A 72,089-nucleotide genomic window follows, 5' to 3' on the forward strand; every position below is an offset into this window, starting at 1 on the left:
GAAATGTTAGCTGATGTGGTCCCAGTGCTTGAGGGAAGCCACTCTCTTGGAGGGGAACCAGATCAGTAAACACCCTGGGTTCAGTTTATCTTACAGAATTACCTAGAGAACTGACTGTGCATGAGGACTCACTGTCCCTCACTGGAGATGGACATCATCAGACCGCAGGTCAGGCCTAGGTCTCACAATGCCCCTCCACCCTTTGCCCCATTCATGAAATCCTTGAAAGCCAGAATCCCCAGCCCATTAGCACACCTGCTCTCTGAGGTGGCCTACACCCCTTTCTAAGTGCATGCTCAAACAAAGCTTTCTCACTGCCCAGCTTGTTGTGTCTTGTCTCTGCCCTCCTCCAGTGGCAAGTGTCTTTGTTGTCTCTGCTATTTCATTTTATTTCCAAGTCTTCATTCTGTCTCCACAGTATGCCTGACACACAGGGAGGGGCTCCTGAGAGCTCTGATTTGAGCCTGCAAGTTCCCATCGCCGGGGTGACACAGGCAGACCTGCAGCTGTGCCATCGGCTTTTAGCCGCCTGCCTGAAAATCTCCTTTCTTTGGGAAGTTCTCAGAAAATAATCTCCCTCCATCCTGTGCTTTGTGGCTCCCCCAAATCCTGGGGTGGTAGGGGCTAGTCCCCATGCCTTGCAGATCCAAGTGGAAATGGGCCACCCTGGGGCCCTGGCTTCAGGAGCTGGCAAGGGAATCTACCCGTCGCCAAGCAGGAGGGCAACAAGCTGTCCTTTCTCCCCTCTGCTCCTCCTTGCTCTCTCCTACCTGCAGGGCAGCTGCCGTTCACTGCTGCTCTTGCTTTAATGAATCCCTTCCTTATCTGCCCACCTCTGAGCTGCTTGAGAATTCCTGCTCTGTCAGAGTCACCAGCACTCCCACCTCCAGGCTGAGGTCCCACCGAGTGCCCAGGGGGAGACCTCCCTAGATGCGGCTGCCTGGCAATGAGATGACTAGGTCTACAGAAAGGATTTTCAAAGCATAATATCCATCTGATTTGACAATTTGACTGACAATTATTTTCTCCAACTTCACCTTGACACACTCAGTCAGTAATTAGCAATGTTTGACAAGAATCTTCGCTTTTACCCAAGTGCCCAAGTGATTATTGACAATTATGAAGTGGTAACCACTAGCATATAGTTTATGAATGAGCAGAATTAAGGGAATATTTAAGCACTCTATTATTATTCTTCCCAAGTCTGGATAATATCCTTCACAGTGTATTCCAGAAAGTTTTCTGGGGTGTGAACAGTTCTGCTTCCAGAAAATACCAGTAATTATTATTCTAAGGCCATAAGAGACAATTACAAAATAAGGCTGCTCAGAGAACTCCTAAGACATTCTTCTTTGGGGAATTCTAAGCATCAGTCAGATACTTTCAAAATAATTTGTTGTAGACACTTTGACTAAAGAATGTTTCAAATGATGTCAAGTTTAAAATAAAAGAGGCAAATGAATTTCCTGGTTGCTTAAATATTCATCTTTCTCTCTGAAGAAACTATCACATCTTAGTAGACATCTTTTAGCCCTTCCACAAAAGAAGAGAAATACAACTATATCCTATAATGACAGAGAGATTCCAAACAAGATATAGGTCTGTTTTAATTTCAGGTGATTAATTTTAGGTGAAATTATATATTTCTTTTTTCAGAATTTCCACTTTTAATTTACATGTTAGAATAATCTATAAAGTAATCCTTTGTCCAGTGGTTGAAGAATGGTTGAAGAATTGGTATTATTTTAAGGTATGAATTTCAATGTTTTATTGGTGAAATGTTAAAATACTCTTACAAAATAATAATGTCTAAATCTTCTGGAAATTTATGGAATGCACCAAAAGCAGTGAAACGCAGTAGCCGATTTCTCCACTCTTCTTTCTCTTTTGACCCCTCTCTGGGTATTTCTGGAGAAAATTAGAATAGGGTGATACATGTTCTTCAAAGTTATTTTATTTCTGCACCATGCATTCTTCCTGTTCACCACACAGGGATTCTCCATATGTGATTCAGATGCCGGCTGCGTTTTCTCTTTTGTTTCAACTGTGCTTCCCAGAGTGTCTCCTTCAATGGCCTTTGTCCTGCATTCTTCTCTTTACATGGGTTTCAGATTCTTGGTCCCCCAGCAGGGAGTCACTGCCCACCTCCAGTCTCCACTACCACCTAGGTAATCTGTCAGATAATGCATTTGTGTTATTTTAATGACACAAAAACTATTTGCAATATTTCTTTATAGGTATGCTTATTAATTTTCTCCTCCTATTCACAGCAAGCTCCCCAAAATCAACCTTTTAAAAAATTTGTCTCTGCCAGTTTAATGCCCAATACAAACATTTAACAAATAATTAATTTTTGATATTCCTTTGTGTGTATAAGGTAAGAATAAATTATTAGGCTATGTTTGATTACTAAATGCTTTGTAAATGAGAGATCATGATTATTATGAAAAATAGAGAATTTAAAATTTACTCCTTTTAGACAATTAGGGATGATAACATAAAAATCCTACAGTTAAAGGCCTTTAGATTGCTTTCTGAAAGCAAAAGAATTTCTCATTAATAACAGCACAATATTATTGCAGCACTAATTGGGTTGGGAAAAATTTATTAAATCATAATAAATTATAATTTATTGTATTTATCTGGTAGGAAGTTATGGCAGAGGCTACAGGGTGAGGTGTAACTCATATAAGGAATTATGGACTTCATGTATCATTCATGGAATCCTTTTATCTTAAAAAATGAACTTTTCAGTACTCTTCAGAGGCATTTAAGGTGGATCTATGCCTCTTCTTCAATGAAATGATTCTGCATATCAGTATGGTTCCTGTAAATTAATGTTTCTTTGCATATCTCCTTCTCTTGACAGGCAGTGAAGAGAATCCAGCATGTGGTCAATGCCACAATGGCCATAGGGTTTCTTCTTCTGGGGTTTTCTGAAGTCTGGGAGCTCCAGATTGTACACGGTGTGCTCTTCCTAGTGGTTTACCTGGCTGTCCTAATGAGTAACCTTCTGATCATTACTCTCATCACCCTAGACCTGCAGCTACAAACACCCATGTACCTCTTCCTGAAGAATTTGTCCTTACTGGATGTCTTCCTCGTGTCTGTCCCAATCCCAAAATTCATTGTCAACAACCTAACTCACAACACTTCTATTTCCATTTTAGGATGTGCTTCCCATGTACTCTTAATGACTTCCTTTTCAGCAGGTGAGATATTTGTGCTCACTGCCATGTCCTATGACCGCTATGTGGCGATTTACTGTCCTCTGCACTATGAGGTCTTCAGGAGTGGTGGCACCTGTGCCCTGATGGCTGGTGTTTCCTGGGTTACTGGGGGGTTATTTGGAGCTGTGTACACAGTTGGCACATTTTCCATGCCCTTCTGTGGCTCCAATGTGATTCCACAGTTTTTTTGTGATGTCTCCTCATTACTAAGGATGTCCTGCTCTGAAACACGAATGATAGTTTATGTGAGTATTGGACTAGGTATGTGTTTAGGCATGTCTTGTTTTATCTGTATCATGATCTGTTACATTTCTATTTTCTCCACAGTGCTGAAGATTCCTACCACGAAAACTCTGTCTAGAGCTTTCTCCACATGCCTTCCCCATCTCATTGTTCTCACCCTTTTTATGACAACTGCCTGTTTTGTTGATCTCAAACCACCTTCAAACTCACCATCAGTTACTGAGAGGCTGCTTTCTGTGATCTACACTGTGGTACCTCCAACAGTGAACCCTGTAATCTACAGCCTCAGGAACAAGGACATGAAGCAGGCTCTGCTGAGATTGCTGCATAGGACACATGGCCAAAACTCTCACTTCATGTAATACATCCAAACATCCCCAGGAATCGCTGGATGTTTTTTCTCATCATTTAACTTATTCATAAATTTGGGAAAGACTGAGGAAAGAACACAGTGTCCTAAGTACTCAAAAGCCTGAATGACTGTTGCAAAGTTCAGAGAATTGAATCCCATCAGGCTGACACAAGGGGGGGCGTGTGCTCAGTTGGTCATTTGCAAGAAATTGGTCCTCCCTTTGCGGCACAGCTCTGAAAGAATTGTTTCTCTTTTTATAAGTTTTGATTTTGGTCATCTTTCAAGTCATTTTCTCTATTCCATTAACTGAAAAGAAAAAAAAATATTGGGGTGCTTCAATGACGACAGTACATGAAGCATTTGATCTACAAAGGTGAAATTTACTCCTGACTTTCCTGAAGGATCTGACTGTCTAGCACTGAAGCAGAAAAAAAAGCAGGCAAAATTAACATGGTGAGCTCAGGGCCATTTTAGGATTGTGCCCCTATCAATAAACAGTCCTTTGGAGGGACACCTGAAGCAGAGACAACACCCTGGAGGGAGGTAATCCAGTTCTCAAAGACACATAGTGCCCTGCCTAGTGAATATTATTTCCTGGAAGACACCAGGCAGAGGTCTGAAGCTGTGTGTGCGCCTGAGCGTTTAGTTGTCTATAATTCAGAAAGCCTTTTACCTCTACTTGAGATAGATAAGGAATCTAACCTAGGTCTGGAAAGAAGATAGGATATGTGTTAAAATTATGGAAGTAGTTCAATTGAAGATGAGCTACTCGCTAATTATTCCTACAATGCGAAAGATTTTTCATTACACAAAATGTAATCCATGTATTTTATGTGTTATCAAGTAACTTTCTTGGATTTAACATTGACTTTGTTCTGTCCTTAAGATAAAAAAATACACTGTTTCAATCATGTTATGTTTTTCTGCAATGTGATACCAGTGTTTGTTTCATTGTCACTTGGCGTAAATGTATGATTCTGCATTGTTTCTCAGTCATGCGACATCATTTAACATGTTCCCAAACACCCTCTGATAACTTTTGATTCTTACCATACCAATACTAGATATTGTAAAAATATGATAAGATAAAATAAAATTTTTGTTTCTCTTACATATAAAATTATCCTTAAGATTTTCCATAGTCAATGGAAATAAAACACCAAATTTTTTTTTCTTTTTCCTTAAAGAAAGACATATGTAAATATAAATAATTTCATGTAAAGGTTCACCATGTGTCAAGGTTACTGTCAAGGAAGATTGTCACCACAGAAAAGATTATTAGGTTGTCCTCAATTAAATTTGTTGTGATAAAGTAGAACTGGTTTAAATATTTCAGAATTTGAATTCTTTATGAAAATCCTTGGAGATACTTCAGTTCCCTCATTGTTTATAATATGTTTTATTACTAGAGAAAACACTGATTAAAAAGTTACTATATTTCTTTCAGAAGAGTGGCAGCCAGTAAATAGAGAAGCAAAGATACAGTTAGAAAAGTCATAATGTTTAATCATCTATATCATGATTAATCCAAGTGGTGATCCGCAGTGGGCACCCCGACGGCAGGGGGAGTGCTGTGAGGGAACAAGGTTCTCACGTGCCGGTGACGACTGGGCATTCTGTATTTTCAAACAGAAGGAATTTAGGAAATGACAAGGGCAGGAAGGAATTTCTGATCTTCCTATGAAGCAGATGATGAAACACTTACATGAGAAGGTGCTCTCTCTACACCCAGAGATATACATCCTTCACCCACCCACCCATGCCAACCCTTCCCCCTTGGTAACCACCAGCCTCTTTATCCCCAGAGACGGGGAGGAAACTGTTAAACCAGCCTCACAAAGTCCTTCCCAGTGTGCAGTCAGCTCAAACTTTTGTCCCATCACGCCTCTCCACCGTATCCTCCTCTTCATCTAACCGAGCATAAGGAATCTCAGGTTTCACCATTTCTTTGGGTCTTTTTTTCCCATGGAGGAAAACTTATATTAAATAAATATGTACAAAATCATCTTGTTACAGAGGTTCCGGTCAAGCACTTCAAGGGGGGAGGGAAATGCACTTTCTACCACTACTGTTTCCGGAACCCCAACAGGAATGGCTGGGACACCCCACTGGAGAGTCTGCAGAGAGGCTCCTGGGAAAACTAGAAGAGGACGGCACAGGCTAACACCTGTTATCCAAGTCCGCTCTTCTGGATCTCTGCCTTAAAAGTTCTGTGCATTGTGGCTCCCGTCCCTGTGACTCGGGGGGGCCCACGTGCTCTGCAGGTCCTTCCTCTTTCATATACAGTCACACCTTTCCTGTGGCTCTTGAGGACTTGTCTTTCTTTTCCTCCTGCCACGGACGCCAGCTGCTGTCTCTTGTCTGTGCAGGAGGACAGCTGTCAAGTGGGGGCTTTATTTATTATATGGCCAGAGAGAAATGTGAGCTACACCCCATCTACAGGTAACATCCTACTCATCCTGGCAGATATCGGGAGAGGTTGTCTATGTCTTTTGGCTATCTTTTAGAGTGGTTCAGAACCTTCAGACAAGTGCATTTCTTCATTGAAATTTAGCTAGTATACAATGCTGTGTTGGTTTCAGATGTACAACATAGTGATTTGACCAACATATACATCACATGTTCAAAAAAAAACTGTGGTTACCACGTGTCACCAAGTAAATTATAATATCACTGACTATATTCCCTATGCTGTACTTAAATCTTCATGCATGTTTTATTTTATTTCATTGAGGTTTAGTTAATATACAATCTTATGTTTCAAGTATAGAAATTTGTGTTTGAACAATTACACATTATTAAATTATCACCCCAAAGAGTGTAGTTACTATCTGCCAACATAAAAAGGTGTTACATACTGCTTTTCCATCCCCAATACCAACTAATACTGTGATTGAGATTTTCTGCCTCTTTATCCCCCTCACACACCCCACCCACGCACCCAGGCCAACACTTCCCCTTTGGTAACCACCAGTCACTTCTCAGTGTGAGTCTACTCTGTTTTCATTTCATTTTGTTTTGTTTTTATATCCTACATGTAAGTGAAATCACATGATGTTTGTCACTCACTGCCTGGCTTATTTCATTTAGCATCATACCCTCTAGATCAAACCATGTTGTTGCAAATAACAGGGTTTCTTTCTTTTTTATGGCTGACTCATATTCCATTGTGTATATGGACCACTTCTTCTTCATCCATTCATCTATTGCAGGGCATTTTGGTAGCTCCCATATGTTGGCTATTGTAAATAATGCAGCAATAAATATAGGGATGCATATATGTCCTTACTTCTCAAGTGAGTCTCTTGCAGTCAACATAGATATGAGTCTTATGTTTTTATCCATACAAGCACTCCCTGTTTTTTTGATTGGCAAACTTAGTCCATTTACATTTAAAACAATAAGGCAATAATGAATAGTATATACTTATTCACACTGTTCATTGTTTTGTGACTGTTTTTTCCCCCAGAATCAATGGCTTTTATTTATTTTTTAAGTATTTATATTAAGGTACATACTATAAAATACACAAATTTTAGTGTTTAACTCCATAAATTTTGATGTTTTTATACACTTATGTAACCATCTCTCAGATCAAGATATCAAATATTGTCACTATTGTTCCCCCTTTTTGTGGTTGTTTTTGTAGATCATCTCTGTCTCTTCCACTGTTGCAAAACACTGTGGTTTGATGACTTTCCTTGTTACATATAGACTCCTTTCTAATTTTAATTTCTGTATTTGCTGTTAAGTTTTTGTTTTTTGTGGGATATATATATTCTATATAAATAACTGTCTGTTTTAAACTTACAAACACTGAATTTAAACATATTCCAGCATGTTACCTTTCTATTCCTCCCATTTTATATTTTAATGATGCATTTTTCTTTTTATCAATGCCTCCTTTATCTAATTTTTGCAATTTTAGTTAAATGTCCTACTTTTGCCTTTTAACTGTCATGCTTACTTTGTAAATGATTAATTCACTACCTTTATCCCCTAGTTATCTATTACAGGGAGGTTGGTACTTTTGTATGTTTTCTTATCATTAACTAATTTCTGTTCTTTTTGGCTTAAAGAAGGCCCCCTAAATTTCAAGTAGGGTTTTTAGTAGTGATCTACTTCTTTAACTTTTGCCAACTTTAAATGCTCTTAATCCCTTCTTTAATCCTGAATATTAATTTGCTGGGTAGAGAATTTTTGATTGGAAGTTTGTTTGTTTGCTTCCTTTCAGCACTTTGAATATGTAATGCTGTTCCTTTTGGCCTGTAAAGTTTCTGCTAAAATATCTGCTTATAGATTTATGGGGTTTCCCCTGTATGTGACAAGCTGTTTTCTCTTGTTGTTTTCCATATTTTATTTTTGTCTTCAACTTGTGCAGTTCAATTATAATGTATCTTGGTGTGGATATCTTTGGCATCATCCTTTTTGAAGCTCTCTGGGCTTCCTGTACCTGGGTGCCTGATTCCTTCCCCAGATTAGGGCAGAACTTAATACTTCCCACTTGAATCATTCATTGTTTCTTGAAATTATTTTTGCAACCCTTTCTCTCTCTTCACCCTGTAAGACCCCTATAATATGAATGTTACTCAACTTGGTGTTGTCCAAAATATCCCTTAAGTTGTCTTTACTTTTTCTAATTCTTTTCTTATTCTGCTGCCAGTCAGCAGATTGTTAAAAACTTGAACTCTTTCTTATAATAAAGATCAACCTATTAGGTAATTTGTAAAACTAAAAGGTTATTAATCCAAAATCAATAAATCAAATTATTTTTCCAGTTTTTAAAAATCTTGTTGAGTCATATGCATAGAGTCCCATATAGACCATCTTAGACTTAATACTGAAAATACTTAAATGTATAGCAATACATACAGGTTTTCAAATATGGGGCATAATCATTGCATGCTTAAAACAAATATTGTTTGTCCATGGCATCTGACAAATTAAACAATGTAATTGAACGTGAAATCTGAAAATGCCATTCCTAATTTGGTAGTGGATATACAATTTACTCTCCACTTTTAAGTCCTCACAAATCCATTTTAAAACATTGAGATTGGGAAATGATATATATAGTCATACACATTACTTACGCAAGTTAGGATAGAATTATTTCATACTAGCATATTTTAGCAAAGGCTTTGACGAGTTTGAAAATTAATTAAAATACCATTTGCTTGAACCAACCAAACAGGTACCATAGAGACCTGTGGAAAAAAAATGTCTCTTAAAGCAGAAAGTCCAAAGTCCGTGCCTCTGGGGTTGGACATTGAATTGATCATCATAGCTCCACTTGGGACAGCTACTCTAGCTTCATTGTGTTTCAGTTTTCTCATCTTTAAAACTAATTATTAACAGTAAGAACCAAAGTAATGACTCACAAAGATCATGTTAGATAGTAGGCTATGACCGTCAAGTGAGCTTTTGTCGTATGTTCCTCACTGTTAGCTGTTACGAGTTTACATTTACATGGCTGTTCCTTGACTACCGTTTTAAAGAACTGGACAACACCAAAGAAATTAACAATTTTGAACCAGAAGACAGTTTTTACATATAATGGTTGTCCATAAGTGATTCAGACGTTGCTACATATTAGGTTTAATAAATTTGTAAAACCCACTATTTAGGATTTATTGCTCTTGAACTTCTTTTCTTTGTATTCCTTACTATTCTGTCTCACTCCTCAATTACTGTTATTTATTTATTAAGTTAATGAATTAATAATTTTGGTCCTTTACTACCCAATCAAGCAAACTTTGTGAGAGTCCTGTCATCTCCCGGGTCTCCAGATTCCTGACGTATAATGTTCAACCTTCTAAATTTTCAAAGCGTCACTTTTCAATGAAGGTTTCTTAATGAAGAGTCAATTGATGATTGCATTTGAGCAAAGACTCATTCATTTTTTAGACTAAATGTAAAAACAGACTATGGCCAGACCGCAGATGAAAACAGAGCTCTGACTCCAACCTCCCAAGCAGCCAGACCAGGGAGTCCGACCACAGCCCCTGCAGCATCAGCAGCAGGGCCAGGACTCGGTCAGTAACTACCTGTTTCCAATTTTTTTGCCCCATTTTCATTTCAGGACCAACCAGAGAAAGTCAGATATGCCCCCCAAACCAATCTTATAGGATGGCCCACCCCTCCGTAGTCACGTCCAGCTCCTCTGCCTGAACAACGTCCTGTCGGGAACACCTGGACCCTCCTTTTCCTTCTCTCTCCCTTTCCTTACCTGACACTGCGCTCCCATTCCCTTATGCTCTTAATGCAGCTAAGAATACTTCACTCTCTTACTACAGTTGTTGCAATGTTTTTAGTGTGTGTTAGAGCACAACCCCCTTCATTACTCTTCCTGAACAGTATTTTCCAAACTTTTCTTATGCATTTCTTTCCATGGGAAATTTATGGTCATTTATCTAGCTCAATAAAAATGCTCCTTGGAAATTTTGATACCATTTTAAATTTAGTAAAATGACAGAACTCACCACTTAGTGAGATTTCCCAACTTAGAACATGGGCTGGCTTTCCATGTGCTCAAATTTATTTTTTTATATTGAAACTGGTACTGAGGTCACAAAATTAACATGTAAGAAATAACACCAAAAATGTACAGTGTACACTGTACTCAGTATCTCACCACGGTAACATTCTGCAAAACTAAACTACAATATCACAATCATCTTACTGGCAATTGCTGGATTGTGTGCTAAGGGTCTGCTTAGACCTGTAAGAAATGGCCAAACTGCCTTCCAGTGTGACAGCTGCACCAGGTCACGTTCTCACGGGCCGGAGGTGAGAGCTTCTGCCGCTTCGCATCCCTGAGAGCCCTGAGTGCTGTTGGCATTCTTATTTTGGAAGTTCTAACAATTGTCCAGTGTTATCTCACTGTGTTCATGTACCTTCTCTTTTCAAATTCTTCATGTTAGCTTTTGCAGAGAAAATTATTTTAATTGTGATAAGATCCAGTTTAATATTTTTTATTGGTTATATTGAGGTATCATTGATACACAATCTCATGTTGCTTTCAAGTATACAACACAGTGGTTCCACTGTTACCCATGTTATTAAACCCTCACCCCCACTGTTGTGGTTACTATCTGTCAACACAGAGAGATGTTACAGAACCATGACTGTATTCTCTGTGCTGCACTTCTATCCCTGTGACCAATTTATGTCACAATAAAGAATATCTGTTCCCCTTGATCTCCCTCACCTTCACTACCCGCCCGCCCCAGACCCTCCCCCTTAGGAACCACTAGTCATTTCTCAGTGTCTATGAGTCTACTGCTATTTTGCTCATTCTGTTTGGCTTTGTTTTTATATTCCACAAATAAATGAACTCATATGATATCCATGTTGAATTAATTTGTGTTAATGTGAACCAATAGAGTGAACTGTAGCAATTTTTTCTTCAGCTATTTATGCCCAATTTCTCCAGCACCAATTGCATAAAAAGCAATCTTTCCTCCACCAATTGCTTTAAACTTTGTCAAAAAACACTGTCATAATTCTAGTCTGTTTCTGGATTCTCTCTTCTGTTCCACTGATTCATGTGCCTATCCTACAGTGTAAACAACAAAGCCAGTCTTACGGCATCTAGAGAATAATATTGTTGAAGTACTTATTTCTACATTATTCTTAGTTCCAGAATTGTTATACCTACTCTCATTTATGTATCTTTCCACTAAAATTTTAGTATAAGGTTGTCTATGTCTACGGTGTCATATTGATTGGAGTAGTATCAGACCTATAAATCAATTTGTGGATAATTGATATCTGTATTTATTAGCTTTCTCATCTGAACTTTGAAGGAACTGAAGAACCCTTGTCACATAACTACCATCAAATCACAGCACTAGGAGACATAACAATGATGTTTTACAGCCAGAGTAACCCTGGTGACATGACAAATAGATGCACTATTCTGAAAAGAAAAGGGGCATTAGGTAAAAACTAAGGACATTTCGATAAAGTACAGACTTTGGCTAATAATAATATGTGTCGATATTGGTTCATTAATTTCAACAAATTCTCATATTAATTTGTAATGTTACTAATACAAGAAACTGATAATGGAAGACATAGGGATTAATTCTACCTTCCCAACTAATCTGTAAATTAAACTATTTCTATACAATTTTCAAAGAAAAGGTAAGCATCGCAATGCTGCAATGATTTTTTAGCTCATTTCTTCACCTTCCCAAAATTAAGTTGATATGTCACAAAATATATTAATCCCCCTGTATTTGTTATACTGTATACACTAGTGCTTGCCTTCCTAATGATTTACTAATACATATTGATATATTTAAAATTCATTCAGCATTGTATTTTTGGACTGAATATAAATAAGTCAATGATTAGCTCTCTTAAGACTTGCACTCCCATTAGGAAAGTTCCTGTATTTTCTGACCCTAGAGTAACTGGGTATTTTGTTAATAAAAGTAATGCAAGGTGGTTTTGTCCTCTGGCAGTTAAAATAAGTGATTATAAACCCTATGCATCAGGTAATTCATGCTCTCCAGGAAGCAACATGCCTTTAAAAATGGTTTTCATTTGTAAGAGTTGGTGGGATTGCGGTCCAGAAAATCTCTTTATGAAAGAGGAGGAAAATATATCCTAAATTTTGTATAGATGCTTCCAGATAATTGTAATTTCTTTTTTGGCAGTTACTGCAAGAATATAGTGATATGAGTACTGTCTGTATTCAGCACATCATGATTATAGACACTATATTTTTTACAGCTATATTGAGGCATGATTGATAAAGACTGTATAAATTTAAGGTGTACAATGTGATGTTTAAGTATGTATATATTGTGATATCTTTACCAACACCAAGGTAACACAGCAATCACCTAACAAAGTTAACTTTCTGTGTGTGTTTGTAAGGATAACTGACACCTACTTTTTATAAATTTCAAGTATACACAGCAGTATTATTTAACTACAATCACCATTGCTGTACATTAGACCATCAGAACATAGTCATGTTAAAATGGGATGTTTGTCTTCTCTTCCCCCCAATACCCAGTCTCTGTTCTATTCCACTGGACTGTGGGTCTGTTCTTGTGCCAGTAACAAATTGTCTTCATTACTGTGGCTTTGTAGCAGAACTTGAAGTTAGGGAGTATAATTCCCCCCACTTTATTCTTCCTTCTAAGGACTTTTTTGGCTATTTGGTGTCCTTTGTGGTTCCATATGAATTTTAGAGTTATTTGATGTAGTTGATTGAAAAATGCTGTTGGTATTTTGATAGGGATTATTTTAAATCTGTAGATTGCTTTAGGCAGAATGGCCATTTTGGCAATATGGATTCTTCTTATCCGTGAGTATGGGATGTATTTCCATTTACTGGTGTCTTTTTAATTTCTCTCATGAGTATCTTGTAGTTTTCAGGATATAGGTCTTTCACTTCCTTGCTTAGGTTTATTCCTAGGTTGATTTTTCTATTTTGATGCAATTGTAAATGGAATTGTTTTCCAGATTTCTCTTTATGAAAGTTTATCATTAGTATATAGGAAAGCCACAAATTTCTGTATATTAATTTTGTATCTTGCAACTTTACAGAATTCAGTTATTAGTTCTAGTAGTTTTGGAGTGGATTTTTTAGGGTTTTTATCTACAATGTCATGTCATCTACAAACAGTGACAGTTTAACTTCTTCCTTAACAATCTGGATGCCTTTTATTTCTTTGTGTTCTCTGATTTCCATGCCTAGGACCTCCAGTAAAAATGGGGAGAATAGGCATCCTTGTCTAGCTCCCAATCTTAGAGGAAAAGCTTTCAGCTTTTCACTGTTAAGTATAATGTTGGCTGTGGGTTTATCATATATGGCCTTTATTATGTTGAGGTACTTGCCCTCTATACCTATTTTGTTGAGAGTTTTTATCATAAATGAATGTTGAACTTTGTCAAATGCTTTTTCAGCATCTATGGAGATGATCATGTGGTTTTTGTCCTTCTTTTTGTTGATGTGGTGGATGATGTTGATGGCTTTTCAAATGTTGTACCACCCTTGCATCCCTAGGATGAATCCCACTTGATCATGTTGTATATTCCTCTTGATATATTTTCTTTGGATTCATTAATCTACAATTACATGAGGAACATTATGTTTACTAGACTCTCCCCTTCACCAAGTCCCACCCGCCCCACAATCCCCATTACAGTCACTGTCAATCAGTGTTGTAAGATGCTGTAGAATCACTACTTGTTTGCTCTGTTTTGCACAGCCCTCCGAGTGCCTCCCCCAACATTATACATGCTAATGGTAATGCCCCCTTTCTTTTCCCCTCCCTTATCCCTCCATTTGCACCCATCCTCCCCAGTCCCTTTCCCTTTGGTAACTGTTAGTCCATTCTTGGGTTCTGTGAGTCTGCTGCTGTTTTGTTCCTTCAGTTTTTTCTTTGTCCTTATACTCCACATATGAGTGAAATCATTTGTTACTTTTCTTACTCCACCTGGCTTATTTCACTGAGCGTAATACCCTCTAGCTCCATCCATGTTGTTGCAAATGATAGGATTTGTTTTCTTCTTGTGGCTGAATAATATTCCATAGTGTACATGTACCATATCTTCTTTATCCATTCATCTACTGATGGACATTTAGGTTGCTTCCATTTCTTGGCTATTGTAAATAATGCTGCAATAAACATAAGGGTGCATCTGTCTTTTTCAAACTGGGCTGCTGTATGCTTAGGGTAAATTCCTAGAAATGGAATTCCTGGGTCAAATGGTATTTCTATTTTGAGCTTTTTGAGGAACCTCCATACTGCTTTCCACAATGGTTAAACTAATTTACATTCCCATCAGCAGTGGTCTCCTAAAATAAATGCACTGAATTCTATTTCCCCATTTAGTTCTGTTTGTATTTCTTTCACATATGTAGGTGCTCCTATGTTGGGTGCGTAGATATTTGTAGTGGTTATATACTGTTGTTGTTCTGACCCTTTTATCATTATGTAATGCCCTTCTTTGTCTCTTGTTAATTTCTTTTTTTTTGAATTAAATTTTATCTGGTACAAGTATTGCAAATCTTGCTTTATTCTCCCAATTGTTTTCTAAAATATCTTTTTCCATCCCTCCACTCTTAGTCTATGTATGTCTTTGGGTTTGGTGTGACTCTCTTGTAGGCAGCATATAGATGGGTCTTGAATTTTATTCATTTTGTAACTCTATGACTTTTGATTGGTGCATTCAGTCCATTTACATTTAAGGTGATTATCGACAGATTGGTACTTATTGCCATTGCATGCTTAGATTTGTGATTACCAAAGGTTCAATGGCAGCTTCTTTATTCTCTAACAGTCTAACTTAAGTTGCTTCTTATATTGTTACAACCACAATCTAAAGATATTTTTTTCTCCTTTCTTTTTTCTTCATCCTCCACACTTCATATATTACATGTCATATTCTGTACTCTTTGTGTATCTCTTGATTGACTTTGGGGGTAGCTGATTTAATTTTTTATTTGGTTAGTAAATAATTGGTCTACTTCCCTCACTGTGGTTTTATTTTCTCTGAGAACAGCTATTTAGCCTTAGGAGCACTTCCATCTAGAGCATTCCCTTTAAAATACACTGTAGAGATGGGTTGTGGAAGGTAAATTCCCTCAACTTCTGCTTATTTGAAAAATGTTTAATCCCTGCTTCAATTTTACATGATAATCTTGCCAGGTAGTGTATTCTTTGTTTGAGGCCCTTATGCTTCATTGCCTTAAATATATCATGCCACTCCCCTCTGGCCTGTAAGGTTTCTATTGAGAAGTCCGATGATAGCCTGATGTTTTTTTCTTTGTAGGTGATCTTTTTTCTCTCTCTGACTGCTTTCAATAATCGAGCCTTGTCCTTGATCTTGCCATTTTAATTATTACACATCTTGGCTGGAGAAGAGAGTATACACAAAAAATCATGTTTATATATACATGTATATATATATATATATATATACACACACACACATACATATGCATATCAAGCTACATTTTTTATACAAACATATGAATAAGAACTTAGAATATATGCAGGTCTTGACACTGCTGGTCACTTTACAAAGATTTGACTCATATAAAAACCTTATGTCCAGGACACCTTGACATCTGAATATGTCCAGATAACAAAACACTTTCAAATATAGAATAAGTAGAAACTTTTAGATCTGCTTCCACAAACCATTCATCCAAGGGTCTCAGTGCAGCTCACATGCCCTTCCCTCTTTGCAGGTGACAGGACCCGGATGCGATGACAGGCTGCTGTCCACTGATTGCAAACATTTGGAGCTACAGTGGATGGGTGCAGGGATGGATGCAGCTGCCAGGCTTGCTTTGACTCCTGAAAATTAGAGCCACGTGCTTAGAATGCTGTGGAGAAACCTATGGGAGCTCAGGTGCCCGGTCATGTTTGATGGTGGAATCTCACCCATTTCTTTACTGTGAAAGAAAATCTCTAATTTTGCTTAAGTCACTTTTTTTATGGGTGTGTTTTGATTCAAAGTTATGGTTTCCAATGAATACATTAGTCAAGCAACTTCCAACAGAGGAGAAGAAATGAGGATTGATGGTGGGGGAAATGTATAGGCAGTTCCTGATTATAATAGGGTATCCATTTCTATTGTCTGAAGTTGTAAAAGGTGAAGGTAACAGATAAAGCAACTGAAGTTAAAATCTGTTTCATAAAGTACAATGGAAACCAGGTAAAGACCTAAAAGAAAGATTACAAATCCTCTAATGTATGAGTAAAGAAATTAAAAAATGGAGAAATGGTTAACATAGATGCCCATTTTGGGTCAAATTGCAGTATTTCCAGTAACTCTTGCCTGGCTGAAGTGCATCTCCAAATAAATAGGTGTTTCCAAGGGGTGGAGAGAAGTAGACCATCTTCATATCAATAGGTAATGACAATGGGGAGTGAGGGAATATCTGGACCAAAGAGGGTGGGCAGGGCCCTTCTTTGCAGGCTGGTCAGGAGAGCCTCTGGCAAGTAGAAGTGGATGACTACTTGGAAGTAATAAACAGGTTTCTCCCACTTTATTTCTCCTTTTGATTTATTTTAGTTTCAAAGGTATTTTGTCCCAGGCTGGAAAAACATTCCCCCTCCCCCAGAGTTACATCTACAAAGTTATAACAAACAAAAGTTTTACTCTTCTATAATGTAGATTTCTTTCACTTACATTAAGTTGAATAAGTATAAAATAAGTATGTGCCTTTTATTATTATAAGTGCCAATTATTAGTAGAAATTTGTACTTTTGAAGAAGTCGATAATATTCTCTCTAGGGAAGTATTTTTTTCCTAAGAGAAAATTGGGTATAATAAACTCTAAAATAAGTTGCAATATTCACACTGTATATGTGAGGTTTATTTTAATTTTTGTTCTTATTTTTCTTTGGGAAGATTATTTTACTTTCTCTCGAATGTTTTTACTGGGAATGAGCTCTCTGAAAAGACAATGAAAGTGTGAAGTAAATTCTGTACTGTTTAAGCCAAAATCAATAACTTGATGTTGGTCAAGATGTTAGTATGGTATGAACATGTATACCTTGGATAAATCAGTTAAGTTGAATACTAAAATGGTAAGATGAAGGGTGTGCAATTTCTACTATTACAGAGTGTTTGTTTAAACAAATGCTTATAATTAATTTCAACCCTAGAAATTGTGTATCCACACGCAAGTGTGTATCCAGATCCTCTGGCTGTGAAGTTCTGCTGCATCAAACGGATTTCTCTGACCCAACGACCTGAATGTGTGTCCCCTAAATTATTGGTCCATGAGACCTAACAGGCAGTAAGGATTCAACAAGCAGGAAGACAGATGAAATTTAGGACATTTTCGACTGCTTTAAATGATTACTTATCAATCCACTGCATTAAAGAGGAAGGATATGCATTTCTTCTTTATCAATACAGCCTTAATAAGAAGCATCTTCCTGTTCATAATTTTTAATGTAATTTTATTTGATATTACTATACTAAAGAAATGATAATATTTTAACTATCTTAAAAAATTCAAGATTTATCAGAGATTATTTTTGCTTGATTAACTAATTTACTTTTTCTACATATAGTGAATCCAAGAAGTAAACGTTTGATAAAGAACAGAGTTTCAGATTAGGTTCATTTCTTTTTAAATGCAGGCAAAGAGTAAGGTATATAATTAAGAAAGCTGTTGTCTGGATAGTATCCATGAGAGAGCTACTCTTGGCCAATTTAATATTTAATGCCTCAAGACATTAATTTTCTTGTAATAGTACCTTTTCAAATTTTATAAATTTACTACATTTTCTTAAACTAAATATATAAAGATGTAGAAAACTGAAATTGTGCTTCTGTAGAGCCTTGCTCTTTCTGATTTTGTGAACTGACAGGGTAGATGGTTTTTGTTTCACATATTTTAATTCACTCACTAAACACCCACTGATTGAATAATGATATCCAAGCACATTGTTGTTAGTGCAATCATTTTCTTCCCTAAATTTCATGACTTTAATATCACGAAAATACTTCTATTTTTCTCTGAAGTACAGTACAGATCTGTGGCTATGAGTGGAAAGAATAAAATCATCCCACAATGACATCAGAGATTCCTATTTAAATATTACATGGGGAAGAGGGATGGGAGGGTGGTCAGAATGGGTGAAGGGGATAAAGAGGTGCAGGCTTCCCATTATGAAATAAATTAGCCATGGGGATGAAAGTACAGTATATGGACTATAATAAATAATATTGTGGAATAGTTGTATATTATCTGCAGATAGTATCTTCATTTGTCATGGTGAGCATTTAGCAATGGATATTATTGTCAAATCACTAAGTTGTACACTGAAAACAATATAAAGTGTACATTAATTTTATTTCAACTAAATAAAGTTAAGGAGTAGTTGCCCACAGGTAACTATTAAAGAGTTTATTCATTTTATGGAATATGTAAGAAAGAGTAAAATTAAAGATTGACATCCATAATGATTCCTTCAGTTTTCAAAAAACAGACAGATAGGCTGGCAGAAAGAATGGAAGTGAGAAGGAAAGATAGAAAGAATAGGAAGGAAAAGAAAATGACCAAGAAAAGAAGGAAGAATATAGTGAAATACTACATTAAAAAAATTTGATAGATAATAATTTCATTTCATTTGTATAAATAAATCTTTACAGGTAGTTTGTATTATTTTACTATGCATTTAATCCCATCAAATATATCATTAATAATTTCCAGTAGATGAAATACGTATTGAGGTTGAACCATTTAAAATGTTTATATTTTCTAATCATCTTTCTCTTTTTCTACCATACACATGTGGTATTTAAAAACATAGTTTTCATAGTGACCAAAAGATTATAGAAATGATATTTAGATCTTCAGTTTAAGTTATTGTAAATACAAATGCAATTCAATAATTAAATGTGTTACTATGGTCAAAAGCTTCAGTCATACATAATTTTGTACCCTCACACTTCCTTGAATAATTACACATATGACGACATGTTTGTTTTAAGGGTAATGGGATTTGAATATCATGCCAATATATTACTTTCTAGTTTCACTTACATTTAGACACTATTGAACTGGTTTTATTTTCCTTTCTTATTTTAGTTTTTTAATGAAATACTGATGAGATACAATATTATGTTGGTTTCACACCCAAGTGACCCAAAAATTGTAGCCATGACCAAATGTTCAACACGGTAAGGGTAGTGACTGTGTCACCACGAAATTATACTACAATGTTGTTAGTACTATTGCCTATGCTGTACCTCCATCTTTCTGATTAAATTATTTTAATATGACAAGTTTATACCTCTTATTCAAGACATCTTTGCATCTGGATCACCAATGGTAACCAGTATCTGTTCTCTGTTTATGAGCCTATTTATGTTATATTTGTTTGCTTATGTCTTATAGGATAAAATATTTTTAAAAAATATACTAATTCTGGAAAACACCTGCTAAAATTCATACTACAATGATAATGATTCTAAGTTATAAAACCATTTCCATATTTATTCTCACCAACACATTTGTATAAACAGGAGACACACCATTCATTCTTTTCCATGTAAAAACTCGTGATAATTATTCTTTTTATGTCTGCTCATTGCTATCAGTTATTAAAATATATACCATGTATTTATTTATTATTGTTTGTGGGTTTTTGTTGTACATGAAAGTGAAATCATGGGGGAGGAGGATGGATGAAAAAAGGTGAAGAGGATAAAAAGGTACAAACTACAAATGATAAAATGAATTAGTCATAAGAGTGGAAGTACAACATAGAGAATATAACCAATAATATGTCATAATAGCGGTAACGGGTACATTTACTATGGTGAGCAACAATTAATGTAATTATTGAGTCATTCTGTTATGCAGCTAAAACCAATGTAATATTGTATAAGAAGTATACTGCAAATTTTTTTTACCTTGAAGTTATATACCTTAAAAATACATAGCTTCTGCCATTGATGTGATTAAACTGGAGATAGTGAATAAAATTCTACACAGTGAGATACTACAAAGCAAAATAAGGTAAATGACCAACTAGGTGTGGAGAACACAAAGGTAGCTCTCACTGAATTGTGGAATCCCAAACACTGGTGAATACAAAATACTTTTTTTAACATCTCCTTAGGGATGCAGAGGGCTTCCTTAGTGTAAGGATGTGAGAATGAGTATTACAAGCAACAACATGAAATCAGAAGATGTTTTAACAACAGTTCTAATAATCGGAATTTTTAATTAATATATGGATAACATATTCATCACCAACCACATACAGTATTTTTCAAATCTCTAATAAATAGTTCCCTTGTTTTTTCTCTAACTTGTGCTTGTTGACTTCCTCCCCTCCAGAAAGACCCCTGTGGAGAGAGGGGATAGACGGCTACAATCTCATCCCCGTGACTCACTTTATCCTCAGGGGGCTCTCTGACCTCCCCGAGGTGTGCTATCCTCTCTCTGTGGTCTTTGCCGTCACCCACCAGGTCACCTTGGTGGGAAATTGGGCCATTCTCTTGGCCATCGGAATGAAGAAGAGGCTGCGCACACCCATGTATTACTTCCTGGCCAATCTGTCCCTCTTAGACATATTGTGCCCATCAGCTACTGTCCCCTGGATGCTGGACAACCTCTTGACTGGGAATCACAGCATTTTCTTCCTGGACTGTGCTTTGCAGCTTTATTTCCTGGTGGCCCTGGTGGGGACTGAGGTCTTCCTTCTCACTGTCATGGCTTATGACCAGTACATGGCCATCTGCTTCCCCCTCCATTACACCCTCATCATGACCAAGGCTCGCTGTGCCCAGCTGGCAGCAGGGTTTCTCCATTCCCTCCTCCATACGGTATCCACCTTCCAACTGTCTTTCTGCAAGTCCAATCGGGTTAACCAGTACTACTGTGACATCCCCCCAGTGGTGGCCCTCTCCTGCTCATCCACCTACATGGCAGAAATGCTTGTTTTAGTGGTAGGAGGTGTCTCGGGAATTGGTGCCTTCCTAACTACCTTCATCTCTTACATTTACATCATATCCACCATCCTAAAGATTCAGTCTGTGGAAGAGAAGCAGAAAGCCTTCTCCACATGTGCCTCCCGCCTCCTGGTGGTCTGTTTGTTCTATGGCACAGCCATCTTCACCTACATTCATCCCTCTTCAAGTCACCACTCCCCAGACAGGGACAGACGCATCGCCATGCTCTATGGGGTTATCACCCCAATGCTAAACCCTATGATCTACAGCTTGGGGAACACAGAGGTGAAAGGGGCACTCGGCAGGGTCCTATGTCACTGAGCATATTTACACTGAGTGTAAGACTAAAACAGAAAAAGTCCCTACTCATTTTAGAACACATTGATAAGAAGAATTTATATAAAATAATTTTTAATTGACACAGAATATATACTTACATATACATTGTAATTTATAAACATGTGAACATACAGGTAAGTGTAACCATACCTATCTGTATGGTTATATGTCTATCTCTCTCAAAGGGGAATTTAAAATGTATTGTCCCAAATAGACATTTCCATAAGCAGCAGAGAACATTAATCACACTGTTAGGAGGTATAATGCGAACCCATCATCAAAGTCAACTTTGGCTTTTGTTCACATTCATAGATATCCATATCTGTAGATATACCTGTATCATCTTTCTTTTATCTACACTTTAAATCTCTATCTAAATCTCTTTCCATTGATACTTGTTTTATTTCATTTTTTTTGAAAATGGCAATAGCCTTTTGCGATTGACTGCCTATACCAATAAATCTTTTATAACATCATTTCACTCAACCTGTCTTTCAGTTTTTGCTTCCACTTACTGTATATTTCTCTGCTTTTCTTCATTTTTGGTAACCCTGTCCACTCTCAGATCTATCTATGTCTCCAAAAAGAGGACTTACTTTCTCAATCTGTTATTTAGTAAGCTAATTCAGTTCACTATATTATTGCCTTTTTAACTTCTCATTTTTCAAAACTGAAAGCACCATATTTAACACATGCACACATTCTTATCAGCTGCCATGAATTTTTGGTGTCAATTTTCCCCAACCACACAGACTAAGTATGATCAGAGAGCTGTTGGTTCTGAGGGGATGGTGCATCTTGCACACTCCATTTTATGTTGTTTACTTTTCCTATCACATCTAGAAATAGGATGATTTTCTCTGTTCACTAATACTTATGTGATTCTTGGCTTTATCTACAATCATGGATCATTTCCTTCATAGTTTCCCCCAACCTGGGGATCCCAATTACCTTCCAGTTTTCGTCCCCAGTCAGATGGTCTCTCTCTGCATTTCTGATTCTCTTTCCACTCCTTGGCATTCACTGTGTTCTCTCTTCCTCTTTTCTGCATTCTCTCCTTCTTTTATCACTACTGAATTGTTCTTACATTATTCAAAGACATCCTGTTAACTCAGTCTCTGGACTGTAATTAATTTTCCAAGTCATTTTCAAATATTTATGAAATGAATGCCTTATCATACATACTTGTACCACATCAGCTAGGCTGTGTGCACATCTCCTGCCATACTTTGGAAACAATTTCATTTTCCAAAGCTCAGCATTGCACTGAAATACATCATCTGCAGCATTCCAGGGCTCTTCACAGAAGTGGCAGGTCCACTGCCCATCATTTTATTATTTTTTGTATCATTAATCTACAATTACATGAGGAATATTATGTTTACTATGCTCTCCCCTTCCCCAAGACCCCCAACAAACGCCCTAACAGTCACTGCCATCAGCGTAGTAAGATGCAGTAGAGTAATTACTGCATTAGGCCCTCCCTGTGCCTCCCCCCACATTATACATGCTAATTGTAATGCCCTCTTTCTCCACCCCCTCTTAACCTTCCCTTCCCACCCCTCCTGCCCAGTTCCTTTCCCTTTGGTAACTGTTAGTCCATTCTTGGGTTCTGTGATTCTGCTGCTGTTTTGTTCCTTCAGTTTTTTCTTTGTCCTTATACTCCACATATGAGTGAAATCGTTTGGTACTTGTCTTTCTCCACCTGGCTTATTTCACTGAGAATAATACCCTCTAGCTCCATCCATGTTGTTGCAAATGGTAGGATTTGTTTTCATCTTATGGCTGAACAATATTCCATTGCGTATGTGTACCACTACTTCTTTATCCTTTTTATCTATTGATGGACACTTAGGTTGCTTCCATTTCTTGGGCATTATAAATAGTGCTGCGATAAACATGGGGTGCATCTGTCTTTTTAAAACTGGGATGCTGCATTCTTAGGGTAAATTCCTAGAAATGGAATTCCTGGGTCAAATGGTATTTCTATTTTGAGCTTTTTGAGGAACCTCCATACTGCTTTCCACAATGGTTAAACTAATTTACATTCCCACCAGCAGTGTAGGAGGGTTCCCCTTTCTCCACAACCTCACCAACATTTGTTGTTGTTTGTCTTTTTGATGGTGGCGTTCCTTACCAGTGTGAGGAGATATCTCATTGTGGTTTCAATTTGCATTTTCTGATGACCAGCGATGTAGAGCATCATTTCATGTGTCTGTTGGCCATCTGTATTTCTTTTTTGGAGAACAGTCTCTTCAGCTCCTCTGCCCATTTTTTAATTGGATTATATGTTTTTTGTTTGTTGAGGCATGTGAGCTCTTTATATATTTTGGATTTCAAGGCTTTATCGGATCTGTCATTTACAAATATATTCTCCCATACTGTAGGGTTCCTTTTTGTTATATTGATGGTGTCTTTTGCTGTACAGGAGCTTTTCAGCATAATATAGTCCCACTTGTTCATTTTTGATTTTGTTTCCCTTGCCCGAGGAGATAAGTTCATGAAGAAGGCACTCATGTTTATGTCCAAGAGATTTTTGCCTATGTTTTTTCTAAGAGTTTTATGGTTTCATGATTTACATTCAGGTCTTTGATCCCTTTTGAATTTACTTTGGTGTATGGGGTTAGACAATGGTCTAGTTTCATTCTCTTACATGTAGCTGTCCATTATTGCCAACACCAAATGTTCAAGAGGCTGTCATTTCCCCATTGTATGTTCATGGCTCCTTTATCATTTATTAATTGACCATATATGTTTGGGTTAATGTCTGGAGTCTCTACTCTGTTCCACTGGTCTGTGGCTCTGTTCTTGTGCCAGTACCAAATTGTCTTGATTACTGTGTCTTTGTAGTAGAGCTTGATGTTGGAGTGTGAGATCACCCCCCCACTTTATTCTTCCTTCTCAGGATTGCTTTGACTAATCAGGGTCTTTGGTGGTTCCATATGAATTTTTGAACTATTTGTTCCAGTTTGTTGAAGAATCCTCTTGGTAATTTGATAGGGATTGCATTGAATCTGTATATTGCTTTAGGCAGATGGCCATTTTGACAATAAAAATGCTTCCTAGCCAAGAACATGGGATGAGTTTCCATTTGTTAGTGTCCTCTTTAATTTCTCTGAAGAGTGTCTTATAGTTTTCAGGGTATAAGTCTTTCACTTCCATGGTTAGGTTTATTCCTGGGTATTTTATTCTTTTTGATGCAATCCTGAATGGAATTATTTTCCTGATTTCTCTTTCTATTAGATCATGTATAGGAAAGCCACAGATTTCTGTGTGTTAATTTTGTATCCTGCAACTTTGCTGAATTCCAATATTAGTTCTAGTAGTTTTGGAGTGGAATCTTTAGGGTTTTTTATGTACAATATCATGTCATCTGCAAATAGTTACAGTTTAACTTCTTCTTTAACAATCTGGATTCCTTGTATTTCTTTGTTTTGTCTAATTGCCATGGCTAGGACCTCCAGTACTATGTTGAATAACAGTGGAGAGAGTGGGCATTCCTGTCTTGTGCCCAATCTCAAAGGAAAAGCATTCAACTTCTCGCCGTTCAGTATGATGTTGGCTGTGGATTTATCATATATGGCTTTTATTGTGCTGAGGTACTTGCCCTCTATATATACCCATTTTGTTGAGAGTTTTTATCATGAATGGATATTGAATTTTGTGACTGCTTTTTCAGCGTCTATGGAGATGATCATGTGGTTTTTGTTCTTTCTGTTTATGTTGTGGATGATGTTGATGGATTTCCGAATGTTGTACTATCCTTGCATCCCTGGGATGAATCCCACTTGGTAATGGTATATGATCCTCTTGATTTATATTTTAATTTGGTTTGCTAATATTTTGTTGAGTATATTTTCATCTACATTCATCAGGGATATTGGTCTGTAATTTTCTTCTTTGGTGTGGTCTTTGCCTGCTTTTGGTATTAGGGTTATGCTGGCTTCATAGAATGAGTTTGGGAGTACACTCCTCTTTTATTTTTTGGAAAACTTTAAGGAGAATGGGTGTTATGTCTTCTCTGTATGTCTGATAAAATTCCGTGGTAAATTCATCTGGCCACGGGGTTTTGCTCTTGGGTAATTTTTTTATTACCGCTTCAATTTCGTTCCTGGTAATTGGTCTGTTTAGATTTTCTGTTTCTTCCTTGGTCAGTCTTGGAAGGTTATATTTTTCTAGGATGTTGTCCATTTGTTATAGGTTTTTCAGCTTGTGAGCATATACGTTTTCATAGTATTCTCTAATAATTCTTTGTGTTTGTGGGGTCCTTCATGATTTTTCCATTCTCCCTGTCATTTGATTTTATACAGTGGTAAAATCCATAGAGTTCTGAAGAAGGAAATAAAGTAATAGTACTACTTTAGTATTATAAATCTTATATTTGTTTTGTGTTTTTTTTTCATTATCTGTCATATAGTTTTCATGTGGTATGAAAAACACAGTCGTCATTTGATAAAATAATAATGCAGGATTTTGTTAAATAGATTACTGTATAAAATTGAATAAAATCTTGAAAAAACAATCATTTGTTTATTTTAGATTCCAAATACTCAAATATTTGTTTGGTGTTTCACCCCTTATTAGAATGTAACACTCTTTGTGATCTTGCTGTTATAACTGTGTTAAACAGTCACCCTGGAATCTAATTCTGACCTATATTCTCTTCTTTAAAATTTAAGATAATCTGAGAAAACCTGACCCAATTACTTGACAAATTCCTAAACAAATTCTTTTGATGTATCTGGCACTTGAGCAGCCATGTGGATGAATATTCAAGTGCAAAATAGTCCCCCTGTAGATGACAAAACACACCAGACAGGTGGATGAATTTTTTGTTTTGCTAATTAGTATGTCTCTGTAACTTGTCATTTTATGTTGTTTACTGTAAAACTAGACTGACAGCAATCATACATGAAAGAGGCACCAGGAAGTTGTAAGGAAGCCAGAAGGACTAAACCTGGTGGCAGTGGGGTACGTAGGACATGGCAACAAAAATGGCGACACCAGCTCTAAATTCAAAGAAACAGTGATTTCAGTTGGCTGCTGTGGCTGCTTGCTGAGCGCTGCTTCCTCAGTGCTAGAACAGGGGTGTGCAGTTGCCATGGCATCCTATGGCCAGGCAGATGTGTTACTTCTCTTGTATTTGGGTCTCTTGCATTCTGTGTACAAATCCTGACATTTCTGTGTGACTGAGCAAATTGCTTGGATCGGTGATGTACTGGAGTGTGGCCAGATGCTGATGTCAGCGTTCTTGTTCACGGAGATGAAGAGTGAATTTTGCAAATATGCAGGATAGGAAAGCCAGGGAGAGGCTTTTATTTGGAGATAAAGTGAGAGGACAGAGCTCCTGGTGCATACCAGGAGGGGACAAGCGAGTCTGTGGTGGTGCACTGTCTGGGGAATTTATAGGCAGTTGAGGATTTTTAGGAATGTGGAAAAGGGCCAGGGGTGCAGATTTGCTAAGTGGTCCCAGAATGCTTATCTCTGCTGAGACACCATGTCTGCTCTCCTCTGTTATTAGTCTTTCATCAAATTCTGTTAAATAAAGTCAACACAAGGAATTCATTCGTCCTGTTCTTCTCCAAGATAGTGGTTACCCTCAAGCAGTGGGGACATGTCAGTTAAGACTGCCTGCTCTGCCTTGAGATAGGCTGTTGGGCTATTGTCTGATTACCAGAGAATATGTTAGGGATCTTACTTCTCAACTCTGCTTTTTCACATGGAACCTTACTCGTAAAATGGAGGTCCTCCTACTCTTACTATACTGTTTATATCTCAGCAATTTTCCTCACAGGCAGGAAAAGTTCATCGTGTTGCCTCTCCCACGTCTCTGCCCCACCTCAGGGTTACAGTCCGGAATCACTATTTTAAACTTCCATCACAGGACTGTGGATTCTAACACCACAAAATACACAGTAAGGTCAGTATTTCAAAGTGGAGCACATGACATATGGGAGCATCTGCCTTTCAGTACATAAAGGAGAAGGACAGCAGTGTTAGTGTGGGCGTCACGGTCAGTGGGATAGAGGCTGGAGAATTGGTGAAGAGAATAAAGGAGTACAACGTTCCTGTTAAAAAATAAATTAGTCACAAAAATGGAAATAAAGCATGGGAAATAAAGTCAATAATGTTCTAATTTATTTGTATGTAGAGAGGTAACTAAATAGTGTGGTGAATATTTAAGAATATATATGTATATATATATGTGTGTGTGTGTTAAATCACTGTGTTGTACATATGAAATCAATGTATCAGACATCAAATACATCTCAATATATAGCAAAACTAAAGGGAATATTTCCTAACATAACAACATATACTCATTTTTTTCACAGATAAACTAGAATCAATATTTTTCAATTTAAAGTAGAACGTAGAATTTGACCAATAGATAAGCCATTTGAATTATCTCTATTTATGTGTTTTTTTTCTATGTTTTTATATTTGCAACCATTTTAAACCAATGGGACAAATTCAAACTCTTGTATTTTATCATCATTCTTATTTCAAAACTTACTGCTCTCTCATTGTTAGTTCAATTTCTGGTGTACATCTGAAAATTTCCCTGCTACTGTTTAATTTCCAGAATAATCAAATATCTCCTCCATTCACTCCATAGTTACTTACTTAAGGCTGCATTTTTCCAAGAGAAACCTGGAATGTGCTTGCACACTTGTAACTCTGTCAATATGGCAACTGTTGTGAGGTGGTACAGTTGAAGTGGAAAAGACCTGAGCTGTGCTACAAGATTCCATTGGCTGCTCCTACTGTCCCTTCATCTAATGTAATCTGAAGAATGCCCTGGATAGATGAACAGTCTGATACCTGCTCTCAGCTTTTTGAGACATTTATTAAACCATGAAGTGCAATCGCCAGGTGTTGCATGACAACACTGTGGTACCATGGACGTTTCCTGCCTGGGAACCCCATTTGGTTATATGCTCTATCCTATTGCCTGCAATAATTGACCCTTAATATCATGGAAATTTGCAGTGTATGGATGGAATCCAGAAAATACCCATGTTTGCTTTGGACATTTGCATACCTGATAGTAGAACTTAGTGAAGATATCATATATGGTATCCAGAAAGTCAACTTTGGGCACTGAATGCTCAACAGTTAAGGTTGGAGCTCCAATATGAGGTAAATGACTTTGACAAAGTGAGTTGACACTAAATTTAGTCATTTGATCTATCCTTTTGTATGAACTGTGTAGAGGATGGTTTTATTTCTTCAACGTTTTTAATAATAAAACACCATTCAAGTAAAGAAAAGTGCATAAACACATTGAGGTGTTCCTAATAAAAACTTTTTAATCCAAATACAAGTTGTTTCATTAGGTCTATGTCTATCATTTTAATTGTTGTTTGTTATTTCCCTGTATGAATGTGCCAAAGTGCATTTCTCCATTCTGATGTTGATGAACATTGAAAATAATTACCATCTCCCCTTTACAAGTGACGTTGTTTCTCAACATCCTTGGGAATGTGTTTGTTACCCACATGCAGGTATTTCAGTTGGGTAAGTACAAGGGTGGAATTGTTGATTTATGAGAAGCATATATTCAAAGTTGTTGGTTATCAATATATTTCTTACCACTGACATATGAAAGTTCAGTTTGCTTCAGATCCGTCACACCATTTATCACATATCAAAAATGTCATTAAATTTGACATTTTGGGTAGAAATGTAATGGTTTGTCATTGTGGTTTTAATCTGCAATTCCTGACATACAATGATGGTCGATGCTGAATTTGAAGCTGTTGACCCCTTGCCCACATGCACGTATGTTCCCCATTCTGCTTCAACATGATGACCTCTTACTATAATCCCAGTGGGTAGCATTCAGAGAGTTGCCTCTAATCCTGTGAACACGCTTGTCGCATTGTTTGCACAAACTGGGGATTCAGTGCCCCTAGGAAAATACTTCTCCCAACGACAAATAGGACTAATAATGAGTACATTGCTCCCTGGGTGAAGCAACTGAGAGACTTGTAGGTGTTGCCCAGGAATCGCCAGTGAGATTGAGTTTAGATAGTTAAGAAGAAATTTTCTCACTTTTTGATCCATATTTGTTAGGTAAAATCTCAGATAATCCAGTTTGTAAATACAAAAGTGAACAAAATATAAAATTTATCAGTAATCCACTATATTTTCCCCACTTTAAATAGAATTTTTCCAACTTGTGGAAATCTAAAGCTATTTTTAACTGAGAAATAACAATACTACTGGAGACCCTGATCTGGAATTTAGGAAACTGGAGTTTTAATTAGTCAGGTGCAGAGAGTGGGAACTAAGAAAATCAAGTGGTGTTTACATGGGAGTAATCTGTCTTTCGGCTTCCCTGATGTGTGTGTGTGTGTGTGTGTGTGTGTGTGTGTGCGCGCACGCGCGTGCGCACATATACACTCCTGCACTTTTGAGTGTATATGCTTTTTATACTTCGGTTTATATTTTGAATAGTAACCTTAGTTTGGGGACAAGACAGACAGCAGTTGTCACAGTTTAGGCACGTGAAATACATCATGAGTTGCCAGTAAGAATGTCACTCACAATATAAAGCTCTCTATGTTACTTTGCTGTTTTGCTGTTTTGTCTCTTAACTGGAGACCCATTCTTTTACCTATTTATATTTTGTTTTTGAATCTGAAGTCTTCACTGTTTTTTTTTTTTTTGGATGACGTTGAGTGTCTACATCCTAAATGCAAGTAGGACTGTACATCCCGCTCCATTTATGCCCAAGTGAGATGACCTGAATGCTGCATTGGCTGATTTGAATGTCCACATCCATTACTCTTCCAAATTCCAGTGTTAAATGCAATTTACTTAGTTTTCATTAAAAAATTTCCTTTGTTATTGCTTTTAAGATGATTAGTACATAATTTTTTCAGTTCATATTTTTGTGGTCATAGTTTTATCTCTGTTAAGTCCTAGGATACATAATGATTCATAAAAAATTCTGATGGGAGAAAGTTATCTTATTTTTAAGTTACCAAGAGAATTCATGTTAAGAAACAGCACAGGTGTTTGTCATGTCCATATTCTAATAGGGAAAGACATTAAAATCACCAAGAGCATCAGCTTTGATGTTGAAATATTTAGTATAGAACTGTGAAAATTTCTGTTTCTTCTCCTGCTGGTACATATTTCCCCTCCTCCCTCCATTCCTTGGACTTGCTCCTACCGTCTCCACCTCCTACTGCTCAGCATTTTCTTGCTTCTTTCTTACTCTGTCTTTCACTCCATATGATACTGTTCCCATAAACAATAAAATTGAAAGGATAAAATGCTATCAACAGTAGAAGTTATTTTTTTGAGAGAGAAAGTCTTCATCAGGGCAATCCTTTACACATACCACATCATTTCTGCCAGCACTCTGGAAACAAATTAAAGTGCTACTAATTAACAAATTCCTGGGAATAATATGTAATTTGAATTTACAATGGATGGAGAATGGAACATTTAGATACAGGAATTTTTGTGGATAAATGGAAACACATAATTTATAATGGCATTATTTTCCCTCCTGTCACTGAGGTATAGTTGGTGTAACATTGTATAAGGCTTAGGTATACAAAATTATAGCTTGATATACATACATGCTGTGAAATATCTGCCATCAAAAGGTGAGCTAACATATCTATCACCCCTAGTTATGACACTATCCTTTCTCCACCGTGTTTCTTGGCTGTTTTATCAGATATTAGCTGTCCATCCAGGTATGCTCATATCTGGAATGTTGATCCTTTCCATTGGCCTATGTGACTGTTGTTATACATTTTCATAAACTGGTACCATAATAATGTAGTTTTGTGATATAGTTTGAGTTGAAGAAGAGTTATGTTCTCTTTGATCTTCTCTCAGTATTCTGGAATTTAAGGTTCTATTTCATTACATACAATGAGCAGAGTTTTTGCTTCTATTTCTGGGAAAAGTGACATTGGAATTCTGGTAGGAATTGCATAGGATCTATAGTTAGCCTTGGGTAGTATTTACATTTTAACAATATGAATTACTTGAATATATTATCATTGGATATTTTACATGTATTTGTATATTTTAAATTTCTTTCATCAGTATTATACTTTACAAAGTTTTACAGTTTTCAGTAATGATCATACACTTCCTTGGTTCAACTTATTCAAAATAAGTTTGAGATGCAAATGTAAATGAGAATCTCATTTCCTTTATAGATAGCTAATTATTAATGTATCAAAATGCATTGGACACTCATCTGTAGATTTGATTTCTGTGAGTTTACTTAGTTTATGGGTTCAACGGTTTTTGATTGAATCTTGGGTATTTTTTATTGTTCCTGCCAATTTATTGATGTACATACAATAAAATGCACAAATCTCAGAGACAGGAGCCAAGAAGGCGGCATGAGTAGAGCAGCAGAAATCTCCTCCCAACACCAAATATATTTATGAAAATATAACAAAGACAACTCTTCCTAAAATAGAGACCATAGGACACAGGACAACATCCAGACCACATCCACACCTGCGAGAACCCAGCGCCACGCGAAGGGGGTAAGATACAAACCCCAGCCTGGCAGGACATGAGCACCCCTCTCCCCGGCCCCTGGCATGTGGAGAGGAGTCAGCAGGGAGGGAGAGAGAGCCCAGGACTGCTGAACACCCAGCCCCAGGATTCTGGGCCAGAGCGCAGACACAGTGCATGCATGGGGTCCTGGATACTGGGGAAACAGGGCGGCAGGACCAGTGAGCGGGTGCCTGAGGCTGACGTGGGAGAACAAAGAAATGGGAGCAGTTTTTTTTTTTTTTTTTGGCGATTGCTTTTTGTAAGCCTTAAAGGGACAGGGACCCCAATAACAGGGAAACAGGGCAGCAAGACCAGTGAGCGGGTGCCTGAGACCGACGCCTGAGGACAAAGAAAATCACGTGTTTTTCCCTTTTTTTTTGGCGAGTGCTTTTTGGAAGACTTAAAGGGACAGGGACCCCCAATACTAAGGAAACAGGGCAGCAAGACCAGTGAGTGGGTGCCTGAGACCGGCGCCTGAGGACAAAGAAAATTGCGTGTTTTTCCCCCCTTTTTTTTTGGCGAGTGCTTTTTGGAAGCCTTAAAGAAACAGGGACCACAATATTAAGGAAACAGGGCAGCAAGACCGGTGAGCGGGGGCCTGAGTCTGGCACCTGAGGACAAAGATAATCATGTGTTTTTCACTTTATTTTTTATTTATTTTTTCTCTTTCATTGTTGCTGTTGTTGTTTTGGTTTGGAGAGTGCTTTTTGGAAGTCTTAAAGGGGCAGGACAGGACACTTAGCCCAGAGGCAGGGAATCTGGGGATCTCTGGGCAATCTAACCTCCTGGGAAAACAGGGAGCACAGAGGACCCTCACAGAGATAAACAGCCTCCAGGTGGCTCCCCCTCCAACATGGCTCCACCATTTTGGAAGAACAGCCCCAGCGAGGCCACGCCCACAGCAACTGCTGAGATAAACTCCAAACCAACGGGGCAGGTAACTGAAGCCCCGTCTGCACACAGCTGCCAAGCATAAGCCACTAGAGGTCGCTATTTTCCCAGGAGAGGAAGGCCACAAACCAACAAGAAGGAAAGCTCTCCCAGCTCTCACTCGTACCAGCTCTGCAAGCTATCTCTATTACCATGAAAAGGCAAAACTACAGGGAGACAAAGATCAAAGAGACAACACCTGAGGAGAAAGACCTAACCAGTCTTCCTGAAAAAGAATTCAAAATAAAAATCATGAACATGTTGACAGAGATGCAGAGAAAAATGCAAGAGCAATGGGATGAGATGAAGAGAAAAATGCTAGAGAAATGGGAGGAAGTCCGGAGGGAGATCACAGATGTCAGGAAGGAAAGCACGGAAGTGAAACAAACCCTGGAAGGATTTATAAGCAGAATGGATAAGATGCAAGAGGCCATTGAAGGAATAGAAACCAGAGAAGAGGAACGTATAGAAACTGACATAGAGATAAAAGGATCTCCAGGAATGAAACAAAACTAAGAGAACTATGTGACCAATCCAAAAGGAATAATATTTGTATTATAGGGGTACCAGAAGAAGAAGAAAGAGGAAAAGGGATAGAAAGTCTCTTTGAAGAAATAATTGATGAAAACTTCTGCAAATTGGGGGAGGAAATAATCGAATAGACCACGGAAATACACAGAACCCCCAACAGAAAGGATCCAAGGAGGACAACACCAAGACACATAATAATTATAATGGCAAAGATCAAGGACAAGGAAAGAGTTTTAAAGGCAGCTAGAAAGAAAAAGGTCACCTATAAAGGAAAACCCATCAGGCTAACATCAGACTTCTTGACAGAAACCCTACAAATAAGAAGAGAATGGCATGATATATTTAATGAAAAGAAACAGCAGGGCCTTGAATCAAGGATACTGTATCCAGCACGACTATCATTTAAATATGATGGCAGGATTAAACAATTCCCAGACAAGCAAAAGCTGAGGGAATTTGCTTCCCACAAACCACCTCTACAGGGCATCATACAGGGACTGCTCTAGATGGGAGCACTCCTAAAAGGAGCACAGAAAAAAACATGCAACATATGAAGAATGGAGAAGGAGGAATAAGAAGGGAGAGAAGAAAAGAATCTCCAGACAGTGCATATAACAGCTCAATAAGCGAGCTAAGTTAGGCAGTAAGATACTAAAGAAGCTAACCTTGAACCTTTGGTAAACACGAATCTAAAGCCTGCAATGGCAATAAGTACATATCTCTCAATAGTCACCCTAAATGTAAATGGACATAATGCACCAATCAAAAGACACAGAGTACTAGAATGGATAAAAAAGCAAGACCCATCTATATGCTGCTTATAAGAAACTCACCTCAAACCCAAAGACGTGCACAGACTAAAAGTCAAGGGATGGAAAAAGATATTTCAGGCAAACAACAGTGAGAAGAAAGCAGGGGTTGCAGTACTAATATCAGACAAAATAGACTTCAAAACAAAGAAAGTAACAAGAGATAAAGAAGGACACTACATAATGATAAAGGGCTCAGTCCAACAAGAGGATATAACCATTCTAAATATATATGCACCCAACACAGGAGCACCAGCATTTGTGAAACAAATACTAACAGAACTAAAGAGGGAAATAGACTGCAATGCATTCATTTTAGGAGACTTCAACACACCACTCACCACAAAGGATAGATCCACCAGGCAGAAAATAAGTAAAGACACACAGGCACTGAACAACACACTAGAACAGATGGACCTAATAGACATCTATAGAACTCTACATCCAAAAGCAACAGGATATGCATTCTTCTCAAGTGCACATGGAACATTCTCCAGAATAGACCACATACTAGCTCACAAAAAGAGCCTCAGTAAATTCCAAAATATTGAAATTCTACCAACCAATTTTTCAGACCACAAAGGTATAAAACTAGAAATAAATTCTACAAAGAAAACAAAAAAGGCTCACAAACATATGGAGGCTTAACAACATGCTTCTAAATAATCAATGTTTCAATGAACAAATCAAAATAGAGATCAAGGAATATATAGAAACAAATGACAACATCAACACAAAGCCCCAACTTCTGCGGGATGCAGCAAAAGCAGTCTTAAGAGGAAAGTATATAGTGATCCAGGCACATCTGAAGAAGGAGGAACAATCCCAAATGAATAGTCTAAAATCACAAGTATCAAAACTGGAAAAAGAAGAACAAATGTTGCCTAAAGTCAGCAGAAGGAGGGACATAATAAAGACCAGAGAAGAAATAAACAAAATTGAGAAGAATAAAACAATAGCAAAAATCAATAAAACCACGAGCTGGTTCTTTGAGAAAATAAACAAAATAGATAAGCCTCTAAACAAACTTAATAATATCAACAGCATCATAAATGAGAACGGAATAATCATGACAGACTCCACAGAAATACAAAGAATTATTAAAGACTACTAAGAAAACCTATATGCCAACAAGCTGGAAAACCTAGAAGAAATGCACAACTTCCTAGAAAAATACAACCTCCCAAGACTGACTAAGGAAGAAACACAAAAGTTAAACAAACCAATTACGAGCAAAGAAATTGAAACGGTAATCAAAAAACTACCCAACAACAAAAGCCCAGGACCGGACGGAATAACCTCGGAATTTTATCAGACACACAGAGAAGACATAATACCCATTCTCCTTAAAGTGTTCCAAAAAAATAGAAGAGGAGGGTATGCTCCCAAACTCATTCTATGAAGCCAACATCACCCTAATACCAAAACCAGGCAAAGAACCCACCAAAAAAGAAAATTACAGACCAATATCCCTGATGAATGTAGATGCAAAAATACTCAATAAAATATTAGCAAACAGAATTCAACAGTATATCAAAAGGATCATACACCATGACCAGGTGGGGTTCATCCCAGGGATGCAAGGATGATACAACATTCGAAAATCCGTCAACATCATCCACCACATCAACAAAAAGAAAGACAAAAACCACATGATCATCTCCATAGATGCTGAAAAAGCATTTGACAAAATTCAACATCCATTCATGATAAAAACTCTCAGCAAAATGGGAATAGAGGGCATGTACCTCAACATAATAAAGGCCATATATGATAAACCCACAAACAGCATTATACTGAACAGTGAGAAGCTGAAAGCATTTCCTCTGAGATCGGGAACCAGACAGGGATGCCCATTCTCCCCACTGTTATTTATCATAGTACTGGAGGTCCTAGTCACGGCAATCAGACAAAACAAAGAAATACAAGGATTCCAGATTGGTAAAGAAGTTAAACTGTCACTATTTGCAGATGATATGATACTGTACATGAAAAACCCTAAAGACTCCACTCCAAAACTATTGGAACTGATATTGGAATACAGCAAAGTTGCAGGATACAAAATTAACACACAGAAATCTGTAGCATTCCTATACACTAACAATGAACCAACAGAAAGAGAAATCTGGAAAACAATTCCATTCACAATTGCATCAAAAAGAATAAAATACCTAGGAATAAACATAACCAAAGAAGTGAAAGACCTATACCCTGAAAACTACAAGTACCTCTTAAGAGAAATTGGAGGGGACACTAACAAATGGAAACTCATCCCATGCTCTTGGCTAGGAAGAATTAATATTGTCAAAATGGCCATCCTGCCTAAAGCAATATACAGATGTGATACAATCCCTATCAAATTACCAGCAACATTGTTCAATGAACTAGAAAAAATAATTCAAAAATTCATATGGAAACACCAAAGACGCCGAATAGCCAAAGCAATCCTGAAAAAGAAGAATAAAGTAGGGGGGATCTCATTCCCCAACTTCAAGCTCTACTACAAAGCCATAGTAATCAAGACAATTTGGTACTGGCACAAGAACAGAGCCACAGACCAGTGGAACAGATTAGAGGCTCCAGAAATTAATCCAAACATATATGGTCAATTAATATTTGATAAAGGAGCCATGGACATACAATGGCAAAATGACAGTCTCTTCAACAGACAGTGCTGGCAAACTGGACAGCTACATGTAGGAGAATGAAACTGGACCATTGTCTCACCCCATATACAAAGGTAAACTCAAAATGGATCAAAGACCTGAATGTAAGTCATGAAACCATTAAACTCTTGGAAAAAAACATAGGCAAAAACCTCTTAGACATAAACATTAGTGACCTCTTCTTGAACATATCCCCCCGGGCAAGGAAAACAACAGCAAAAATGAGCAAGTGGGACTACATTAAGCTGAAAAGCTTCTGTACAGTGAAAGACACTGACACCATCAATAGAACAAAAAGGAACCCTACAGTATGGGAGAATATATTTGAAAATGACTGATCCGATACAGGCTTGATGTCCGTAATATATAAAGAGCTCAGACTCCTCAACAAACAAAAACCAAATAACCCAATTAAAAAATTGGCAGAGGAACTGAACAGACAGTTCTCTAGAAAAAAAATACAGATGGCCAAGAGACACATGAAAAGATGCTCCACATCGCAAATTATCAGAGAAATGCAAATTAAAACTACAATGAGGTATCACCTCACACCAGTAAGGATGGCTGCCATCCAAAACACAAGCAACAACAAATGTTGACGAGGCTGTGGAGAAAGGGGAACCCTCCTACACTGCTGGTGAGAATCTAAATTAGTTCAACCATTGTGAAAAGCAGTATGGAGGTTCATCAAAATGCTCAAAAGAGTCCTACCATTTGACCCAGGAATTCCACTCTTAGGAATTTACCCTAAGAACACAGCAATCAAGTTTGAGAGAGACAGATGCACCCCTATGTTTATCGCAGCACTATTTACAATAGCCAAAAATTGGAAGCAACCTAAATGTCCATCAGTAGATGAATGGATAAAGAAGCTGTGGTACATATACACAATGGAATACTACTCAGCCATAAGAAGAGGGAAAATCCTACCATTTGCAGCAACATGGATGGAGCTGGAGGGTATCCTGCTCAGTGAAATAAGCCAAGTGGAGAAAGAGAAATACCAAATGATTTCACTCATCTGTGGAGTATAAGAACAAAGGAAAAACTGAAGAAACAAAACAGCAGTGGAATCACAGAACCCAAGAATGGACCAGCAGGAAGCAATGGGAAAGGGCCTGGCAAGGATGGGTGAGTAGGGAGGGATAAGGGTGGAGGATTAATAAGGGGGGTATTAAGATTAGCATGCATAGGGGGAGGTGGGAGAACGGGGAGGGCTGTACAACACAGAGAACACAAGTAGTGATTCTTCAACATTTTGCTATGCTGATGGATAGTGACTGTAAAGGGGTTTAGACAGGGGACCTGGTATAGTGGAGAGTCTAGTAAACATAATATTTTTCATGTAAGTGCAGATTAAAGATAAGAAAAAAAAAGAAAGAAAGAAAAGGGGGTTTACTCCCTGATAGGATAAAACTAACTGTAAATCAACGATTAAAGCATGCTTATATATCCTTAATTTTGATCACTTAAAGGGTGTCTGATGATCGGCCATGGAGGCACTCTTTTCTAATAATATTCCTTTCTCTTAATAAAATTAAAAAAAATAAAAAAAACTAAAAAAAGCAGTTCCTGTGTGCTGACCTCCAATGAGTTCTACACAGTGGTATAGAGGGCATGTCAAAGTGTGGGCAAAGGGTCTGTTTGTTTCTATGCAGAAGATCAAGGCCTAGCTTGGTTACCCAGAAAATGAACTAAGATATGATATGAGGAGGAGCTTCCGGCATCAGCACTCTCTGGGGGACTTGTGCTGGGGGATGATCATCAAAAAGCCTCCACAGGGATCCGGGCGATGCTGCGGTTGTGGCTGCGTCCATCCCACCATTTCCTGGACTTGCCACTGGAATGAGGAGGGAGATGTCTAGGCTGGCATGTGCATACAGTGAGACAACGAATTTGAGTGGATCTGTACTGTTGTAACTCAACCAGGAGTTGGGAGGGGTGCAAGTTGTAGCGCTCCAAAATCTTATGACTATAGACTATCTACGGTTAAAAGAACATATGGGATGTGAACAGATCCCAGAAATGGGTTGCTTTAATTTGTCTGATTTCTCTCAGACAGTTCAAGTAGAGTTGGACAATATCCATCATATTATAGACAAATTTTCACAAATGCCTAGGGTGCCTAACTGGTTTTCTTGGCTTCACTGGAGATGGCTGGTAATTATAGATTTGCTTAGTTTATGTCACCATATGCCTATTATGTTAATATGTGTGCGCAAGTTAGTTAGTAGTTTATAACCTACACATGTGGAGAAGGCTTTCTGCTTCCCTTCCACTGACTGGATCTTTAGGATGGTAGATATGATGTAAATGTAAGAGATGATGGTAGTTAGGAAGGCACTGATTGCCAAGATACTTCCTACAATGAAAACGAGCATTTCTGCCATGTACGTGGATGAGCAGGAGAGGGCCACCACTGGGGGGATGTCACAGTAGTACTGGTTAACCCGATTGGACTTGCAGAAGGACAGTCGGAAGGTGGACACAGTGTGGAGGAGGGAATTGAGAAATCCTGTTGCCCAGGTCCCAGATGCTAGCTGTGCACAGTGACCCTTTGTCATGATGAAGGTGTAACAGAGGGGGAAGCAGATGGCCACGTACCGGTCATAAGCCATGATAGCGAGAAGGAAGACTTCAGTCCCCGTCAGGGCCACCAGGAAATAAAGCTGCAAAGCAGAGCCCAGAAGGGAAATGCTGTTATTCCCAGTCAAGAGGTTGTCCAGCATCTTGGGGACGGTAGCTGATGGGCAGAATATGTCTAAGAGGGACAGATTGGCCAGAAATAATACATGGGTGTGCGCAGCTTCTTCTCTGTACCGATGGCCAAGAGAATGGCCCCGTTTCCCACCAAGATGACCTGGTAGGTGATGGCAAAGACCACAAACAGAGGATAGCGAACCTCGGGGAGGTCAGAGAGCCCCATGAGGATAAAGTGAGTCACGGGGGTGAGATTGTAGCCGTCCACCCCCTCTCTCCACAGGGGTCTCTCTGGAAGGAAGGAAGCCAACAAGCACAGGTTAGAGAAAAAAACAAGGGAACTATTTATTAGAAATTTGAAAAACACTGTGTGTGGTTGGTGATGAATATGTTAGCCTTATTTAATTAAAGATTCCAATTATTACAACTGTTGTTAAAATCATCTTCTGATTTCATGCTGTTTCTTTCAATATTCATCTTCAGATCCTCTCACTAAGGAAGCCCTCTGAGACCCTGAGGAGACATTTAACAATTCACCTTCTCAGTAAAAATCGTTGTGGACCTTTCCCAAGTGTTTGGGATTTCACAATTCAGTGAGAGTTACCTGTGTTTTCTTCACACCTACTTGGTCATTTACTTATTTTGCTTTGTAGTATCTCAGTGTGTATAATTTTATGCACTATCTCAATTCTAAGCACCTCTAAGGCAGAAGCTATGTATTTTCCAAGGTATATATATTTTTTGCAATATACTTTTTATACAATATTATGTTCATATTAGATGTATAACAAAGTGAGTCAATAATTACACAAATGCAAGGTGCTTGCCGGAGTAAATGTAGATCCCCCTGTTGCCCCAATATTACTATATTATTGGTCATATTTTCTATGTTGCACTTCCATTCCTATAGATAATTCATTTTATAATTTGAGGTTTGTAACTTTGTATCCCCTTCACCTTTTTCAGTCCTCCTCCTACCCCCTGATTTCACTTATATGTACCACAAAAAGGCCACAAACAATAATAAATAAATACTGGTATATATTTTAATAGCTGGTAGCAAAGAGCAGACATATAAAAAAGAAAAATTACCAAAAATTTTTGTGTGGAAAATAATGAATAGTGTGTCTCCAGCTTACACAAATGTATTGGTGAGAATAAATATGGCAATGCTTTTATAAATTAGAATCCTATTCATTGAAGTATGAATTTTAACATGTCCAGAATGACTGTATTTTTTAAAAATTTTAATTATCTTATAAAACGTAAACTAAGAAAACAAATAGACTCGTAAACACAGAGAACAGACTGCTGCTTACCACTGGCGATGCAGATGTAAATATGTGTAGGACGAGACGTACAAACTTTTAATATTAAGATAATTTAATCAGAGAGATGGAGGCATGGCACAGGCAGTAGAGTTCACAATACTGTCATATAATTCCGTGGGGACACAGGAGCTGTGCTCACCGTGGTGAACATTTGGTCATGGGTACAATTTTTGGGTCACTTGGGTGTTCCTGTGAAACCAACATAATATTGAATCTCAACAATATTTCTTTAAAAAATTAAATTAAGAAATCAAATAAAACTAGGTCAGTAGTGTCTAAATGTGAGTGAAACTAGGAACAAATATATTCACATGATATTCAAATCCCATTGTCCTTAAAACAAATGTCATCATACGTGTAATTATTCAAGGGTATATGAAGGTACAAAATTTTAAATGATTGAAGCCCTTGTTCTTAGTAAGACAATTTAATTTTTGAATTGCATTTGTACTTACAATAATTTTAACTGAAGGTCTAAGAATCATTACTTCTATATATGCTTCTGTCACTTTGAAAACTGTATTTTTTAAATACCACATGTGCATGATAGAGAAACAGTAAGATGATTATAAAATAAAATATAAACATTTTCAGTGGTTCAACCTCCATACTTATTTTATCTACTGGAAATTATTAACAATATATTTGGTAAGATTAAATGTATAATATAAATGATACAAATTATCTGGAAATATTTATTCATACAGATGTATCAAATTATTATCAATCATGTTTTTTGTAATGCAGAATTTCTTTATATCCTTCCTTCTTTTCTTTTCCTTTCTATTCTTTCTTGGTATCTTCCCTTCTCACAGCCTTTCTGCCAGCCTGTCTGTCTGTCTTTTGAAAACTGCAGAAATTATTCTGGATGTCTATCTTTTAAAAAATTTTACTATTTCTTATATATTACATAAAACTAATAAAATCATGAATAGCTACCTGAGGGCTACTGCTTCTTAGCCTTACTTAGTTAAAATATAGTTAGTGTACACTTTATATTGTTTTCAGTATACAACATAGTGATCTGACAATGCTAACCTTTGCTATACCTTTGCTATATACTTTTTTTTCCACCATGAAAAATGTAGATACTATTTGTAGATAATATACAAGTATTCCACAATACCATTTATTATATTTCATATACTTTACTCTCATCCCATGGCTAATTTATTTTATAATTGGAAGCCTGCATCTCTGTCTCTCCTTGACTCACTCTGACCACACTCCCATCCCTCTTCCCCATGCAATATTTAATAAGAATCTCTGATGTTATTGTGGGATGATTTTACTCTTCCTTCACATAGCCAAGATCTGTACCTTGCTTCCGAGAAAAATAAAAAGAAAAAAAAAATGAAAAAAAATTTTCATATTAAAGTCATGAAATTTAGGAAAGAAAATGGTTATACTAACAACAATGTACTTGGATATAATTATTCAATCAGTGGGTGTTCAGTGAGTGAATTAGAAAGTGTGAAACAAAAAACATCGACCCTGTCAGTTCACAAAGATCAAGGCTCTACAGAAGCACAATTTCAGTTTTCTACATCTTTATATATTCAGTTTAAGAAATTGTTGTAGTAAATTTATGAAATTTTAAAAGATACTATTACAAGAAAATTAATGTCTTGAGGCATTAAATATTAAATTTCGCCAAGATTAGCTCTCTCATGGATACTATCCAGAGAACAGCTTTCTTAATTATATACCTTACCCCTTTGCCTGCGTTTAAAATGAAATGCACCTCATCTGAAGCTCTGTTCTTTTATCAAATGTTTACTTCTGGGATTCGCTATATGGAGAAAAAGTTAATTAGTTAATCAAGCAAAAATAATCTCTGATAAATCTTGAATTTTTTAAGATAGTTAAAATATTATCATTTCTTTAGTATAGTAATATGAAATAAAATTACATTAAAAATTATGCACAGGAAGGTGTTTCTTATTAAGGCTCTATTGATAAAGAAGAAATGCATATCCTTCCTCTTTAACCCAGTGGATTGATAAGTAATCATTTAAAACAGTCAAAAATGTCCTAAATTTCATCACTCTTCCTGTTTCGTTGAATCCTTACCGCCTGTTAGGTCTCATGGACCAATATTTTAGGGGACACACATTTAGGTCTTCGGGTCAGAGAATCCATTTGATACAGGAGAACTTCACAGCCAGAGGATCTGGATACACACTTGCTTGCATGTGGATGTACAATTTCTAGGGCTGAAATTAAACAATTATAAGCATTTATTTACACACACACTCTGTAATAGTAGAAATTCCACAACCTTTATCTTCCCTCTTTAGTATTAAATTTTAACTAATTTATCTAAGTTATACATGTTAATACCATACTAACATGTTGACCAATATCAAATTATTGATTTTAGCTTAAAAAGTGCAGAATTTACTTTACACTTTCATTGCCTTTTCAGAGAGCTCATTCCCAATAAAAACATTCAACCAAGGGAAAGTAAAATAATCTGCCTAAAGGAAAAGAGGAACCAAAACTAAAGCAAACTCCTCACCCACATACAGTGTGAATATTGCAACTTATTTTATAGTTTATAGTACCCATGTTTTTCTTAGAAAAAAACAATAATAAGCACTTACTTATTTTATACTTATTCAATTTAATTTAAGTTGAAAGAAAGCTAAATTACAGAAGAGTAAAATTTTGTTTGTTGTAACTGTCTAGGTAAAATTTAACAAAGGATATTCAAGAATTGAATTGCAAGATAAAAGTAAATAGTAAAATAATGTTATGACATTTTTTTCTGTAATCAGCTAAATCATTCTTTCAAAATAAAATTATACCATCCATTTGTAAAAATTTGTATTTGTCATGCTAGACAAGTAAACTTTAACACAACCTTTACTCATTATTATATATCTTTATATCATTAGGACTATCCAAATGGAGTTTTGCTACAACACTTCAGGTCAAATTGAGAGCAACTTCAAACTTATTTCAAACTGTAAAATATAATAATTAAGTTGTTTTCTATCAGAATAATGATTTATTATAAAACTAGTTTATATTCGCTTAAAAATACACGTGTGCAGATGATACAATGTATGTGTGCATTTAGTAAGTTCGGGCGAAGGGAGTATCAATGTCCTATGGCACAATGGTGTATTATGCCATTCCAATTTTTCTATAACTGTGTAACTATTCAAGATAAAACATTAGGAAGAAATAAACATGAACATAAAAATTACACTGTTAAAAATATGTTTCACAATCCAGCCCCTTGCCTGCATTCCTATTCTATCTCCCTGTGATTGTAAAATTCTAAACTTTACCCTGTATTTTCATATGGAAACATGCTATTTCCATTTACCCCAAGTAATTCAGCTACATGGGCATCCTATGTTAACCATTTTTCTTTTATTTTAAATTTCTCTACTGATACATTAGAAGATTTGTAGTCTTTTTTATGTTTTTACATGGTTTCTACTGTACTTTATGAAATAGATTTTAATTTCAATTGCTTTTTCTGTTACCTTCACCTTTTACAACTTCAGACGATAGAAATGGGTACCCTATTATAATCAGGAACTGCCTATATATTTTCTCTGCTATCCTCTCAAATCCTCTTTCTCTCTCCTTTGTTGAAAGTTGCTTGACTAATGTATTCGTTGGAAACCATAACTTTGAATCAAAACACACCCATAAACAATGTGGCAAAATTAGAGGTTTTCTTTCACAGTAAAGAAATGGGTGAGATTCCACCATCAAACATGACCGGGCACCTGGGCTCCCATAGGTTTCTCCTCAGCATTCTAAGAACGTGGTTCTAATTCTCAGGAATCAAAGCAAGCCTGGCAGCTGCATCCATCCCTGCACCCATCCACTGTAACTCCAAACGTTTGCAATCAGTGGACGGCACCCCCAGTCGTTGCATCCGGGTCCTGGCACCTGCAAGGAGGGAAGGGCATGTGAGCTTCACTGAGACCCTTGGAAGAATGCTTTGTGGAACTCCTTTTTTTCTATTTAATCTATATTTGAAAAGGTTGTGTTATCTGGACACCTTCAGATGTCAAGGAGTCCTGGACATACGGTTTTCATTTGAGTCAAATCTTTGTAAAGCGACCAGCAGTGTCAAGACCTGCATATATTCTAAGTTCTTTCTCATATATTTATATTAAAAAATTAGCATGCTCTCTATATACATACATATGCTTATACATATGTATTTAATTTTAAACTGCATATATTCATATCCAGGCAGAAGTATTTGATTAACCATCAGGCTTATGTAACACATTACAATCTCCTTTAGTCTGACTTTTCATTTGTTATTTTAGTAAATTATGAGCTGTCCACTAATATTTATTCTCTTTTTAATGATGGGCTTATGGTTGGAGAAGTAGAATTATCTATGTAAACCTCATCAGCAAAAAAGACATCCAGAATAATGGGTACAAGTTCCATTTTCTTGTACTTAGATGGTCAACCTTATAAAAAGTTCAAGTTGATGCAATATAGCAAATTTGATATGTGTATATTCCATGTCATAATAGTAAACAAGGTAGGAAATTGAACACTACATTCTTATTTGTAATATGTTAGTATTTGTATATTGTCAAAATAATTGCTTTTATGCATATATGATTTAACATTTCGTTCTTCATAAACAGTTCCTTATCTATGATTATATATTTAACTCTAAGTTTTTTGGACCTGTTTCTCTGAATTTCTCCCTCAATGAATGCAACATAAAAGTTGCAATTCTTGTTTAAGAAATAATAACAATTTTCACTATTAAAATAACTATTAAAATAAAAGTACATAAAAAGAGTATGGAAACATAAACTTACGGATTTTCCTCGCTTCTTTCAATTATGTTTCCTTACTGTTACAGGAAAATAAATATCATTTTTTTTTGTATATGGTTCCATGAATTTTGTCACTTGTTTAGAGTCTTGGGGCTACCACTGCAATAGAAACATAAAGATTTTCCCAGATCCCTCTCATATTCCTTGGTATCCACATCCTCACTCAGTCCCTAGCTCCTAACAGGGAATTGTCTCTTCTTCCTTATAGCTTTGCCATGTGGAGAATTTATACACATAGAATCAACAATATGTAAATTTTGAGACTACTTGTTTCACTCAGCATAAGTGTTTTGGATTTCATACAAATTATTGCACATATTGTAGTAAATTTTTATCGCCAAGCAGTAAATTTTTATATGTATCTTTGAAGAACATCTGTATTATTTCCTGATTTTGAGGATTCCAAATAAATGGCTATCGATTGATATTGTATACAGATTGGTATATATAATTTTCTACTTCTCCAAAAAAGCTAGGGCTATGATTTCTGGGTAATGAGTATATGTTTACTGTATTAGAAACTGACCACATTTTTTCAGATTAGGTACAGCATTTTACATTGCCACCAGCAGTGCATGAGAGATTCAGTTGTTCATCCTCAAACCCATTTGAAATGGTCACTATGTTGTATTTTACTGCTGGTTCCATATGTAACCTTGATTTGCATTTCCATGTCTATTGATCCTGAACATCTTCTTTTCCTTACTTACCATTTATCACATCAGTGAAGTGACTATCGATATTTTTAATTGTGTCATTTAGTTTATACTGGAATACTGGGTGATTTCTTTCTAATTTATTTTCATTAAACTATAGCAGAAATAAAATATTATATTGGTTTCAATTATGCTATACAATGATTCTACAGTTAAACCCACTATTAAAACCTCATCCCAACGAGTACGCTTACTATGTGTCAACATAGGAGGACGTTAAAGAATCACTGTCTTCTGCATACTGCACTCCCAACTTGTGATCAACTTATGATTGAGATTTTGGGCCTATTTATCTGCCTCACTCACACTACCCACCCACACTAACCTCTCCCCCATGGTGACTTCCAGACCTCTCTCGGTGTCTATAAATCTACTTTTATTTTAATTTTGATTTCTTTTTTTTTCAATTCCATACATAAGTGATATCATATTGTATTTCCCTTTATCCATCTGGTTTATTTCATATAACATAATACTTTCTGGATCCATCCATATGGTTGCAAATGGCAGGATTTCTTTCTTTTTTATGGATGAATAATATTCCATTGTGTATATGTACCACCTCTTATTTATTCATTAATCTGGTTATGGATGCTTAACTTAGGTTGCTTCCATATACTGGCTATTGTAAACAATACATAAGTAAACACAGGGATGCACATATCATTGTGAAACAGGGATTTTGAATTCTTTTCATAAATACCTGGAAGTGGACTTACTGGGTCATATGGAATTTCTATTTTTAGTTGCTTAGGACTCTGCATATTTCTTTCCATAGTCTGCATCAATTTACATTCCCACCAGCAGTGCAGGAAGACTCGCTTTTCCCCACATCCTCACCAATGCTTGTTTCCTGTCTTTCAGACAGTGGCCACTCTAACTGCCGTGAGGTTAGAGCTCCTGCGCTTTGGTTTGCATTTCCCTGGTGACTGACAATGTGCCAGTAACCATCAGGAATGAAAATAAAATGAAACATTCCCATGTAAAGGAAAATTATTCCTCATGAGAAGACTTATTGTAAAACAATTGTAAAATTATTTGAAACAAATTAGAAATTTTATAAAAAATAAATATGGAATAATAGAAGAAATGTTAAGAGCGGCAGAAAAGCTAAAGAGATTATATTTGCTTGAGTTCCTTGAAATAAGGTTGTTGATAAAATTCAAGAGCTAAACTCTCTTCTGTAGGTTTACAATGGTTATACATTAAAAACAGAAAAACACAGAGAGGTAAGTAAAATGGCTTAGTTCATTCATTCATTCAACTTAAAATGGAAAAATACTATTTTGAGGTTATCTGTGAAAAAATGAACGTATGTCATGCAAAGAAATATTCCGTTTAGTTTTGTTATATCCTTATTGAAATATAATTGATATGCAATATCATACTGATTTCAGATGTGCAACATAATGATTTAACACACACACACATACACACATATATATATGCACGTTAATGTATATACCTAATGTTCACCATAAAAAGTGTAGTTTTCTGTCAACAGACAACAGAATTAGAATACTGACTTTATTTCCCATGCTTTATTTCCATTCTTGTGATGAATTTATTTTATGATCAGAATGCGGTACCTTTTCATTCTCTTCACCGATTTCGGCAGACTCCCCAACCCCCTGCTCAGACTATACAGACTGTTCTTTGTGTTCATTAGTCTATTTCTGTTTTGTTTGTTGTTTTTTGGTTCCACATATAAGTTAAATCATGTGGTATTTGTCTTTTCCTGTTTGACTTATTTAAATTGACATACTCTCTAGGTCCACCTATTTTACTGCAAATGACAATATTGATTTATTTTATATTGTTGAGTTGCACACATCACTTATTTTCTTCTTACATCCATTTGTCAAAGGACACATATTTCTTCCATATCTTGTTATTGTAAATTATGTCACAATAAGCATAGTAGTACATATGTAATTTTGAATTAGTGGTAGGAATATTCTGAAAATACTCCCTCAAATTTCTGTGTCTATCACTGAAACCTGTGAATATGATGAGATGTCAATTCCATGACACTGTGATCTTATATGGCACAACTGACCATAAGATGAGAAAATTACCCTGCATTATCTATGTATTTTCAAAGGAATTTTATGATAACTTAAAATAAGAGAACTTTATTTTACTAGTATCTGAAGAATAAGTCAAAAGTATGTGAAATATGAGAATTATGACAACATGTTGCTGTCTTTGAATACAAAAATCCCACAAAGAAAGTACCATAAAAGTTAACATACAATAGCTATGAGAAGTATAGGCACAAATGTCCTCAACAATGAACAAATCATATCCACCAGCATACAGAAGGTGACAAATATCATTTACATGAAAACAACTACATTTAATTTCAGACTTATTACAGAAAGACTAAATAATAGATGAATACCTAAATACTAGAATAAGGAACAAGGTAAGGATGTCAATCCCTATGAACCGCATTCAACAGTGTGTAGTATATGTCCTAGCAATTTAATAATATTAGAACTATAAACAAAACCATAGAATTATAAAGAAGAATATAAACGTGCCTGTTCTGAGATAATATGACTTTCAATGTAAAACAATCAAGAGAAATCTGCACCAAAATTACCTCCTAGAATTAGTGTCAGTTTAGTAAAGTCACAGGACATAGGTTTTAAACATGAAAGTGCATCATATTTCTCCTTGTTAGCAATAAGAATTTGGTAGGCAAGCAGTACAGTTGACATAACTCCAAAGCTAATTGAAATATCAGGTAATTATGTAAATAGGTTCAGGATCATTATGATGGAAACCTCCAAATATCAGTGAAAGATATGAAACAATTAATTAAACAGAAAGACATACCATGTTCATGGACTGTAAGAAAACACAATTTTATCAAATATTTTATTTCTTATCCTAGTAATCTATGCTTTTCTCATAGTTACAGTCAATTCACAACTGGATTTTTATACATCTAGACAAACTGACAGTAATGCTTATGTGGACTGGACAGAGAAAATCTAATATATGAAATAATTCAAAAAATAAACATTTTGGATGTATCAGTTTATCCAATTTCAGACTTACTATGAGGGTACAATTAAAACTTTGGGGTATTAGTGAATGGATAGAGAAATAGGTCACTGGACACATGTACATAGTCCAGAAAAAGATCCATGCACATGTGGTCATTTGTTCGTTGAGAAAGATACTATAAAGCAATTTAATGGAGACTGGTTACCAAATTAATTGAGAAAAGAAATCATAAAATTATAACACTATAAAGAAAGCACAAATAAAATTTTAACTACCTGACTACACAGAATGCCTAAAATGATACCAAAGAAAAATTGATAAAATGACTGGAAAACATACTTTATCAAAATTAAAATTCAATGATCTAACAACAGCAAATGCACAATCCAAGAAAGTCGTAGTTGTAAGCACAACTTTATTAAAATTTAAACATCTGCTCTCCAAAAGACAATGTCAGGATAATGAGAGGACAAACCATGAATTAGGAGAAAATATTTTCAAAAGACATAGCTGACAAGGGACTCTTCCCTAAAACTACAAAGCACACTTACCATGGAGGAAAAAGTAAACACACCACCAGTAAAAAAATAGTTCAAACATTGGTTTCAAGTATACAACATATTTGACAATTATATACATTATTAAATCCTCATCTAACTAATGCAGTTATTATCTATCAATGTAAAAAGATACTATAAAACCATTGACAATATTCTTTATGTTGGTTAAGCAATATTTTTCAGGGGCATTCTTTGATTCATGGGTATCATTATTTTCAAATAACATAATAATCAAGCAAATGCTAGCAATGAAGAGGAAAAGTGGATTTGAAAGGATGTAGAAAGAAATATACAGGGATTTTCTGGTTATAACCCAGTATCCACTTCTGTTGCCCGTAGGCCTAACAGGTAACCTAAAACACTAAATGAAGTTAAAATCTATTTAATAACTTTAATAGAAAAAATTTAAAGATCTAAAAAGAGGTTTCAAATTAATGTGTGAATAAATAAATTTAAAAAAATGAAAAATGGCTCACATAGATGCCCATATAGATCTATATTTGGTACAATCAGAGATAGAGTGTTTCTCAGTGGAAACAGTGGGTAAAGCAGAGTTTCACAGCCATGGGAAAGACTAAGTGGAAATGTGGACATGGAGCTGCACTGTGAAAGTCATGTTTCTCAATGTCTTTTGCATGTTCATGTTTAAATTTTTCCTAATATTTTATTTTGAACATTTATCCAATTACAGAAAATTGGAATGGTATAATGGACATTTATATACCCTTCACCTGAACTCACTAAATGCACATATATTGCTTGATCTACATGTATCTATTCTTAAAATTCATAGATACAAATTTTTTACATTAACCCATCATTCTGATAGAAAAATAGTCAGCAATTATAGGTGGAAATAAGTTTGTAATTGCACTCAATTTGAGCCTGAAGGATTGTAACAAAACCTTTCATGTGCATAGTCTAAACAGTAGAAACATGTGTAATAATGCATAAAAATTGTACTGAAGTCTACTTGTGTAACAATGAAAAATGCAAATTTTTATAAGTCTATGGTATAATTATAATTTGGAAGAATGATTTAGATGATTACAGAAAAAAAGCATTACTTTACTCTTTATTTTTATATTGAAATTCAATTCTTGAACATCCTTTGATAAATCTAACCCTACATTACAACAAACAAAATTTTCACTCCTCTAGAGTTCAGCTTTTTAAAATTTACATTAACTTGACCAAACATAAAATAAGTGCCTATTATTATTAATAAATTCTTCCCATTAGGATGGTAGTAATTTATGAGGAAGACAAGAGTATTCTCTCTAGAGACCTCATTATTATTTTTCCTCCCTAAGGGGAATATGGCTATAATATCAACTTTAGAATAAATTACAACATTCATCCAATATATACAAGAGATTTCAGTTTGAATGTTGATGTTTCCTTTTATTGATTAGACCATTTCACTTTTTAAAAAAATGCTTTATATGAGTAGTGAGTACTGTGAAACTGAAAAGACAATACAGGTGTCTTAATTTCTGGACTTTTTAAGCTAAGATAAATAAGTAGGTGTTTGTAAAGATGTTAATATGGTATAAAAATATATAAATTTCAGAAATAGTTAACATTGACTATCAAATGGGTAAGACAAAGGAAATAATAAAAAATTTTGGATAGTTGATGTATTAATTAATGTCTGAAATTGTCTAACTAGAGCCTTAAATACTGTGCATGCCCAGTCAGGTATGTATCCAAAATCTTGTTTTTAAAATTCTGCTTTGTAAAATGAATTCTTCTGAACCATAGATGTGAATGCATGTTCCCTAGAAAACTAGTCCATGAGACCTAACAGACAGGAAAAATGTTACAAATCAAAAAGAGATATTAAATTTATAATAAATCAATAATAACAGAAAGACATTTTGATTATATTATAAGCAATCAATCCACTGAGTTTTTCAAAAGGAAGAATATAAACATCTTTAGAAATATAGATTTAGTAAGAACATCCTCCTATTTTTAAAGCAATTTAATATGTAATTATCTGTGATATTGACAAAATAATTATAAAATTTTCATTATCTTATGGTTCAAGACTAATCAGTGATTAATTTTGCTTCATTAATTAATGTTCTTTTACTCTCAATAGCAGATCCTTGAAGTAACTATTTACTAAAGGAAAAGGCTTCTTATATGTTCCATTCAGATTTGACCACATACAAATCGGTAAGTTATGTACATACAAGAGCTTGTTTTATGGATAATTTCCAAGAGGAACATAATCTTTGCATATATCCCTTGCTATAACTCTCCTTATGCTGGACTGTTTATGAAAAGAAAAAGCAACTGATTTTAACATGTATTCTTCATACACATATATGAATACAGTTACACCAATTAGTCTCACAAAGAAGGTGAGTAATTACTCTTCGTAAGGATTTCTCTGAGTCTTTATTATATTTGCTATCACTCTCGGGTTAATAAGGAGCGTTATAGAACTTCTTTAATGCATTATTAAGAATACTATCACCCTTGTCTTTTTAATGAGGTGGCAAACACCTGTTTCATTATATTTGATTCACAAGAAAGGTGCTGTTAATGTGAACACAAGTTTTCTCCCCAAATGAACAAACTCTGCACATTTTACGCCAAGAACAGAAGTTTGATTTAAAATTAAGGCAACAAAGTACAAAATTTAGAGTATTATATTATTTGAAATAATGCATATTAATTATATAAACTGATGTAGAACTAACACGTATTTCTGAGAATGTTTCAGTTTATTTCTAATAATCCTTGTAAAACCAAGAGTCAAATTAATAAGTAGAGGTTTAAAGTAAAATGAGCATTTCATGTAGAACTTAATATTTAATGTATCAAGATATTAATTTTTCTTGTAATAGAAAGTACCTTGAAAAATTTCAAGACTTTCTAAAATATTTTCAGAAAATGAATTTGTAAAGATGTAGAGAAATGAAATTGTATTGCTCTGTAGAACTTTGACATTTGAGAATTTGTGAATTGACATGTAAATCGACAAGGTAGATTGTTTTTGTTTCAATCATTTTAATTCACTCACTAAAAACCTGCTGATTGAATAAATCCAAGCACTTTGTGGTTATTATAGTCATTTTCTTTCCTAAATTTCACAACTTTGACATCATGAAAATACATTTTCTCTCCCTCCCAAGCATGACACAGACCTGCTGTGGATTGAGGAAAGAATAAAATCATCCCACAAGTAACATCAGAGTTCCTCCATTAAATATCATGTGGGGAAGAGGGATGGGAGGGTCGTCAAAGTGGGTGAAGGGGGTAAAGAGGTACAGGCTTCCAATTATAAAATAAATTAGCCACAGGGATAAAAGCACAGCACAGGGAATATAGTAAAAATATTGTGGAATGTTTGTATGATACTACCTACAGATATTATCTACATTTATCATAGTGAGCATTTAGCAAAGTATGGAATTTTCAAAACACTATGTTAGATACAGAGACTAATATAACATTGTAGATTAACTATATTTCAATTAAATAAAGTTAAAGGGAAGTAGCCCTCAGGTAGATATACAATAGTTTAGGAGTATTATAAGCTGCATCAGATAAAGTAAGATTTTAAAAAGATTGCCAACCAAGATGAGTTCTGCAAGTTTCAAAAGACAGACAGACAGAAGGAAGGAAGGAAAAAAAGGAAGAAAGAAGAGATACAAAGAAATGTTGCATTAAAGAAAGCTGGTAGAAAATGATTTCATTCCATTTGTAAAAGTAAATCATTATATATAATTTGTATTACTTATACTATGCATTTTATCTGAGCAAATATATCATTAGCAATTTCCAGTAGACAAAATAAATGTGGAGGGGAACCATTGAAAATGAAGTTTGCATTTTATTATCTAATCATCTTCCTCTATCTCCATCATCCATGTCTGATACAAAAAATCATATGGTTTTCAATGTGACAGAACCATCCACAGAAGTATGGATTTTGAGACCTTAAGCTAGGTTGTTTTCATAGTCTTGCATTTATGATTATGAGGACTTTTTAAATACATACAAAAGCAATTTAAAAATTAAAAGAGTTGATATGAACAAGAGCTTCAATCACCCATGTTTGTGGTCTCATATTTCCTTGAATACAGACATGTTGAAATGTTCGTTTTAAGGAGAGTGGGCATTGAGTGTTATGTGAATATATTTGTATTTAGTTTCATTCACATTTAGACACTAGCAACCATTTTATTCCTCCTTTATTCCTAAAAAACTGTATTGAAATATAGATGATTAACAGTATTATGTTGGTTTCAGAAAACAACAAAGTTCTCCAACAATTATATACATTAAGAAATGCTCGTGACAGTAAGTGTAGTTATCACAGGTCACCATAAATATGTTAGATTACCTATGCTGTATTTTCATCCCTGTGACTAAATTAATTGAAGTCTGTGACTCTTTATCTTCTGCAACTATTTCACTTGCCTATCATGATAACCAGCAGTCTATTTTCTGTTTATGAGTCTATTTCTGTTTTGTTTTGTTTAATTTTATAGACTATTTAAATTTATCTAACTATACTAATTCTGGAAAATATCTGTTAAAATTAATGATTAAATTCTAAGTCATAAAAGCATTTCCATATGTATTATTATGAACATATATACTTTGTCTAAGCAGAAGACACAACATTAATTCTTCCACACACAAATAATTATTCTTTTGTTATATGTCTATATCTACTAGTTGCTAACAGTTATTAATATTAAATAAGATGTATTTATTTATTATTTAGTGGGGTTTGTGTTGTACATATAAGTGAAATCAGGAGGTGGGAAAATTGCAGAAATTGTGAAGGGGATAAGGAATTAAAACTTCAAATTATAAAATTAATTAGTCATAGGAATGGAAGTACAAATAGAGAATATAACCTATAATATTGTAATATTGTGGTATGGTAACAGGGGATCTACACTTACTATGTGTGTTACTATTGAGTCACTCTGTTGTACAACTAAAGCGAATCAAATATTGTGAAAAAAGTATATTAAAAAATTATATACCTTGTAAAATACGTAGCTTCTGCCTTTGAGGTACTTAAAATTAAGACAGTGCATAAAATTATCATGCTGAGATACTACAAAGGAAAATAAGGTAAATGAGCAACTAGGTGTGAAGAACACAGAAGTAGCTCTCACTGAACTGTGAAATCCCAAATATTGGTGAAAGGCTCACAAGAATTTTTACTGAGAAGATGAATATTTAAACATTTCCTTAGGGTCTCAGAGGGCTGACTTATTGTAAAGAACTGAAGATGAGTATTCCAAAAACGACATGAAATGAGTAGGTGTTTTTAATAGTAGTTCTAATAGTTGGGATCTCTAATTAAAAATGGCTACCATATCCTCATCAGCCATGCAAGAGTGATTTACCAAATTTTTAATCAATAGTCCCCTTGGCTTTTGTCTACAACCCATTTTTTGCCTTCCTTCCCTCCAGAGACACTACTGTGGAGAGAGGAGATGGACGGCTACAATCTCACCACCGTGACTCACTTTGTCCTCGCGGGCCTCTCTGACCTCCCCGAGGTGCGCTATCCTCTCTTTGTGGTCTTTGCCGTCACATTCCAGGTCACTTTGGTGGGAAATGGGGCCATTCTCTTGGCCATTGGGATGGAGAAAATGCTGCACACACCCATGTATTACTTCCTGGCCAATCTGTCCCTCTTAGACATATTCTGTCCATCAGCTACTGTCCCCAAGATGCTGGACAATCTCTTGACTGGGGATCACAGTATTTCCTTCCTGGGCTGTGCTCTGCAGCTTTATTTCCTGGTGGCCCTGGCGGGGACTGAAGTCTTCCTTCTTGCTGTCATGGCTTATGACCGGTACGTGGCCATCTGCTTCCCCCTCCGTTACACCCTCATCATGACCAAGGCTCGCTGTGCCCAGCTGGCAGCTGGGACCTGGGCAGCAGGGTTTCTCAATTCGCTCCTCCATACGGTGTCCACCTTCCAACTGTCTTTCTGCAAGTCCAATCGTGTTAACCAGTACTACTGTGACATCCCCCCAGTGGTGGCCCTCTCCTGCTCATCCACCTACATGGCAGAAATGCTTGTTTTAGTGGTAGGAGGTGTCTCGGGAATTGGTGCCTTCCTAACCACCTTCATCTCTTATGTATACATCATATCCACAATCCTAAAGATCCAGTCAGTGGAAGGGAAGCGCAAAGCCTTTTCCACATGTGCCTCCCACCTCCTGGTGGTCTGTTTATTCTATGGCACAGCCATCTTCACCTACATTCGTCCCTCTTCAAGTCACCACTCCCCAGACAGGGACAGACTCATTGCCATGCTCTATGGGGTTATCACCCCAATGCTAAACCCTATGATCTACAGCTTGAGGAACACAGAGGTGAAAGGGGCACTCAGCAGGGTCTTATGTCACTGAGCATGTTTACAGTGAGTGTAAGAGTAAAAAATAATGACTCAATACTCATTCTAGAATAAATTTATAGGAAGAATTCATATAAAATAATTTTAATTGACACAGAATAAATATTTAAAGGCACATTGAAATTTATACAGATGCAAAGATAGACATAAATTTCATCTGTTAGTCTTCATATGTATGTACATATATGTCTATCCCAATCCAGTGGAAACTTAATGTATATCATCCCATAACAGGAATTTTCACGAGTAGCAGAGAACACTAATATAGAAAGATAAACTGAGCCTTCTGAGTTAATTTGGATTTATGTTCACATCCATACCCATAACCATAGCTATACCAATACCATTATTATTTTTTTATATCTACTTTCAAATCTATATCTAAATGTCTACCCATAGATTTTCTTCAATTCTTTCCCTTATGTGAGTGAATGCCTATGCCTTGTGTACATAACATTATCATTTCACTCATACTGCCTTTCAGTTTTTGCTTCCACTTACTATTTACCTGCTTTTCCCCCTTTTCTGGTGACCCTGTACATTCTCAGATCTGCTTGTCTCTCCAGAGAGGACTTACTTTATCCTGGATTTGGATAACTACTTCCGTTCAGTATATGACTGTCATCTTCCCTTCAACATGTTCAAAATCAGAAACAGTATCTTCTAACACACACACAACTTACCAGCTGCCATGAACTTTGGTATCGATTTTCCCCAACTACACAGACTAAACTTCCTGAAAGTAGACTCCGCTTTGCCTTGAGACCAGTTTTTCTGTTCAGTGCGACTAGAGAGCTGTTGGCTCTGAGTTGATGGTGTACCCTGCACACTCCATTCCCTTTTCCTGTCACCTCTGGAAATACGAATGTTTTCTCTCAATGCTTCTTATGTGATACATTTTTTATCTACAATCATGGATCATTTTTTCCAGATTTTTCCTCATCCTTGGAATCCCAATTACCTTGAAGATTTAGTCCCCAGTCAGATGGTCTCTCTCTGCATTTCTGTTTCTCTTTTTACTCTTTGGGTTCAATATCTTTCTCCTCCTCTTTTCTGCATTCTGTCCTTCCTTTATCACTTCCGAATTGTTCTTACATTACTCAAAGACATCCTGTTATAACCCCCTCTCTGGACTGTAATTAATTTTCCAAGTCATTTTCAAATCTTTATGAAATTATTGCCTCATTATGTGTACTTGTATCCCATCAGCTAGGCTGTGTGCACCTTGCCTGCTATGCTTCGGAAACAGTTTCATTTTCCAAAAGTCAGCATTGTCTTGAAATACATCATGTACAGCATTCCAGGGATACTCATGGTAGTGACTGGTGCTGCAGTCGGGGACCGCAAAAATGAGAAACCGAGTCAGAATGACATTTAATGCAGAGGGCTTAGACTTCCTCTGGTTACTGAGCGCCAAGTCCGCGCTCCCGCGCTTTAACTAAGTTACAGCAAGCAAAAAGACAGGCATCGATTCATGAATATAGGGATGAGCTTTTTCATCAAGCTAAACAACTGTAAACTAATCACCTCTTAAAGTTTCTCGTGTCCCGTAAAGTCATCTGGAAACGTGAGCCTCACGGTGTGCTCCTCAACTGGGTTTGCCTCAGGAAGGATCCCGAGAACTGCTTGCAGTCCTTGTCACACCGCTCATGACTCACACCAGATTCCAAGAGGCAGCACCTATTGTTCTTTTCTCTCAGATTGGTTTTGCTACAGATGAATCTTAAGCAGGAACTAAGTTGCAGCAAGGTTAACTGCTGGGGTATCTACAGACAGGTCAACTGCCTGTCATTTGACTTTATACAGTGGGGAAATCCATATAGTCCTTAAGAAAGAAGTAAAGTAATAGTGCTACTTTAGCATTTTAAATCTTATATTTGCTTTGTATTATTTCTCATTTTATTACCTGTCATAGAGTTTGCATATGGTATGAAAGAATCCAGTCCTCATTATATAAAATAATAATACATGGATTTGTTAATTACAAAAAAGGAAATGGAGAGCAGTCCATTAGATGAGAACAAACATATTAACATGAAACATTTACTTTACTTTTTAAAAATTTTTTATTAAGGTCTGATTGATATACATACTTATGAAGGTTTCACATGAAAAAACAATATGGTTACTACATTTACCCATATTATTAAGTCCCTACCCACACCCCAATGCAGTCACTGTCCATCAGTGCAGCAAGATGCATGCAAGAGATCAACCATTAGATATTTACTTTTATGTCTCAGCTGTTAATCCCACAGCAAGAAACCAAATTGACCATCCAATATAGACCCTGTACATAAAGATGTGTGCATTTTATTGTATGCACATCAATAAATAGACATAAACAAGAGAAAGAAAATCCTTAAGATTGAACCAAAAACTGCTGAATCAGTAAACTAATAAACTCAGAGAGTGCAAATACACATATAAATATCTAATGCATTTTGATAAATAAATAATTAGCTAGCTATAAAGGAAATGATATTCCCATTTACAATAGCATCACAAATATATTTTGAATATGTTTAACCAAGAAAGTGTAACATCTGTATACTGAAAAGTGTAAGACATTAGTGAGAGATATTTAAAACATACAAATACATAAGATATCCCATGTTCATATACTGGGAGAATTCATATTGTTAACATGTCCATACCACCCAGAGCTATCTACAGATTCAAAGAAATTCATATCAAAATTCCAGTGTCCTTGCTTACTTAAATAGAAGTCAAAACTCTCCTCATCATATGGAATATAATATAAACTTAAACCAAGCAATACTGAGAAAAGATCAAAATAGACATCATTCTTCTTTAATCAAACAATATTATGAAGCTGTGTTATTCAAAACAGTATGGAACCATTTTATAAAAGTGCATAATAACAGACACATAGACCAATGGAATAAAATTAAGATGCCAGATATGACCATACATGTATGAACAGGTAATATGTGATAAGGCAGCCAAGAAACATGACCAAGAAAGGATAGTGTCATAATAGAGCTGATGGACATGTTATCCAACCTGATGGTGGCAAATATATCACCGAATATATGTGTATCAAGCTATCATGTTTTACACCTAAGCCTTACACAGTGTTATATAAGCTATATCTCAGTAATGGTAGGGAAAATAAGCTATTATAAATTATGTGTCTCCATTTCTCCACAATAATTCCTTTACCTAAACGTTCCATTGTCAATCCACTGTAAATTCAAATTACATATTGTTCCCAGGGATTCATTAATAATAAAGTAATTAGTAACTTCTTAATTAGTCTCCATGGTACTGGCAGGTAAATGATGCACTAATGTGTAAAGGATTACTCCTGATGAAGATTTTCTTCCTTAAAAAATAATTTCTACTGTTGAAAGTCTTTTACGCTTTCAAGTGTGCTGCTTATTAAAACAGTATCAGATGGAGTGATAGATTGAGTATGAAAGAAACAAGGACAGTATCGAGCAATACGAGGTGGAGACAAATAGGAGCAAATCCAAGGAGAAGGGAGGAAGGGAAATATGCACCTACGGGAGAGTAAATGGACCTTCTGCATGTCCATAGTCACTATTTCAGCATCAAGACTATGACTCTGTTAGTGGCTTTAATGTCGCGCCCTGCTAGTATGTGGGCATGACAAACATCTGAGCAGTTTTTCACCATGAATTCTCTTGGTAACTTTAAAATCCCATAAAAGTCTCCCATAAGAATTTATTTATAAATCAAGATGCATCCTAGGACTTAAAAGAACTAAAACTATGACTACAAAAATATAAAGTGAAAAACATAAAGTACTTATCAGCTTCAAAGCAATGAATATGAGTTTTCTTAATGAAAACTAAGTAAATTGTATTTATCACTGCAATTTTCAAGAGTGAGGATGTCAACATTCAAACTAGCCAATATGGTATTTAGATCACCTCTTTTTGGCATAAATAGAGTGGGACTGTATGTTTCTAAGAGGTTTTACTTCAATGTAAGATCATGTTCTCCATGTCATACAAACAAAATACTGAGGATTTCATATTCCCCCAAAACAAGATAAAAATATATAAGAAGTGGATCTCTGACCAAGAGATAGAAGAGCAAAATAAGAAAGAGGGCTTTATATTCTGTGTTACATTCTTACTGGCAACTCATGACGTATTTCACGTGTCTATACTGTGACAATCGCTGTCTATGTCTTGTCTCCAAATTAAGGTAACTATTCAAAATATAAATCCAAAAATAGAAAGTACATACACACACAAGTGCAGGAGTACATAAGTGTGCGTGTGCACACACACACACACACACACACAGGTAAATGAAGACAGGTTTCTATGGTGAAAAAAACACTTCCTTTCCTTAGTCCCTGCTTCCTGTACCAGACTTACTAAGTCTTCACTCCCTTCCCTAAATTCCGGTGTCAGGGTATCCATCTTCCTTCATATTTCCCAGTAAGTCTTTCCTTCTTATTTCTCAGTTAAAAATAGCTTTAGCTTTTTACATGTTGTAAATATGGTAAAGTGGAGAAAATTAAGTGGATTACTGATAATTTTTATACTACTTTTACTCACTTTTGTGTTCACAAGCTGAATTATCTGAGAATTTATCCAACAGATATGGACCCAGTAGGCAGAAAATGTCATGTTGTCTAATTAGATTTAATCCCATTGGTGATTTTTGTGGGACATCTACAAGTCTCCGAATTGCTTCACCAGGGAGCAAGAAATTGTGTACTTACTTGTTATCCACTCTATTTGTAATTGGGCGAAGTTTTTCCTAGGGGCATTGAATTCCCATTTTGTACAAACAATGGGACAAGCATGTTTTAAGACCAGATGCTACTCTCAGAAGGAAACTAGGATGACAGTAAGAGGTCATCATTTTGAACCAGAATGGTGAACATACAGGGATGTTGGCAAGGGGCCAACAGCTTCAAATTCAGCATTAACTACTATTATATCTCAAGGAATTGCAGTTTGAAACCACAATTATGAGCCATTACATATCCACCCAAAATGCCAAATTTAATGACAATGATAGATGGTGTGACGGATGAGAAGCAAACAACTTGTATATGCTACTGGTGGGAAGATATGTCAGTAACTGCTACTTTTGAATATATACTTACCCCAAAATCAATAATTCCACTCCTTGTATTTACCCAACTGAAATGCCTGTTGTGGGTTACCAAGCACATTGCTGACTGTGTTGAGAAACAGCATCGCTGGCACAGGGAGATGATAAACACTGTCAGTGTTCATCAGCATCAGAATGGGGGAACACACTTTGGCACATTCATTCAGGGAAATAATATACAGCAATTAACATGATAGACCTAGAACTAACCAAACAATTTGCATTTAGTTTAAAAAATTTTATTATGAATACCTCATTGTGTTTATGTACTTTTAGTTACTTGAATGACAATTTATTTTTTAAAGATTTGAAAACATAACCATGTTCTACACAGTTCATACAAAATAATAGATCAAATAATGATATAAAAGGTAATTGTTATAACATTTATGTTTATATGTGATATAAGGAAGAGAAAAATCTCAAAGATTTTTTTCTATACTTATGCTCCTGCTTAAGAGATTTATCAAAACTTTCTGTAGAACTGATATCACCTCACATTTTCAAAGCTGTTTAACTTGTATTGGAGTTCCAAACTTAGTTGTTGAACACTTTATGTCCTCGGTTGCCTTTCTGGATATCATATCTGATATCCTCACTAATTTCTACTATTGGGTATGCCAATGTCCACAGCAAACATGGGAATTTTCTAGATTCCATACAGACATTGCAGATTTCCACAGTATTGAGAACCGATTATTGCTGGCAACAGGATAGGGCATATAACCATATGGTGTACCCAGGTAATAAGAATTCATTGGTAATGTAGTGATGTCCTGGAACACCTGGGCAACTACACTTCCTGGTTTTGATAAATGTCTCAAAAAGCTGAATGCACATGTCAGACTGTTCACCTATCCCGGACATTCTTCAACTTACATAGCAGAAAGGCAGAGTAGGAGCAGCCACAGGAATCCTGTAGCACAGCTCAGGCCATTCCACTTCACCTGTGACGTGTCACGGGGGATGATGGCGTTGCAGTCGGAGTCATGGCAGTGCAGCCACACTCCATGCTCTCTCTTGGGATGAATGCAGCCTTAACTAAGTATGGAGTGAGCAGAGGAGATGTATGATGCCCTGGGAAGCAAAAGGCAGCAGGACAATTGTGCAAGAAAACCAGAAATTGAACTACTAATGAACCAGCAGGAAGTTTTCAATATTTCCTCCACCTTTCTCTGGCACTGATGCAAGTTATTGATGCAAAATGTACAATCAGTACCAGACATTTACAGAGACATGTCTAAGATAGTCTTCCCACATCTACCTCAAGGACTAAGGAAACTCCTGATGTTCCAGAAACTATGTGGAATCTCCCCTTGCGGTTTCCTGGGTCCTCCTGTGCCATCCTCTTCCAGGGCACGTCTGCATGGTGGAAATGACAGCAGCAGTGCCCCGAGGACCAGGGGTTCTTTATTATTCTCCAGAGATGCTGTGTTCTCCAAAGGATGTGAAAACCCTCTCATTTTCTTCCTTTTCAGTTTTGCCACAGACATCATGTGTAGTAGAAAATACATGGTAGAATAGGATATCTAAAACTCCTTCTTTGGGCATGAGACAGAAAATGGAAATAAACGAGTCAGTTTTCAGAAAGGTGGTGGAGCCAGGAAGCCTCAGGTGAGTGATGCCATGAAACTGCAGGCGCTCATCTGACCCCAGAGAGGACAGTGAGGACGTGGAGTGCTGAGCTTGACGTCTAGACGCTCGGACTTCTCCCTGGATGACAGACATGGGAACCGACGCAGACAGCACTGCAAATACTCAATGAGAGGCAACAAAACCACGGCACAGAGGGGGCGGGTGAAAACTGCTGACATAAACCCACAGGATGACTTCAGCGAAAAAAGGTTTTTAAAAAGACGTTCAACATTCTCTATAAGATTTAAATGAGACCTCACAGTCTTTACAAACTACAAAGAACTGTGCAAGGTGAAGTCCAGAATTACCTGGTTCCTAAAGGAACAGAAATCTTCAAGTTCCCAAGGACCAAGTAACCACAGGAGTTGATGCTGAGATGGTGTCTGTTGGAAAGTTTCCACAAAAACTTTAAAGCAGCTTTTATAAAAATGTTCCACCAGGTAAAGCTCATACATGCAAAGGTGTAGAAAACGCAACAAAACAGGGAAACTTTAAAAAGACAAATAAAATACAATATACAAGTCTTAAAATGACAGTAGTTGAACTCAAAGAGGATGAAGATCATAGAGGACATAAACAGGAAAATCTGTAAGATAGCTCACTAGAAATAATCAAAATGAACAGTATTCAGGGAAGTTTGGGAAAAACAGCAAAGAAAAACAATCTGCCAGGATTATTCCTTGAATCATAGGAGGAGATGATAAAGAGCTCAGGAAGAATATGTTTTAAAAGAAATTATAGCTGAAAACATCACAAATTTAGAAAACTGCATATACTTACTGATGCAAGCAGTTAAGAAAGCCTTAATTAGGCTTGATATCATTGAAATCAATAAGAGAAAAATGACATATTGCATGACGTTAAACAATGATTCAAATAATTATGGATTTGATCAACTGTAGAGTACTGAAGAAAGTGACAGAAAATGTGTATAGTCTAATAAAACACAGTTAATCCAGAATTCTCTACCCAGTGATAATACTCTTCAGGAATTAAATTAAAATAAAGCATTCCAAGATAAAGGAAAATGAAGATGTTCATCATAAGCAGATTTGTTTTTAAACAATTTCTTATCAATTATTTTGAACAGAATGGAAATTTCATCAAAAATGCATATGGAATATTAGAAGAAAGGAAGGGTAACAGAACAGCTAAATAGACTACATTTGCTTGAGTTTCTTGAAAAAAGATTGATGATAAAATACAAGATAGAATTTATTGCATAGGTTTACAAAAGTTGCAAATGTAAAATCTTAGAAAAAAATCAAAGATACTTATAATGGCTTATTTGTTGGTAAAATTGTACATTCTAATTAAAATGGAAAAATACTGATTCCAGTTTATCTGTGAAAATATGAGTGTATGACGTTGTGCTAGGAAACATTCCTTTTCTGTTATATCTTTATTGAGATAGAGTTGATATACAGCTTTATATTATTTTCAGATGTACAGCATATGGATTTGACATACATAGTGCATGTGTCAAATCACATATATACATAACATATTTATATTCTTAAATGTTCAACACATAAGTGTAATTATCTCTCTACATACAAAGAAATTAGAACATTGTTGATTTTATATCCCATGCTTTATTTCTATTCTTGTGTTAAATTTATTTTACAATGGAATGTTATACTTCTTTATTCTCTTCACCAATTTTGCTGGTCTTCCCATCCCCCTGCCCATAACAACTCACAGACTGTTCTGTTTTTATAAGTCTATTTTTGTTTTGTGAATTCATTTGTTCATTGTTTTTTTATTCTAAATATCAGTTAGATCATATGGTATTTGTCTTTTCCTGTTTGATTTGTCTCAATTGATATAATACCCTCTAGGTCCACCTATATTGCTGTAAATGTCAAGATTGAATTCTTTCATATGGTTGAGCTGCCCACATGGCCCATATCTTCTTCCTACATTCACTTATCAAGGGACACTTATGTTGCTTCCATATCTTCATATTATAAGTTACTTCATAATAAGCATGGTAGTGCACATATAATTTTGAATTAGTCATACGAAATATTCTAAAAGCTTTCCCCCAAATTTTTGTGTTTATCCCTGAAACCTGTGAATATGATGATATCACATCCATGACACTGTGATCTTACATGGCACAGCTGACCTTAAGATAGGAAGATTACTCTGCATTATCTATGTAGTTTCAAAGGAATTGCTCGAGACCTTAAAATAAGAGAAGTTTCTTAAACTAGTATCAGAAGAGTAAGTCAAGAAGATGTGAAATGTGAGAATTATTTCACTCCATATTGCCAGGTTTGAATACCAAAACCCACAAGGAAAGTACCATAAAAGTAAACAAATAACTTTCAGAAGTATAGATACAAATGTCCTCAACAATGAGCAAATCATCTCTACCTGCATAAACAAGGTGGCAAACATCATTCACATACCAACTATGGTTAATGCCAGAATCGCTGGGGACAGACTGAATGCTTTCCCCCGAGAACAGGGAAGAAGTTAAGGATGTCAATCCCTACGATCCTACTGACATTATAGTATACATCCTGGCAATGTAATAATATATGAACTGTAAACAAAAAACAAGAACTACAAAGGAGCTAAAGGGTACCTATTTACGGATGGTATGACTGTCAATATAAAAAATCAAGAGAGATCTACACAAAAATTACCTCCTAGAATTAATGTCAGATTAGTAAAGTCACAGGACACAGATTTCAAACATAAAAGTGCATCATATTTTTCTGTGCTAGCAATAAGAATTTGGTAGGAAAGCAATACCATTGATAACATAAAACTAATTGAAATATCAGATAAGTATCTAAATAGGTTCAGAAACTGTATGATGGAAAACACCGAATATGGGTGGAAGATAGGAAACAATGAATTAAACAGAAAGGCACATCATGCTCATGGACTGTAAGAAACAACACAGTAGAGATTCATTCCTTATCCTACTGATCCACACCTTTCTCACAGTTACTGTCAATTCACAACTGGCTTTTTATACATCCAGACAAACTCACAGTAATGCTTATGTGGACTGGGCAGTGAAACTATTTTATATTAAATAATTTTGAAAATTAATCAATTTGGATGCATCAGTCTATCCAATTTCAAAAGTATTATGAAGGCACACTTAAGACTTTGGGGTATTAATGAAGGGATAGTGAAATAGGTCAGTGGACAAATGTACACAGTCCATAAAAGGATCCTTGCACATGTGGCCATTTGGTTTTTGACAAAGGTACTAGGAAACAATTAAATGGAGACTGGCTGCTAAATTAATTTCAGAAGGAGCCATAAAATTGTAACACTCTTAAGATAAAACAAAAATAAAAATTTAGCTACCTGACTACACAGAATGCTTAAAATGACACAGAAGCAAAATAGATACAAGGACCAAAAAAACATACTTCAACAAAGTTGAAAATTAAATTATCTAGCAACAATAAAGGCACAACCCAAGAAATGAGTAATTTGAAGCATGACTTTTTTAAAATGTAAATATCTGCTCTCTAAAAGACAATGTCAAGGTAATGAGAAAACAAGCCAGGAATTCAGAGGAAATATTTTCAAAAGACATAGCTGACAAAGGACTGTTCCCTAAAACTACAAAGAAAACTTTATACAACAGTCCAAAGACCTAAAAACAATACCAAGGATGATACACAGAAGACAAATACGTCAGATATACATTGCTGGCAGAAGTGCCAAATGTCACACTTAGGGAGTCTGCCCACTTGTTACAAGACTTAACACACCCTTACCATGTGCTGCTGCAGTTGTGCTTATCAGCATTTACCAAAAGGAGCTGAAAACTCATGCAGCACGAAAACCTGCACACACAGGTGGGCAGCTTAAATCATCAATGGCAAACTTGAGATCAACCAAGACAACTTTTGGAAGGTGAATTGATAAATAAACGGTGGCACATCCAGATAACAGAATATTAATCATGGTGGAAGGAAATGATATATCAAGCCTTGAAAAGCCAAAGAATCTTAAAGCCATTTGGTAAGTTTTAAAAAAGCCAATTTTGAAAGTGTACATATTGTATAATTCTAACTCTAATTGATTCGTGGAGATTGCAAATGGCTGTGTCGGGCTGGTGGGAACTGCGTAGAACGGGAGACGTTCAGGGCAGTGAAATTACTTCATATGACCCTGTAATGATACACATAACAGCAACAATGATGCACAATTTGAAGGACAGAGTTAGGGGTTTACGTTGTGTCCATATCAGTGTGTCAACAGCGCAGAGTGCACCCCTCTTCTAGGGGCTGCTGGTAACGGCGAGGGATGTGCAGGTCTGGACTTGGGGCTCTGTGGAAATCTCTGGGACTCCCTCTAAGTTTTGCTGTGAACCTAAAAGGCTCTAAAAATATTGAACGCAATAAAAATAAATAAATAAATAAATTTCTGCAAAGGGTGGTGATAAGACCATGAATTATAAGATGCAAGGGAAGAAAGTCTTAACAAATCACACTCTGAAAATGGACAGCTATTGAGAATAAATAAAAATTACCTAGTATTCAAGAAGCGTAATATAAATGACACCAAAAAGAAAAAGACTTTACTAACATGATGAATGGATGGTAAATAAGCACATGAAGATGATCAATAGCAATATACATTATTGAAATGCACATTTTAGAAGACATATGAGATCATGATTAAAATACAAAATATGGGCAATGCCAAATGACTGTGAGGATGAACATTACCTGGAATTCTCACCCATTGCTGGTGGTAATGAAAAATGCTACAGCTTCTCTGAATAATGTGCTCAGTTTCTAATGTAGAAATATACTCAGGACCCAGAAATCACACCGGTAGAATTTTTAGAGAATTTAAAAATTTTGTGAGAATAAAAATCTATGTGTGAATACTTATAGTCACTTTATTCAGAATCATCAAAATCAGGAAACAATCCAAAAGATCTTCAGGGATGTTTAGATTAACAACCTGTGATACACCTATAAAAACTCACTGCTTAGCAATAAAAATGTGCTACTCCTATGTATAACAACTTGGGTGAAAACCAAGAGAATTATGCAGAGTGAGACAAACAATCACAAAAATTCCACATTCTTGATTCCATGCAAATGAGTTCTCCACATGGCAAAACTGCAATGATGAAGAGATGGGTGGTTCCCAGGAACCAGGGATTCAGTGAGGGTGTGGCTACCAAGGAATATCAGATGGATTAGGGGAAACCGTTATGATTCTGATTATAGTGGTATTTACCAGAATCTAAACCAGTGAGAAATTCATGGAACCAAATATCAAAAAAGAATATTAATTTTCATATAACAGTGTTAAGATACATAATTAAAAGAAGTGAAGAAGATCCCATGAGCTAGGTTTCCATGCTATTTTTATGAATATTTTCTTCAATAATGATTTTAATAATTAAACCTTCTATTTTTAATTGCTATACTTTAAACAAGAATTATGACTTTAATACTCTCTTCTTTGAGGGAGAAGTGTAGAGAAGCAGGTACACCACCCAAGAGATGAATGTATAATCACAGTTAAGGAACTACTTCTGAAAAGTAAAATGTTAAGCCACAGACTTATAAAAGATATTGATTTGACAATAGAAATATTTTCTTATTACAAGTAGGAATGTAGTGGTCAATTTCCTCCCTTGTTTATAATTGTATCATGGAATATATATACATCAAATTTGCCATATTGCTGGAACTGAACATTTTCTAAGATGGATCCATCTAAATACAAGATAGAGTGATAATTGTAATCATTAGCCTGAAAGATGTTCTTGCTGATGATGTTTGAATAGGGAGTTTTATCTTCCTAACCCTAAACTCAATGTTAAAAAGAGAATAAGTATTAGTGGCGACTCATAATTTAGCAAAATAACAAAAGAAAGTCAGACTAAAGGAGGTTATAATGTGTTACGTAAGCCTGATGTTTGCACAAATACTTCAGTCTGGGTGTCATTATGTACACTTTAGAGATAATTATAGTAAATAATAACTAAACTATAAGAACTCAGCATACACACAGCCCTTGACACTGCTGGCTGCTGTTTAACGATCTGTCTCAGATACAAACGGTAGGCTCGGGACTCCCTGCCACCTGAGGGAGCCCAGCGGGCTCAACCCTTTGAAATACAAAGTGTTTGAGTATTTTAAAAACTTTTCTCACAAAACATTTTTCAAAAAGGTCCAGTGCAGCACCCATGCCCTTTCCTCTTTCTGGGTGTCAGGACCCTGACGCGGTGACCAGGGCTGCAGTCGACTGAGTGCACCCGGCTGGGGCTCTGGTGGGTGTCCGCATGGACGGGTGCACCACCATGCTCGCTGTGATGCCTGAGAATGAGGGCCACGTGACCAGGATGCGGAGGAGAATCTTGAGGGAGCCCAGGTGCAGGGTCATGTGTGATGGTGGTATTTCACGTGTTTCTTTTTCTTTTTTTTTGTAATAGTTTTGTGATTTTATTTTTTCCAAATTAGTTTAGATAAACACAAATTTCCTACCCCCCTACATACAATAATCACTTATTTCTCTAGATATATTACCAGGGTAATAGCAGCTTCTTAGAGAAAAAAATAAATTATGAGCACTAAATTTAATCACTCACCAAAAAAAAGACCAGCCTGATCTCAGAAATGTTAAATGTGGAAAAGAATTGCAACTTAGAATTGAGGAAGTAGTAAATAATACATCAGGGCTAATTATCTTCAGAAGTTTGATCATAGGCTTTACAGACACCTTTATATACTGTACTTTTCTTTATATATTATACATATCTATGCATGTTAAAATTTCAATTAAAAATGTTCCATTAGTAGACATAAATCCCACTTACATTATTTGCCTCAAGAACTTACTGAGTGTACAAAGCAAAGCTGAAATTTACTATCCATTTATGTCAGAGGGGTTTAAATTCAGAGGCACTATCTGTGTGTTCATTAATTTCTTTAGTGTGAAAGAAAAATATCTCTAATTTTGCTTAGGCAACACTTTTTGATATATTTTAAATTGAAGGTTGGTTGATATACAATATTACATTTATTTCAAGTACACAACATAATTTTATGATTACATGCATTATTAAGTCCTCACCCAACTAGTGTACTGACTGTCAATGTAGAAATTGCTACTGAACTACTGACTGTATTCTCTTGGTGTTTAACAACATTTTTTAGTGTATTCTTTGATTCAAAGGTATCATGATTTCTAAATAGCACAATAATTAAGCAAATTACAGCAGAGGAGAGGAAAAGTGGGTTTGAGAGGATATAGGAAGAAACATATAGGCATTTCTTGATTGTAATAGGGTATCCAAGAGAAAATAAATCTATTTCACAAAGTACAATAGAAACAATTTAAAGACTTAAAAAGAGATTACAAATCTAATGCATCAGTAAAAAAAAAATTTTTTAACTGAAAAATGGCTCACATAGATGCTCACATAGCTGGATTTTCAGGATAAATAGAAATAAAATGTTTTCCAATGAAAACATTGGGTAAAGCGAAGAGTTTCATAGTCATAGAGAGTCACAGGGAGATTGAATAGAAATGTAGGCATGCGGCTGCATTGTTAAACTCATTTTTCTCTGTGCCATATTTTTGTTCATGTTTGCTTTTTCCTACTATTTTATCTTGAACATTAACACAATTCCAGAAAAATTGGTATGGTATAACAAACAGCTGTATACCCTTCACTTGAACTCACTAAATGCACATATATTGGTTGCTCTGTATAAATATCTATTTTTTAAATTCCCAAGCCTAAATAAGCTTTATATTAATCCATTATTATGATTGAAAAAATTAGCAATAATAGGTGGAAATAAGTTTGAAATTGCTCTCAATTTGAGAATGAAGTGTTGTAACAAAAAATTTTCATTTGGATAGTCTTAACAATAAAAACATTAAGTAATAATGTGTAAAGATTGTGCTAAAGTTTACTAGTCTAGCCTGAAAAATGCAAATGTTTACAACTGTGTGTGGTATAAACCTACCTTGAAAGACTGATTTAGCTGATTACAAAAACAATATAACATTATTTTACTATTTACTTTGACTTTAAATTCAATTCTTGAACATCCCTTATTTAATCTTTCCCTGCACAGTTCCAAGAAACAAAATTTTCATTCTCAAACTTAGCTTTTGAAAATTTACTTTAATATAACTAAATACAAAATAAGTGTCCAGTATTATTATTAATAAATATGTATTATTAGGTTGGTAGTAATTTACACATATGAAGAAGACAAGAATATTCTCTCTAGCGTCCTTATTATTGTTTTTACACCCTAAGGGATAAGTGGCTATAATATCAACTAAAGAATAAATGACAGCATTCACATTATATATATATATATATATATATATATATATATATATATATATATATATGAGATTTCAGTTTTAATTTTATGCTTCTTTTCTTGGCTAGACCATTTCACTTTCTTTTTTTGAATCTTTTTAATTCGAAATGAGTACTCTGAGACTGAAATGGCAATAAAGTGCATATTATTTTCTGAACTTCTTAAGCTAAGTAAGTGGGTGTGTACAAAGATTTAATAAGATATAAATGTATACATTTGAGAAATAGTTGAAATTTGACTATCAAATGGGTAAGGTAAATGGAAGAATTTAAAAGTTTACAGAGTTTGCCTCTAGGCAGGCATATTAAGAG

At 35.9% G+C, this 72,089-nt stretch overlaps 4 protein-coding genes across 4 annotated transcripts; 3 read left to right on the top strand and 1 right to left on the bottom strand.

The window, feature by feature from the left end:
- Positions 1-3,001: 3,001 nt before the first annotated feature.
- Positions 3,002-3,835, top strand: LOC140845949 (olfactory receptor 14A2-like). The gene has a single exon (XM_073221267.1). It carries the CDS (start codon positions 3,002-3,004, stop codon positions 3,833-3,835), a length of 834 nt encoding a protein of 277 aa, XP_073077368.1.
- A 5,395-nt stretch (positions 3,836-9,230) lies between these two features.
- Positions 9,231-21,600, top strand: LOC118973877 (olfactory receptor 5B12-like). The gene is made up of 3 exons (XM_073221434.1): positions 9,231-9,241; positions 9,733-9,860; positions 20,666-21,600. The coding sequence occupies exons 1-3, from the start codon at positions 9,231-9,233 to the stop codon at positions 21,598-21,600; spliced, it is 1,074 nt and encodes a 357-aa protein (XP_073077535.1).
- A 5,985-nt stretch (positions 21,601-27,585) lies between these two features.
- LOC140846004 (olfactory receptor 5V1-like) lies at positions 27,586-40,025 on the bottom strand. Its single transcript, XM_073221435.1, has 3 exons — positions 39,920-40,025; positions 39,342-39,860; positions 27,586-27,686 (listed from the first exon to the last, which is right to left on the bottom strand). Exons 1-3 carry the CDS (start codon positions 40,023-40,025, stop codon positions 27,586-27,588), a joined length of 726 nt encoding a protein of 241 aa, XP_073077536.1.
- A 15,711-nt stretch (positions 40,026-55,736) lies between these two features.
- On the top strand, positions 55,737-56,663 carry LOC140846109 (olfactory receptor 5V1-like). The gene has a single exon (XM_073221550.1). It carries the CDS (start codon positions 55,737-55,739, stop codon positions 56,661-56,663), a length of 927 nt encoding a protein of 308 aa, XP_073077651.1.
- The last annotated feature ends 15,426 nt before the right edge of the window (positions 56,664-72,089 follow it).

The sequence above is a fragment of the Manis javanica genome, chromosome 14 (genome assembly GCF_040802235.1).
Source record: "Manis javanica isolate MJ-LG chromosome 14, MJ_LKY, whole genome shotgun sequence".
Taxonomy (NCBI): domain Eukaryota; kingdom Metazoa; phylum Chordata; class Mammalia; order Pholidota; family Manidae; genus Manis; species Manis javanica.

Coding starts and splice junctions, on each gene's coding strand:
- LOC140845949 (XM_073221267.1), top strand. CDS start 3,002: ATGAGTAACCTTCTGATCATTACTCTCATCACCCTAGACCTGCAGCTA.
- LOC118973877 (XM_073221434.1), top strand. Junction 9,861..20,665: donor AGCAGCAGGGCCAGGACTCG/GTCAGTAACTAC, acceptor CCTCCCCTCCAG/AAAGACCCCTGTGGAGAGAG.
- LOC140846004 (XM_073221435.1), bottom strand. CDS start 40,025: ATGGGGCTCTCTGACCTCCCCGAGGTTCGCTATCCTCTGTTTGTGGTC. Junction 39,861..39,919: donor GGCCATTCTCTTGGCCATCG/GTACAGAGAAGA, acceptor TGTCCCTCTTAG/ACATATTCTGCCCATCAGCT. Junction 27,687..39,341: donor AGCCTTCTCCACATGTGTAG/GTTATAAACTAC, acceptor ATTTTTTAACAG/GAACGTTGTACTCCTTTATT.
- LOC140846109 (XM_073221550.1), top strand. CDS start 55,737: ATGGACGGCTACAATCTCACCACCGTGACTCACTTTGTCCTCGCGGGC.